At 39.4% G+C, this 62,355-nt stretch overlaps 12 protein-coding genes across 17 annotated transcripts; 6 read left to right on the top strand and 6 right to left on the bottom strand.

Annotated features, from left to right (window-relative positions):
* Window positions 1-7,970: 7,970 nt before the first annotated feature.
* Window positions 7,971-9,082, bottom strand: LOC121751393 (putative UPF0481 protein At3g02645). Its single transcript, XM_042146131.1, has 2 exons — window positions 8,586-9,082; window positions 7,971-8,349 (listed from the first exon to the last, which is right to left on the bottom strand). The coding sequence occupies exons 1-2, from the start codon at window positions 8,985-8,987 to the stop codon at window positions 8,086-8,088; spliced, it is 666 nt and encodes a 221-aa protein (XP_042002065.1). The 5' UTR covers window positions 8,988-9,082; the 3' UTR covers window positions 7,971-8,085.
* Window positions 9,083-11,184: 2,102 nt separating this feature from the next.
* LOC121750298 lies at window positions 11,185-13,525 on the top strand. 3 transcript variants are annotated; one of them, XM_042144816.1, is made up of 3 exons: window positions 11,185-11,519; window positions 11,599-11,867; window positions 12,533-13,525. In XM_042144816.1, exon 3 carries the CDS (start codon window positions 12,592-12,594, stop codon window positions 13,168-13,170), a length of 579 nt encoding a protein of 192 aa, XP_042000750.1. In that variant the 5' UTR covers window positions 11,185-11,519; window positions 11,599-11,867; window positions 12,533-12,591; the 3' UTR covers window positions 13,171-13,525. The 3 variants fall into 3 exon arrangements, with proteins under 3 accessions (XP_042000750.1, XP_042000748.1, XP_042000749.1); XM_042144814.1 differs by having other exon boundaries at window positions 11,599-11,667; XM_042144815.1 differs by having other exon boundaries at window positions 11,599-11,664.
* A 227-nt stretch (window positions 13,526-13,752) lies between these two features.
* LOC121751936 (AAA-ATPase ASD, mitochondrial-like) lies at window positions 13,753-15,551 on the top strand. Its single transcript, XM_042146764.1, has 2 exons — window positions 13,753-14,185; window positions 14,289-15,551. Exons 1-2 carry the CDS (start codon window positions 13,835-13,837, stop codon window positions 15,390-15,392), a joined length of 1,455 nt encoding a protein of 484 aa, XP_042002698.1. The 5' UTR covers window positions 13,753-13,834; the 3' UTR covers window positions 15,393-15,551.
* A 33-nt stretch (window positions 15,552-15,584) lies between these two features.
* Window positions 15,585-19,093, bottom strand: LOC121751935 (DNA-(apurinic or apyrimidinic site) endonuclease, chloroplastic-like). Of its 3 annotated transcripts, none has more exons than XM_042146762.1 (12): window positions 18,966-19,093; window positions 18,652-18,826; window positions 18,466-18,548; window positions 18,316-18,377; window positions 17,957-18,211; window positions 17,578-17,882; window positions 17,093-17,203; window positions 16,609-16,746; window positions 16,486-16,533; window positions 16,237-16,317; window positions 15,964-16,123; window positions 15,585-15,827 (listed from the first exon to the last, which is right to left on the bottom strand). In XM_042146762.1, exons 1-12 carry the CDS (start codon window positions 19,010-19,012, stop codon window positions 15,706-15,708), a joined length of 1,587 nt encoding a protein of 528 aa, XP_042002696.1. In that variant the 5' UTR covers window positions 19,013-19,093; the 3' UTR covers window positions 15,585-15,705. The 3 variants fall into 3 exon arrangements, with proteins under 3 accessions (XP_042002696.1, XP_042002695.1, XP_042002697.1); XM_042146761.1 differs by having other exon boundaries at window positions 17,957-18,217; XM_042146763.1 differs by lacking the exon at window positions 18,966-19,093 and having other exon boundaries at window positions 17,957-18,217; window positions 18,621-18,817.
* A 359-nt stretch (window positions 19,094-19,452) lies between these two features.
* Window positions 19,453-21,302, top strand: LOC121751937 (zinc finger CCCH domain-containing protein 39-like). The gene is made up of 3 exons (XM_042146766.1): window positions 19,453-19,683; window positions 19,998-20,765; window positions 20,914-21,302. The coding sequence occupies exons 2-3, from the start codon at window positions 20,033-20,035 to the stop codon at window positions 21,150-21,152; spliced, it is 972 nt and encodes a 323-aa protein (XP_042002700.1). The 5' UTR covers window positions 19,453-19,683; window positions 19,998-20,032; the 3' UTR covers window positions 21,153-21,302.
* Window positions 21,299-22,148, bottom strand: LOC121751938 (probable F-box protein At5g04010). The gene has a single exon (XM_042146767.1). The coding sequence runs from the start codon at window positions 22,096-22,098 to the stop codon at window positions 21,346-21,348; it is 753 nt and encodes a 250-aa protein (XP_042002701.1). The 5' UTR covers window positions 22,099-22,148; the 3' UTR covers window positions 21,299-21,345.
* A 2,538-nt stretch (window positions 22,149-24,686) lies between these two features.
* LOC121750434 (protein EARLY RESPONSIVE TO DEHYDRATION 15-like) lies at window positions 24,687-26,708 on the bottom strand. The gene is made up of 3 exons (XM_042144971.1): window positions 26,560-26,708; window positions 25,493-25,860; window positions 24,687-25,063 (listed from the first exon to the last, which is right to left on the bottom strand). The coding sequence occupies exons 2-3, from the start codon at window positions 25,830-25,832 to the stop codon at window positions 24,915-24,917; spliced, it is 489 nt and encodes a 162-aa protein (XP_042000905.1). The 5' UTR covers window positions 25,833-25,860; window positions 26,560-26,708; the 3' UTR covers window positions 24,687-24,914.
* A 4,480-nt stretch (window positions 26,709-31,188) lies between these two features.
* Window positions 31,189-35,139, top strand: LOC121752222 (N-acetylglucosaminyl-phosphatidylinositol biosynthetic protein gpi1-like). Of its 2 annotated transcripts, none has more exons than XM_042147174.1 (9): window positions 31,189-31,557; window positions 31,936-32,292; window positions 32,385-32,525; window positions 32,613-32,713; window positions 32,791-33,012; window positions 33,260-33,754; window positions 34,015-34,436; window positions 34,561-34,654; window positions 34,772-35,139. In XM_042147174.1, exons 1-9 carry the CDS (start codon window positions 31,372-31,374, stop codon window positions 34,908-34,910), a joined length of 2,157 nt encoding a protein of 718 aa, XP_042003108.1. In that variant the 5' UTR covers window positions 31,189-31,371; the 3' UTR covers window positions 34,911-35,139. The 2 variants fall into 2 exon arrangements, with proteins under 2 accessions (XP_042003108.1, XP_042003106.1); XM_042147172.1 differs by having other exon boundaries at window positions 31,190-31,557; window positions 31,921-32,292.
* A 535-nt stretch (window positions 35,140-35,674) lies between these two features.
* Window positions 35,675-38,707, top strand: LOC121753082 (triacylglycerol lipase SDP1-like). The gene is made up of 3 exons (XM_042148245.1): window positions 35,675-37,290; window positions 37,472-37,615; window positions 37,692-38,707. The coding sequence occupies exons 1-3, from the start codon at window positions 35,866-35,868 to the stop codon at window positions 38,520-38,522; spliced, it is 2,400 nt and encodes a 799-aa protein (XP_042004179.1). The 5' UTR covers window positions 35,675-35,865; the 3' UTR covers window positions 38,523-38,707.
* Window positions 38,708-45,420: 6,713 nt separating this feature from the next.
* On the bottom strand, window positions 45,421-46,996 carry LOC121752686. The gene is made up of 2 exons (XM_042147793.1): window positions 46,217-46,996; window positions 45,421-45,960 (listed from the first exon to the last, which is right to left on the bottom strand). The coding sequence occupies exons 1-2, from the start codon at window positions 46,994-46,996 to the stop codon at window positions 45,421-45,423; spliced, it is 1,320 nt and encodes a 439-aa protein (XP_042003727.1).
* Window positions 46,997-48,621: 1,625 nt separating this feature from the next.
* Window positions 48,622-49,578, top strand: LOC121750275 (probable calcium-binding protein CML35). Its single transcript, XM_042144788.1, has one exon. The coding sequence runs from the start codon at window positions 48,843-48,845 to the stop codon at window positions 49,488-49,490; it is 648 nt and encodes a 215-aa protein (XP_042000722.1). The 5' UTR covers window positions 48,622-48,842; the 3' UTR covers window positions 49,491-49,578.
* A 5,618-nt stretch (window positions 49,579-55,196) lies between these two features.
* On the bottom strand, window positions 55,197-59,412 carry LOC121752532 (putative disease resistance protein RGA3). Its single transcript, XM_042147658.1, has one exon. The coding sequence runs from the start codon at window positions 57,884-57,886 to the stop codon at window positions 55,427-55,429; it is 2,460 nt and encodes an 819-aa protein (XP_042003592.1). The 5' UTR covers window positions 57,887-59,412; the 3' UTR covers window positions 55,197-55,426.
* Between the last annotated feature and the right edge of the window lie 2,943 nt (window positions 59,413-62,355).

Raw genomic sequence — 62,355 nt, forward strand, 5'->3', positions numbered from 1 at the left:
ATTTTAGTAAATTTTGGCCCGTCATTTCATTATATTTAAAATTATAATATTAAATTGTAAACTTTCAAATTTTCACAATTATATCATCCAATTATAAAATGTTGTCTTTTGAAAACATTTAAAGTTAAACGATGGTCTTTTATTAAAATAAGAAAAAAAACAAAAAAAGAAAAAGTATATAGTCTAATAAAAATTAAAAAATCATGATTTTATATTCTACTTTTAAATAATTAACTAGATTAATTTTTTACTAACATTTTATATACAAACATAGATACACATAAATTGTGACATTATGGAGATGAGTAAAATAATTTGTTACGTAAAACTCATAGTATTATACTATAAATAAAAAGAAGATTAGCATATACGTACTCCGCATATAAATAAAAAGAAGCAAACTTGATTCTATCATTATATCTACTATTCTCAAATATCTAGAAACAAGGATTTATAGTTGTAGAAGTATATAATATAAAAAAACAATAGAAGTAGTAGTATATGAATAGATTGTGGACCCCACATAGCTGGATTCATTATTACTTTCTATTTCTCTCCCTTCTCTCTTTCGTCTTCTTCCCCTTTTCTCCTCCCCTTCATCCTTTTATCTTTCCGTAAAAAAATGCAAAAGGTGCAACGTGCAGATACAGACAACCATGGTGATAGTACTGGACCAGCACCGGCACCGGCCAAGCCCCCGCTAGAGCGGTGGCTTGGCCCATGCCTAGGTCCGTCCTTGATTGCTTCTTCATTATAACTATAAACATGGTCAATTTTACTTTATTTATTTTGTCGCAACATTGATCTATTGAAAAAGTAAGTGATGCAATTTTTAATGGTACTACTATTTTGGTATTTCAAATCTGAATTTAAGTTTGACTCGTTCTTTTAATTACTTTCAAGCAGATTAAATAGTTTAATCAATGAGGCTATTTTCAAGCCATATATCAATATGAAATAGTATAAAACTCAACACGTCAATGTTTATATTCATGCATGTCTTTTCCAAACGTCATTTGGCGACAAAAGTCCTTCAATAACTATGCATTTTATCAACGAATTATTCTCATCAGTAAAATAACATACACGTCTTACGTCTTCACAATAAAGTTATCAATAATGTTTGAATTATGTAATAATAAATGTGACTAAATATTTAATTTGCTGAAATTAAATGCTATAGCGTCAATTTATGTTCGAAGTAGTTGACCGTAGTATATTCTCGGTGATATGAAAGAATGAATTAAAGTTGGTCAAAATAAAGCTAAAAATGAGCTATGGGAAAAGTCAAGGAATTAATTAAATATGTTAATTATCCCACATTAGAGATGATAACCTTATTAAAGATGTTTATAATAAGATGATCGTTGTATATTCATATTTTATAAACCAGTCCCAGTGAGTGAGAAATACTCCCTCCATCACAAAAAAATAAGGACATTTTGGGACACTATGAGAATTAACATAATTGGTACAGTAAGAGAGATTAAGAGAAGGGCCATGATCGATCCCAGACGCGAAGCGTGTCTAGATATGTTCCGTCTAGAATCAACCTCTAACTTCCATAACGGTTTGTAACCGGTTACAGTCAAACCATAATGACAGGCATAATGCCTGCGGGGAGTCCAATATCCACATGCATTGGAGTTTGGAATATGCCTATAAATAGGCATCCATCCTTTCATTCTAATACACAAAACTAGGGGTGAGCAAAAAAACCGGAAACCGAATATCCGAACCGAACCGAACCAAACCGAAATTTTGAAATTCGGTTATGTTATTTCGGTTTTTTGGTTCGGTTCGGTTCGGTTTTGAAAATACAAAAATTTCAGTTTTTCAGTTCGGTTCGGTTCGGGCGAAGAAAAAAACCGAAAAACCGAATTATATATATATTCTATTAATTTAATATATTATATTATATATAATATATAGTATATTCTTTTAATAAATTCTACTATTATATATATATTATATGTATTATTAATTTTATATTATATATAAATATTCTATTAGTATATATAAAATAAAATAAATTACACATATATATATTAATATTATATTTATTTTTTTGGGGTTTTCAGTTTTTTCGATTTTGTTCGGGTTTTTCGGTTTTTTAAGTTCGGTTTTCGGTTTTTCGGTTTCGGTTTTTTGGTTTTTCGGGTTCGGTTCGGTTTGGATTTTGAACTAAATTCGGTTTTTCGATTTTGGTTCGGTTTTGACAAAAAACCGAACCGAAACCCGAATGCACACCCCTACACAAAACTAACAAAGCATTATCTACATATGCGCTCTATCTCTCTCAGTTTTGTATTTCTGTCGAAGCTCTGTTCCTCGGCATTATCTAGTTTGTCGGAGCGCTACTGCTAGCAGTGTTGCTACTTCATAGACGGACACGTTTTATCTTTAGGGATAACACATCAATTCGAGAGCACTATCTGAGCATATCTTGTGTTGTGGAAGAGGACTCATCGACTCAGCTTACGACTATATTATGGTTTAAAGTTTCGATTTATATTTTACAATTCAATTTATTTCCATGTAATATCTCTTTTTCTTCTTCAAATTGTGTTACGCCTGGCTAGTATTTTACATCTCTACACAATTTTACAACATGTCAAACACACTAATTCAAACACAAAGCAAGCAACTTTTCTAGCAACAAAATAAGTCTAACGGCTTTTGGTAAACGTATGGCCACAAAGACATGTATATGTAGCAACAAAATAGTAAACGTTTGGCCACAAATACATGTACACGTGTGAACACTTTCCTTTAGTGGCATTTAAAACTAAAGGATTCTTTGATTGAGGCACGTACACTCTTTTCCTCTAGTGGCATTTAAAACTAATTAAAGGAGTCTTTGATTGATAGGCCGAATAGTAAAAAAAGTCTGCAGAAGAGTAAGGCAGAGAAGGAGCACTCCAGCAAACAAGGCGATAACAGTCTCCATGGAGTCCGAAAACGAGTATAAATCAGGTCAGCAAGCCACGTCCTAGCCTTGCTCCTGCAATGCTCTTCAATCTCCCTCTTCACATCCTTGAACAAATCTTGGTCATGCAGCCCAAACGTGTCGATCTCCTTTATGACTTCCACCACTTTCTCTAAATTGGCAAGCCTATTCAGAATCACCCCATTGGCCTGCAACTCCTTCACATCTTGTGGGCTCTGCACAAGTGACTTCAAGAAGATTGCATACGACAGAACCACCAGACTAGAGCACCCGTGCGGAAGAACTTCAAACGCGATAGTGTTTGCCACCACCACTGGAGTTAGGTCCGAGAGGTACTGAACTGGGAGGTGGAGCTCGCTGAAACAGAGCCAGGGCAAGAAAGTTATGTCCGAGAGCGATAGGTCCGGATCAGGCCTTACTCGGATTCCTTTGGCCTTTAATCTTCTTCACTATAACTCTTTGAAAAGCTTCAAGGAAGTGAATGGGAGGATACTCAATTTCTTGAGGGATCTCATCATTCTTGAGGTCTATATTTACTACACGCTTTTTAAAGGATAAAAACGCCGAGAAAAAACGTGAGATAAACGAAGCAGCTTCTCGTTCATTGTATCGCAAGGTGATGAGCAGTTGCAGGACGTGTAAGGGGATCTGATTCTCCATGAGCAGGATGTCGCGGACCATCAACGACCCGGATCAGGCTCCGAGGCATCGGTGCCAGTCGGAGAAGCTGTTTCCTGGCAACCCCAAGTAGTTGTGGATGAAGTCTATGATGATGCTTGCATCCAAAAGCATCATCAATGCTAGCGATTTGTCGTCGTATTTCTCCACGATCTTCACCTCTGAGGTGGTATTTTTAGGATTTGGCGGAAGCGGCGTGATTCCGCGTAGAGTTTCTTGGGTTGAGACTGGAGGAGCTCTGAGAAGTCTTGGAGGTTTGCGATGTCCACCGCTACTTCGCCGCGCTTCCTTCGCCCTTCTCCATTTTTTCTATATAAGAAGTTGATGCAATAATTTATTGTTATGGAATTCGAGGTTTTTTCTATGTCGGACGTTCTACTTTTAGAGCATCCACGGTGGTGCGGATGTCCCGGCGGACATCCCCGCAGACATCCCAAAAACACCTCGCCACCTCATAAGGACTTCCCACTGCACTGTCACGTTATAAGAACTTCCCACTGCACAGTGGCAGACATCCTCAAGGACATCCCGACGGATTTCCCACAATAATAAAAATTCACAAATTCACCAAATTAAACAATTTACGGAATTGTTTATCAGACGCATCCTCCCGCACCCTGAAATACCTGTATCGACGCTCTAAAGATGGTCGACTTTCGTGAAATACCACATGGGTTACTATCTCACCGATGATATCTACCCACTGTGGTCAACTTTCGTGAAGACGCTCAGCAACCCGCAAGACCCGAGACGAGTTCTTTTTGCGCAGCTTCAAGAGTCAGCTCGGAAAGACGTCGAAAGAGCTTTTGGGGTCCTTCAAGCCCGATTCAACATTGCGAAGGACCGATGGCGGCTAGCTTTTACGACGAGGATGAAACCGGAAGCTCAACCGCGAGGTCTCTCCCACGCCGAGGTGTGCATACGACGGTGAGCGAGATGATCAAAATAAGGAACACAATGCGCGATACCCGAGCCCTCATTTAGCTACAAGAAGACCTAATAAAACACATTTGGGCGAAATTCGACCACGAGTAGTGGGTTTTTTTAATTTTATGAATTTAATTATGTAATTTTTAATTTTTAGGATTTTAATTATGTAATTTTTAGGATTTTAATTATAAAATTTTTAATTTTTTTGTAATTTGTAATAGTATTCCGGATATTTTTAATGCATTTTAATTTTGTGGAAATGTTTTTATTTAAATTGAATAATAGAATGGTGGGACCCTTGAGCTTGTTCTTACGGAAGAGCACGAATATGGGTGTTGTGCTCTTGCCTAAGAGTAGGGAGTAAAAGTGAGTTCGGGCCCACATCCGTGCTCGTTGGCAAGAGCACGGATGGGGATGCTGTTATTCATGTGAACACACGACCTTCACGAGAGTATATAAATTTATGAAACATACTAGCAAGCAGTCTCTCAATTGTTACGAGTCTTATGAAAATTGACAAAATCCCCAGAATTCGACATATAGACCCCCTTTTGCAACTAAAATATGAGATGTCACACCACACGCATAGTTCAACACAAAGCATGTGTTTTTCTGCAACAAAAAAAGCCTCACAGCTTTTGGTAAAAGTTTAGCCACAGAGACATGCATATGTCTGAACACTCTTTTCCGTTTGTGGAATGAATGAATTAGTTTCAATGGATGAGCTTGGATAGTACTCCATGGCATTTCCAGTATGAGTAAATACTAAATACCATGGCATCAGTCTTGTAAAATTTAAAACTAAAGCGGTCTTTGATTGATAGTGAAAAAAGTCATGCAGAAAAGTAAGGCAAAGAAGGAACACTCCAGCAAAGAAGGCAATAGCAGTCCATGGAGTTCGAAAACGGGTATAAATCAGATCAGCAAGCCACGTCCTAGCCCTGTTCCTGCAATGCTCTTCAATCCTCCCCGAACGTGTCGATGTCCTTTATCACTTCCACCACTTTCTCTAAGTTGGCAAGCCTATTCAGAATCACCCCATTGGTCTGCAACTCCTTCACATCCTGTGGACTCTGCACCAGCAGCGACTTCAAGAAGATGGCATACGACAGAACCACCAGACTAGAGCAGCCGTGCGCAAGAACTTCAAAGGCGATCATGTTCGCTGTCACCATCGGAGTTAGGTCAGAGAGGTACTGAACCGGGGAGGCGGAGCTCGCTGAAACAGAGGCCGGGCACGAAAGTTATGTCCGCGGCTGATAGGTCGGGATCAGGCCTTATGCGGATTCCTTTGGCCTTGAGATCCATCACGGAACGATGCATGTATGATATGCCAGCATCCACAATGCAGACTGCAGGAACATGCTCTTAACAATGTTAATCGAGAGTGGCGGAACTCGTATTGATCGACATTGGGAACACAGAGAATTGGGAGTAGAAGGTTTCGTGTATTGCTTCGTTGTACAATAATTTACAGCCCCAATTATATAGAGAGGATTATTAGCTATCTATGAAAATTGTATCAATCTATTCTAGGCAATAATATTCATTATTATTCTTTACATAATTTTAATTATTCCCCCAATCTTCTCCTTCCATTGATACCGCTAATTTCTCCCTTGATTTGCTGCTTTGACACCCCCTCAAGTTGAGCAACGGTATCTCCGATACTCAACTTGTCCAGAATTTCCTTGAAGATTTTCGGGTGAACTGCTTTGGTGAGGATGTCTACAAGTTGCTCCTCTGACCGAACGAATGGGAACTCTATGATTCCCTCTTCGAGTTTCTCCTTGATGAAGTGGCGATCAACTTCAACGTGTTTAGTTCGGTCGTGCTGTACTGGATTTTCTGCAATACTGATCGCTGCTTTGTTATCACAGAACAATTTACTTTTTTTCGTGTAGGTGGAAAGCCAATTTCTGTCAACAACCTCCTTAGCCACATGATTTCCATCAGTCCACTTTTGATTCCTCGAAATTCTGCTTCTGCACTTGATAGAACCACCACCTTATGCTTCTTACTTCTCCAAGTGACTAAGTTCCCTCCTATGAAGGTGAAGTATCCTCCAGTGGACTTTCTGTCAATCAGATTGCTTGCCCAGTCAACATCAATATATCCATCGATTTCTAGATCATCTCTTTTAGCTAGGACCACTCCATAGCCAATAGTTCCCTTTAGGTATCTCATAATTCTCAATGCAACATCCATATGGTCGACTTGAGGTCGGTGCATGAACTGACTGATAATGCCAACCGCATATGTTATGTCGGGCCTAGTATGTGAGAGGTAGATGAGTTTCCCTACTAACCGTTGGTATCTCTCCCGGTCTGCAAGATCAGCTCCCTCTTCCATCTTCAATCCATGATTGGGGATCATTCGAGTTTATGCAGGCTTGCAATCCAACAACCCAGTTTCTGCCAGAAGGTCTAGAACATACTTTTTCTGCCTTAGAAATATTCTGTGTCTGGATCTCAACATTTTAATTCCAAGGAAGTACTTCAGGGCTCTAGATCTTTCATCTCAAACTCTTTGGATAGATTTTCCCGCAAGTTTTGGATTTCTTCAGTATCGTCTCCAGTAATGATCATGTCATCCACATATATGATCAGACATGTCATCTTCCCATCCCTTCTCTTGGTGAAGAGCGTATGATCCGAATGGCTTTGCTTGAACCCGTGTTTAAACAGCTTGACAGAACCTCCCAAACCAGATTCTTGGAGACTGCATTAACCCATACAACGTCTTTCTGAAGCGACACACTTGTCCTGTTCCAAATGCCTCTGAGCATCCCGGGAGACTTCCATATATACTTCTTTATCCTTCTCCAATTCGCCGTGTAGGAATGCATTTGTTATATCAAATTGGTGTAGATGCCAGTCTTTGCATGCCGCCACGGATAGTAGGGCTCTGTCAAAGCAGTAAATCAAGGGAGAAATTAGCAGTATCAATGGAATGAGAAGATTGAGGGAATAATTGAAATTATGTAAAGAATAATAATGAATATTATTGCCTAGAATAGATTGATACAATTTCCATAGATAGCTAATATTCCTCCCTATATAATTGGGGCTGTAAATCATTGTACAACGAAGCAATACACGAAACCTTCTACTCCCAATTCTATGTGTTCCCAATGTCGATCAATACGAGTTCCGCCTCTGTCGATTACCATCGTTATCATGGTATCAGAGCGGGTCCTCGACTGTGGGTCATATTTAACTGACCCAGCAGTATATCTGGGCTGAAACCGAAAAAAATGACTGACCCAGCAGTATAACTGGGCTGAAAATTTGGGCCAGTGGTCCAACCGATCGATTGGGCCGATTGTCCAATCAATCATAAAAAAGTCCAACCCCTCCAAGATTCACCTTGAAGGGTTTGAGGGATGGGGTTGGCAATTGAAACATAAAAATGAATATAATAATATCTCACATCGGTGTACATAAAGAACTTAATCCAGTATATAAGCCTCATGGGCCTCTCCTCTTATCATCAATTGATTTTAAGATGGAACCCATGGATTTCTATCACATGCTCTTACTAATTGAGCTATACACAGACATAACTCTGTCTTCCTCTTTAATCTTCTTCTTATTCTTCATCACTATAACTCTTCGAAAAGCTTCGAGGAAGTGAATTTTAGGATCCCCAATTTCTTGAAGGATCTCAGCGTTCTTGAGGTCTACATCTACTATACGCCTTTTGTAGGATAAAAACATAGAGAAAAGACGTGGGAGAAACGAAGCAGCTTCTCCTTTCTCGTACTGCAAGGTGATAAACAGTTGCAAGACCTGAGTCGAAACAATGTATGATAAGCAGTTGAATGAAATGCTCGCATTTTGGAATGGAGAGAATGGAATAGAAGTGCAAAGGAATTATCATTTCATTCTACCCGCATTTCATTTCATCATACTAAGAAAGGCCTTAATATTCCATTCAACCTATAAAGTTAATTATTTTAATACCAGTATTTATCATAAATATAAAATTTTTAATATAGTAGTACAATTTTACAATCTCAAGTGACCTGTAAGGGGATCTGATTCTCCATGAGCAGGATGTCGCGGACCATCAACGGCCCGGATCCGGCGCCGAGGCATTGCTGCCAGTCGGAGAAGCTGTTTCCTGGCAACCCCAAGTAGTTGTGGATGAAGTCTATGATGATGCTTGCGTCCAAAAGCATCATCAACGCTAGAGATTTGTCGTCGTATTTCTCCACGATCTTCCCCTCCGCGTAGCTGTCTCTGATGGCGGCGGCTTCCTCCAGAATCTTGGAGGAGAAGAAGGCCTTCTTCTTCTCATCTCCGCCGGGGCATCGGTCCAGGCAGTGGTGCTTGAATTCCTCGGCGCGACGGAGTCCGGGTTTGCCGTGGTGGTAGGGCCCGATGGAAACCAGCACTGGGTCGTATACTTGCTGGCTCCGACGCATATTCCGGCGACGTATCTGGTTTGGGATTTTTTGGATTTGGCGGCGTGATTCGGAGTAGTAATAAATTTTGAATGATTGTTATAGTATGATATTTGATTTTGTCTCTTAGGCGGATGCTAAAGTTTCAACTACTACTATATAATTATATATGGATTATTTATTTTGTCGCAAGATTATTTGATATAGCATATTTTATGCTAGACCTAACTACTTCAACCGAAAGTATGAAACTATTCAGTTTGAATTTAACTTTGACCTTTTAGACAGAGTATTTAAGAAAATGTTATATTTATCGAATTGAATGGAGAGAATATAATATGATAGAGAAAAAAATATGAGAGATAATAAAGTAAGATAAAGAAGAAAGTAAGAGATATAAATGTGTTGCTTTTCCAAAAAAAGAAATCAATTACTTATGTTATGATGACCCAAAATTGAAAAGAAAAAAATATGAGAGATAATAAAGTAAGATAAAGAAGAAAGTAAGACATATAAATGTGTTGCTTTTCAAAAAAAAAAGAAATCAATTACTTATGTTATGATGACCCAAAATTGAAAATTGATTAGGCGGGGTAGTCAATTTTCGTAATGTGGAATTGTGGATACAATCAAACTCTCCAAATAGTTGAACTTCACATGCAAATATCAGTGTATATAAACTGTAACTAATTAATCACAATAATTCTTTAAATGTCTGGATGACAGTCAGCATCTTATAGTGATATTTTATGTCAAGTAAAGCATCTACAGTGGTGCGGACATCCCGGCGGACATCCCCGCGAACATCCCAGAAACACCTTCAGCATCTTATAGTGATATTTTATGTCAAGTAAAGCATCTACAGTGGTGCGGACATCCCGGCGGACATCCCCGCGAACATCCCAGAAACACCTTCAGCATCTTATAGTGATATTTTATGTCAAGTAAAGCATCTACAGTGGTGCGGACATCCCCGGCGGACATCCCCGCGGACATCCCAGAAACACCTTCTGCCACGTCATAAGGACTTCTCACTACACTGCCACGTCATAAGGACTTCCCACTGCACAGTGACGGACATCCCCAAGGACATCCCGACGGACTTTCCATAATAATAAAAATTCATAAATTCACCAAATTAAAACAATTTACGGAATTAAAATTTTGCCACGATTACGGAATAAAAATTTTATTAAATAAAAAAAGAAAGGTACAATTAAAAAAAACTAATAAAAGTGCATTTCAATAAATACAAATTCCATCAACGACGACCCCTCCGCTGCCATACTCGTTAATACAAGTGGTGCGAATGAAATGAAGTTCAACTGGCCGTATTTATAGAATTTTCGAAAAATTAAATATAAAATAATCGGGACGTCCGTGAGGTCAACGCAATGACGAACGTCAGCAAAGACGTCGCGACGGACGTCCCGGGAACGCCGCGGAACTCCGGTGTCTGCAGCGGACGTCCGTATCCGCGTCACCGCTGCGCAATGGCGGACGCCCCGTGCGGAACTCCGGCACGCCGGCCGGATGTTAGCCGGGACGGGCACCATTGTGGAGGCTCTAAACATTTAATTTTAGACTCAGAGGTCGGGACCACTACCTATATACATGGCCAAGCATTAAAAAAATTGCAACCATTAAGTGCTCTATACAGCCCACTCACATCTAAGGCAAAGAATTACTCGGAGCTTTCTGCACACTCCACTTCCTTATTTTGTTCTACTATAACTAAAACATTTTCTATTTGACATAATATTTTTATGTAATGTTATTTTAGGAATTAAATTAAAGAAAATGGAATAAATATTATTTATACTCCATGTTTAACTTAAAATAAGAGATGTTTCTTTTTAAAATATCTGGCTTAAAATCATGCATGTTCAAAAATAGAAAAATCATCACAATAATAGTACTCACTTAATTAACAAAACCAAGTAGAATGGGGGAGTACTACTTTTCAAATCTCCTAAATAATTGTACCAAAAAAAGGTGTGTAGCCTTATTAATAACTGAATAAGTCAAGTACCAGTACACGTTAGACGTTACTAGAGTAATATAATGAGCGGAAAGCAACACTAATTTGGATTTATGATTTATGGGTCAATAAAAGTTACCAAGCCCATTTGTAGAATAACATTCCAATTTTAACAAAATTCGAGAACACAATAAAAAGACAAAACCAAACCAACATGCCATACCATTGAAATGGAGAGCGATAGCAGCAAACCTTAATTTTCTACCTTATTGTAGTTCCAATTGGATGCCATAATTTATAATAGTATTTTGTGCTTTCAAGTTTCAACTACGTTTGAACATTTTTTTTCCCATTTATGATCACTGCCAAACCTCCCTTCAAAATCCATTTAACCCTCTCACCCCCATTTTCCACCATTTCAATCTCTCTTCTCTGACAACAATTCCTCTCTGATTTCTTACCCTTCCCAGGAAAAAAAAAAGATTCCATTTTTATTCTCCCCCCTTTTCACTCTGTTTCTTGAAATAGTGACAGTCAAAAAACGCTTAACAGCTTAACTCAATTCCTAAATTGTACGTTGCCACTGAATTTTTCTTGTTCATTTCTCTATTTTGTGGTAATTTACTAACTTTATTTTCTGGGCTTTTTTAGAGATTGCGATCATGGAGGGTAGAAGGAGGGACAGTCAGAGAAGATCACAAAACAGGAAGCCGCCGCGTGGTATATCTGAATTTCTTTATTACATTATTAAATATTACTGAATTAATATATATTTTCACTGTTTGTCTTTGCATGGTCTGAGTTTTTTAACTGGAGTTTTCTTTACTTGATCCTTTTTTCATTCAGCTAAGAATGTTTCTATAAGGAGGTGCAGGGTCCACAAATGTTGAAAAGAGATCAGTTTTTTTTTGTCAATTAAGGTTTATAGAATTTGATGCTTTACTGTGTTTGGAGTTGGGACTCCTACTCTATTTATATTTTGTCTATACTTTTTTTAGCCTAATTGTTTTAGGCCTTGGAGTTCTGTTTTGGTTGTGGTTTTGCTTTCTAGATTTGGTGGTGTTCTGATCATTCTGTTCGCCTTGTTCACGGTGTTTGTTGTTTTGTGCAAAACTTAAGTGATGATAGGCCTAATGGCTTATGCAATTTTAGATGTGAATCTCCTAAGTCCTACATATGTTTGTTTTGAAAAATCATAGGATTAATAGGTTGAGTTTGTAGGAATGGAATGATTTGGTGGTTATCAGTTCTGTATATTTCAGAACTTGATCAACTCACTCGATTTTGTGTGCTTCTATAAGATTTTTTTGTCATTTTTCTTCTTCTTTTGTGGTTTATTTTTGACTGGATGTGAATCAAGTGGATGATTTTTTTGTTTATATCAGCACTTTTGGTAACTGATTGTCGAGCCCATAAACGTTTATTACTCTCTACTCATGTTCGTAACATTTGTTTGTTTCTATGGCTAGAATATAATATAGTACTCCCTTTGTCCCATTCAAAGCGAAACCTTTCTTTTTCGGCTGAAGATTTTATGCAGTGTTAGGGTTTAGATTCCTCACTTGTGTTTCATTGCTTTCTGCAGGGTATTGGCAGCCTACTGTGCCTGTGTGGGAGAAAGAATTCTGCAAAGTGGTTGGATCAATGAACTGGGAGACGTTGCTGGAAATGAAGAGATTTATTCACTTATACGATAATGTGTTGGATTGGAACGACTCTGCAGGCGAGGAAGCATTCAGCAACGCCAAAAAACGATACTGGGCTAAGAGAAAGGGCTTATCCTGTGACATAACACTGCCTGATCCTGATCTTTACATTGACAAGATCGATTGGGATTCAGACAATGATCCCGAGATGCTGTTGTCAGATGTCGAGAACCCGTCTATGAGTCCCCAGACAGAGGAAGATTTCGATCCTGCAGTAATCTTTGGTGATTATGCCGCTCCGAACCATGCTTTGGCTACCGTTGGCTGGGGTGAGGTGGAAGAGAACTTAGTGGGCCCGGCCGCTTGTTCCTCGGCCAATTATGCTGATCCGTGGAACGAGTGGTCAGGGTATCATAATGAAGATGCGTGGCAATACAACAACACCAGGAGCGGGCATAGGTACATGCCACGGGCAGGTGGCGGGAACAACTGGAGTCGCAACTATGCTAATAATTGTTATAACTATGTAGGAGCCAACACTAGAGACGCGATGGGCGCTGGAACGAGAACCCAATGACGACCGGAATTGTGTCGACTTGGGGGGTTGAAGCGAACGAGAGGAAGGAATAGTGAGGATCATGATAAGGGCACAAAAGAGTGGAATTCGAAGTCGAGAACTGTTGGACAAGCACGGTAAATCGAGAGTGACCCGTCCTGGAGAAGGAACGGACCTGTAGCTGCAACATATTGAATTCATCCCGGTCTGGTCTGGTCTGGTTGGTCCCTGAACACCGCTAGCAATGGTTGTGATGAATTGTAAATGTGAATTTTGTGCAGCATCTTGAGATTTTTGTTTAGGCCGAGATGTTATGTTGTTGGAGAAGAAATTTTCGTAATTTGAATAATATATCAATTGAAATTCGAAACCAAAACGATCGCAAAAATGAATATATAAAACTACTCGAGTGTATTTTCTTGATCATTTATATCATTATATAGTTGAGGCGATCAAGAACACAAAAGAAGAAAAATGAATAACATGTGTTTGAAACGTTTAAATCTTGACAACGACATGTCATCCTTAACGTGTAAGTATTTTATAGATAACGAACATGTGAACACTGAAAACTCAACAATTTCATCTCATTTTTTTCTACTCTGCCGACATCATACATCTATCTCCCCCTCTATATATATATATCATTAATAGAACTCTGAAACTTGAAAAAAAAAGTCAAAAAATGAGGTTGGGAGCAATATTTGGGCAATTAGGAACGCTGATTGCAGGTTTGATGTTCTTGAAAGCCATCTTGGATCAATACCTCCCTCGTCAGCTCAAAGCCTCCGTCGACAAACACTCCCAAAAACTGCTGAATTTGCTCTCCCCTTACATCCAAATCACCTTCAATGAGTTCACCGGCGAGCGCTTCAAGCGCAGCGACGTCTACGCCTCCATCGAGACCTACCTCAGCTCCACCTCCGCAGCTCAGGCGCGCCGCCTCAAGGCCGACTCCCTCCGCGACAGCACCCGCCCCGTCTCCCTCAGCATGGACGACAACGAGGAGGTCGCCGATGAGCACGCCGGCGTCAAGGTGATTCACTTTTACATGTTTTGACTCGGCACGAGTTTTAAGAAATTATTTGATCAGATTTTATTATTTCCAATTTCAATAAAATTCCTCGTGTGTGACAAAGGTGTGGTGGTCCTCCGGCATGCACATCACCAAGAACCAGACGTTTTCCTTCCAACCGATGAACGACGAGAAGCGTTTCTACAACCTCCGGTTCCACAAGAAGCACCGGAACTTCATCATCGACACGTACCTCAACCACGTCATGAAGGAAGGGAAGGCGATCGAGGTGAGGAACCGTCGCCGGAAGCTCTACACCAACTCTGGCGCGGCCTGGACCCACGTCGCGTTCGAGCACCCGGCAACATTCGGGACTCTGGCGATGGAGCCGGCGAGGAAGCGGGAGGTGGTGGAGGACCTCTTGGCGTTCAGCAAGGGGGAGGCATTTTATAATAAGATCGGGCGGGCGTGGAAGCGAGGATACCTCCTCCACGGCCCGCCCGGGACAGGGAAGTCCACCATGATCGCCGCCATGGCGAACCTCCTGGGCTACGACGTCTACGACCTTGAGCTCACGGCGGTGAAGGACAACACGGAGCTGAAGAAGCTCCTGATCGCGACCTCCAGCAGGGCAGTGATCGTGATCGAGGACATCGACTGCTCTGTCGACCTCACGGGGCAGAGAGTGAAGAGGAGAGAGAAGGAGAAAGAGAATGAGAATAACCAGGTTCTCCATAGGATGGGGATGGAGGAGAATGAGGCCAAGAGCAGCAAAATTACTCTTTCTGGACTGCTGAATTTCATAGATGGGTTGTGGTCTGCTTGTGGAGGAGAGAGAATCATTGTTTTCACCACGAACTATGTGGAGAAGTTGGATCCGGCGTTGATAAGGCGAGGGAGGATGGATAAGCATATTGAGCTGTCGTATTGCAGCTTCGAGGGGTTCAAGGTTTTGGCGAAGAACTACATTGGGGTGGAGTGGCATGAGCTGTTTCCGAGGATCGAGAGGTTGTTGGGGGAGGTGGAGATGACGCCGGCAGATGTGGCAGAGAATTTGATGCCGAGGAGCTTGGCCGGAGATGCAGAGGAGTGCTTGGAGAGTCTGGTGAGGGCGCTCGAGGCTGAGCAGAAGAAGTCGAGCGCTAACGATGATGAAACCGCCTCTCCAGGGGAGAAGATTAACGGGATCCTCTGCTCCGGAGGAGAAGATAGATGGAATGCGATTTGAAACAGAGGATTCCTCTGTCAAACCTTTTCATGAAACAGAGGATTGCTCCCTTCTAATTCTTAATTTTTGTTATTATTCACACTTTATTTTGGAACCAAATCTCCACTGAATCATGTTGTCTCGAAAAAAAGCTGAATCGAATTCTTTTTTATCATTTTATTTTAGAATCCTATCAAACTATTCTCGAAACGATTTTGGAACCAAAATACTGCTATCATAATAATCTAAAAATCGACTACAAATTCATATTCGCGGAGCAGTGCTTTACTAACAAAAACTATAGCTTACAAAAAAGGGTCAAGCAATGACCAACCTACAGCTTCAAAATGAGGCCCACAGGGCAATGATCGCTTCCGCCCACATCTGGGAGAATGTACGCGTCGTGGACTTTCTCTGAGATCGATTCTGAGACGAGAAAATAGTCGAGGCGCCACCCTGATTAGACACACAGAAACACTAAATTAACATATGGAAATACCAGCTAGAAGTCCATCTAGACGGTGTATCTTTAGAAAACACGAGTTAAACTAAACTGTGTGAATCGTCTCATTGTGTATTAGGACTAACATACCTTTATTTGTTCGTCGTCCACCATGCCTGTAACCCCAGTATGAATAGGCGACAACATTAGGGTGTTGTTTCCTGAAAGTATCGACAAAGCCCCGATCCAGAAAGTTGGTTTCAAATGACTTTCTTTCTTCTTCTGTAAAACCTGCACTTCTTTTGTTCCCCTGAGCCATCACATGAAGGTCAGGATGGAGACTCCAATAGATAAGCACCACCTTATATTAAAAAAGAGTAAAAACACGATTGAAATGAGACAAGTTAGGATAAGTTTACTAACTGCTGGGTTAAAAATGTCTATTTCTTCATGAGCACAGTTCAAGTCACCCGTGAGAATAACAGGCTTCCACTGTTCCAGGTCCTGTAAAGCATACTTCAGCTGTAAATTTCACTAGTTTGGACATTCGAAGACGGTTTGTAAATGTTCATTACACATGATCTTATCTGTTTGGGACCATATGCTATATACGACATGAAAAGAATACAGTTTCTAAGCGCTAGTTGTTCTTGTTCATCAAATAAGACTTACTTTCATGTAGTTACCAAGCGAAGTATCCCACTCTGCTATCCGGTATGGCTGAGGGAAAAAGAATTGTCAAGGTTTCTCCAAGAGATGTGGATATGAGGAAAAATCGAGAAATAAGTCTTTTACCAGTCGTTTCAGACCATCACCAGAGTTGGGAACGTAGCAGCTCAACAAGTAGAAATTATCAAACTCCAGTGTGACAAGGCGCCCTTCACTATCGTGATCTGATATGCCCAATCCATATCTCACAGAGAGTGGTTTAATCTGTCAGAAGTAAAAAAAAATTTTAAGGTGGGAGAATGATACACATATTTCTTCCATTTCGGAGAAGTAAAACGCTTTGCATCATGGAGTAAAAATTACTAGGAAGGAAAAAGTTGACCTGTCATAAAGAAATTGATCGTAGAGGCATTATGTAAGCAGTGAAACAGGAATTTTATATTTACACATAGTGAGTAACTTGAGTCATGGCAAGCTGTGTAAGCTTTTATACTAAAATAACATTTTGAGTTGTATAGTCAACAAGAAAAATCATCCTCACAGTAGTCAGTAAGTGAAAAATCTGGTAGAAGATATGCAACATTACTATGCAAGAGAACAAGGTACATACACGAGAAATGATAGCCGTTCCTGAGTATCCCAGCTTTGATACACTACATGTCCAATAGCTATTGTCATAAGCTTGTAGGAGAGTTTCTTTGATTGCGTTAACATCTTTCTCCTGATTCAGATGGCAAAGTAAGAGAAACTAGTTAAAAGTATTCTATCAATACCAACACAAATCAGACATTTCATGAGTAGTAGTATTTTTTTTAAAAAAAATAAAGGGCAAACAACCATTGGAGTAGATTGCATGGTACTTGAAAGCCCTTGCAAAAACATATGTGAAGCTATCTAATAGCAACGAACAAACAAAGGGTAGGTGCATCGTTTTTATGTAATATCAGGTCCTTACATTCAAGAAGGGAAAAGGGAAGGATGGTATCATTTCTATGTTTGTCAAATACTAGTTAAAATAAAATCCAGGAAATTATCATAGAATCAGAAAGCCGAAGTTGCCTTCTCAAGTTCAAAATAAACAAAACAAAAACTTGCCTGTAATTTCGTCTCCTGCAGGCACAGTACATCAAAATCTTCCCTTTTTGAAAGTTCAAGAGCAGAAAAGCTTTCCAGCTTCAGTAAAGCTCTCAGCCCATTGACATTCCAAGATAATAACTTAATATGCGGTGTATACGCAGCAATTGGAGGCGGCCTCATAGTTTTAGGATCATAACCAGTCCACCCTTTTTGCGGCTTCTTATGTGTAAGCACAGTCCAAGGCTCATCCGCACAAGGATTGTCAGCAACATTAGCTTTAGTGACCCTTGAAGAGACCTTCTTCACTTGAGTGGACTTCTTACCTGCCATCGTCATCGAACCAAACCATGAGAGATTGATGCAAACGCAAACAGTCTAAAAAGATGAGTTCAATCACCTCCCAGTTCAGTTGATTCAACAATCAGCTCTTCTTTCGTAACACTCTGTGACAATCTGATGTCGACACTGTCCTTAGGTGATTGTTTTACTTGCCTCTTTGACCTTCGGCCTCCAGAAACTTCGGAATCCTTGGTTGTGGTTGTGGATGCCACAGGCTCATCTTCAGGTATGGCTTTAGCTTTTCTTTTGGGATTTCTTTTAGGGGCGGCTGGCTTCTCCTCAAGAGATGCTAGATTTTGTTGAGGTGGAGAATCTGCAGCTGCATCAAAAGCACACTACTAAGCAAATAATTTCCTCAATATATTTGAATTCTCAGTAGTCAATGTATAATTTGATTGATATTCTGTAGTAATATACCATCAGTTTTACTCATCACTACATGTTCATGTTTACAACCTTCATCATGAGCTCCATTGCTCCTATATAAGATTCCATCAGTTTAGACAACCAAGAATGCATTCAAACACAAGAGACAGAGGGAGAGTACAACCATAAATGTATACATACCCTAAACTAGATTGGATTTGCTGAAGAGTCATTTTCTCGAACACAAGAGGCGTATCCTCAACCCCACTACTTCCATCACTTGCCTACATTCCAACCAAAAACATTATTTTCACACTTCACCAGAGCTTCAATTAACAAAATAAATTTCCCTTTACATCTGGGCGCCATTGGGAAAAAGAAATGAACCTCCGAAGCAATTTTCCGAATTTTCGGCTCATCAATGCTAGTTTCCTTGCTCGAACCCTCAGCCGCTGCTGATGCCGTTGCAAATGAACGGTGACGACGCGTCGATGCCATTCTTAAGCTCAAGCAAAATTGGCCGCTGAATTTAGGTATCCTACAGCTATTCGCCGCAGAGAAACTGCAATAATTAAAAGTCAGACAAATGGAAATCTTTCAAAACATTATGGAAATCTGCAGAGAAACTGCAATAATTAAAAGTCAGACAAATGGAAATCTTTCAAAACATTATGGAATTTTTTTCCGTCGATAGAATGTACCTCCCGGTAATTGAACAGGATAATGCTAGTTTTAGGGCTTGAATCATCGGAGTTCCAGAAAAATGGCGTGCGCGCAGGTTAGAAAGCGGGGGAAGGTGCGTAAGTTAGCATCAATGCGAATCGACATTAAACCGCCAAAACTTCGTGGCGCGAGGATATTAGATTAGGCCTAATTTTACCATTTCAGCCCATAAATATGGCCCGTTTTAAGGCCCAAATTAATATCCCAAACTTGCCGAAGAGAAGATTGACTTCTCTTTATAATTTACCAGTGAAATTTGTTGGTATATATACCAGAATTCTAATAATAGGAGTATTAATTATATATATGAAACCACAAAATAAAGCCATGGAAAAACAGCATAAATTTTCCAATCCAAATTCGGATAGTTAGGATAGGCCCACTAACTACCACACCATCCTATTAGAAAGTTAATCCCAATTTATTTATTAAAAAAAAAGTTAATCCCAATTTTAATCCCCCAGTAGTTAAGGTTAATGATAGGAAACTGTAGTGGGGGGTTTAGCCGTCTTAGGGTTTTGGATTTCCATAAATTTCTATGATTTAGGTTTTTGAGGCGGCGACCATCTATATTCACTTTTGTATATATAATCACACATTTTGGTTTATTATTATTATTTTCTCAAATCAAAATTTGTTATACACACCAATCTGCAAGATTTATTTGTTTGAAATTGGGGAATTGATTCGATCAAGGTTGGTTTTCTCTGCTTTATATTCAATATTCCAATCTTCATTGACCTGCTGTTGAAATTCGTAGTAAAAGTTTTCTGTTATTGGAATTCCTTTTTCCGCCAATTGTTTTCAGATTCAATCGATTATTTCTTGCTGTTTGAATTTTGACTCTTTCCTTCCATTGAACCGGCATTTGCATGTCAATAATCCCGTCATTATCTTCTTGTTAGTATTAGTTTTAAATTTTAATTCTTATGGTTTTCGTTTTCATTTGGATTTGATTGGTTCTAATAAGAAAAAAAAATGAATCTTGATTAAAGAAATTCTCTTTTCAGAATTGGATGCTACTGAGATCACCAAAAGAAGCAGAATGAGTTTTCCAGATCCCACACAACCACCAAATCCTTTCGTATCTCCGCCGTACTCCGGCGGCGACGCCGCCACATACTGGCCGCAGTTCTGGGCCGGCTCCGACCAGCACCAAATGCAGCAGCATCCCGATATGATGCAACAATTCCACCAGTCCAAAAAACCAAGAACTTCCGAAAAGGCACCAAATTTCCCACCATTCCAACCAATGAATCAAAGAATCAACCAAACAAACCCTCCCATCATTAACAAAGGGACAAGCAACATATTCTACAAAACTCGAATTTGTGCCAAATTCACGGAGGGAACTTGCAGGAACGGTGAGCAATGCACGTTCGCTCACGGCCCTGATGATCTGCGCGAGCCGCCCCCGAATTGGCAGGAGATAATCAGGGAGAAGGAGAGGGGAAACGGCGGTGGCGGATGGGGAGATGATCAGAGGATGATACATAGGATGAAGATATGCAAGAAGTATTACAATGGGGAGGAGTGTCCTTATGGGGACAAATGCAATTTCTTGCACGACCGCCCTTCGCCCTCCTTGAATAAGCTCAAGGTTGAGATGCCGGGGCAGAGGGAGAGCTCGGCTATCAGCATTGGCGTGACAGGGGACGCTAGGGGGAATGCCGGTGAGCTTGATCAGGCGTCGGGGTGGAAGATGAAGATTTGCAGTAGATGGGAGATGGGGCTGTGTAACTATGGTGAAAGATGCCATTTTGCTCATGGCAACTCAGGTAACATCTTGTTAATGACTTGGGATGTCAATTGTTTAGTTGGAATGTGGTTTGTTAGTGTTTACTTAGCTATAGTTTCTTGATTTTGTGATTCAAGTTTCAGTTCTATAGTTTCATGATCTATGCAATGCTTTGTTTGTTTAAACAGATTTGAGATTTAGTGGTTCAATCAATGAGGGAGAGATTGCAGCCACTACAGATGCAGTTTCTGCACAAGGGAAAGTTTCCTCCGTTTCTGCATTTCCAGCAATGGAGGCAGCTGCTGCTCCGGTTGCCGGAGAGAAGAGGATATCGAAGTGGAACGCGAAGAAGAAGATCAACCGCATTTATGCGGATTGGCTCGACGATCTGACGCCGCCGCACCTCTCCCCGGAGGATATGAACTAAAATCATTGTCATCAAATAGAATGGGTGAGGTTTTTCCACCCCTCAACAAATTTTGTTAGTAATTATTTACTCTACTATTGATTGATCTTTGATTTGTAATGTAACATTCAAATAATAACATAGGAATGCAATTTGTTCCGAATTCATTAATTCTCATGTACTTCTACATCATATTTTGTTATACATTAATATCTCAAAATGATAGAAGAAAATGCTGCAAATACCTAAGAGCATCATCAATACAAACATATCTCCAACTCACAATACTCAACACTCCCACACTTATCTTCTCCACCACCACCTTACCGCCGCCGCCCTCCCTCAGGCCGAGCCTCAAATCTGAGACGAGCCCGCTCGCAGCTCCACTCGAGCAGCACCCGGGCGGCGGGAGCTCCTTGGAGAACCATCCCTCCAACCCCAAAACAAAGCTCCCTTTCCCCCTACAATCCATCATAGTAAACACACCCTTCAATCCTCGAAGCACAACATTCCACGTAATCCTCAAACTATCCAGCTCCTCAAACGCCACCAGGTTGTCGCTCTCGACGCCGATGTCAAACCGGAAGACGCCGCTGCGGTCGGGCCTGAGGTCGGCGCCGGGGCAGACGACGGTGGCGACGCAGCCGCGGCCGTTCTGGACGTCGACCGCGAAGACGAGGTCGTGCATGGAGAGGTCGGGCTTGGGGGGGCTCTGGAGGCGGCGCTTCTCGGCGGCGCGGCCGAGGGAGTAGAGCTTGCAGTAGGGGATGGATGCGGGCGCGACGGCGGGGTGGAGGTTGGAGAGAGAGGGGTAGGCGGCGGAGCAGAAGGGTTGCCAGAGGTGGTCGGAGGAGAGGGAAGCGGACCAGGATTTGCATACGCAGGCGGCGGTGGCGAGGGTTTCTGGTTCAAGGTGGTGGGCCACCAGTTCAAGAACTTGCCACGGCGGAGACAGCTTTCTCATCATTTCTATGATTTGTTAAGACTGGTTTGTTTGAAACTGAATATGGTTCTGAATTTTTGTTACTAATCACTGTTTTTGAGGCTGTCAATCTGCAAAGTAATGCGATTCATGTATATATATATATATGTGTGTGTGTGTTTGTGAAGAAGATGGCGGATTTGGGAGGGTTGAGTGATTCATTTACAAATGACAGGTGTTGTTTGATTAACAAGTTTTGGGATGGTTGGCCACATCAGAAAACGGTCATCGACACGTGCAGCTTAAATGCATCTGCCACGTGCCATTTGAATTTGGATAGTGGGATATTTTATTTGTATATTACTTCCTTGGTCCCATAGAATAAATCATTTAGGATGAACAGTTACTCAATAGTTAATCATAAATGATAAAGTAAAAAAAGTAAAGAAAAAGAGATTGCTATAAATTGATATGGATTATTTTTATGGGATAGATAAAAAAAAATATAATATTTTTCTACGGGATGAAGAAAGTATAAATGTATATTATACTAATTTTGTAATTTTAATATTTTAATACTAGCAAATTATTAAGAAAATCGTTGAATGTTTTGTTCCTGGGCTTTTTAGAGCATCCACAATCTAGAACCACTATCACGCCGCAACTCCTGCCAGTCGCCACATTATTATTTTTTTATTTTTATGTGTTAGGTCACAATACCCATAATCCAGCGCCTCTCCCACGCGACAATCATTAATATACACATTCATTCCAAATACATAATTAACACAATTATTCCCATCAATCTATCGTTTTTTGTGAACGAAATATTCATTAATTAAAGAGTATTATGGAAAATATGGAAAAATCTTTATGACCGATTTTCAAGCATGAAAAAATAATTATTTCAAATCACTGTTCATGGTAAATTCTTGCATGGCAAGAATTAATAATGGCTGATTTTAACTAATTAAGGAATAGTTATAGATTTAGAATTAAAGAATTGGCTTCCGTCGCGGCGCCTTATGCCACAGTGGGCGTCGTCGGGCGGTCCGCGCCGCACTAGGGACGCTCACCATAATATTATTATTATTATTATTATTATTATTATTTAGTTAGTTAATTAATTATGGATTTGCATATCTTTTCCATATCTTTTGTCTTGCTCATTAAGTTAGTATTCACTATTATAAATAGTGGACATTATTCATTCAAGAAATAAAATACTTTTTTTACATAATTTATCTTTTTCTCTCGTGCACAAAAGCACTAACCCTAGAATTCGACGCCGGATTGATCGACGGGCAAAGCTCCCGCGACGTTCGACGCGATTTCTTATCGTTGAGGAATTATATCCTTAACAAGTGGTGCTTTCATTCTCGAAGGAGGCGGCTGGTAGCAGGTGATCTGGAATTGCTGCTGTGCGACGGTGGACAGCGGGGGGCCATCCGGTGGGTCCGGTTCGGGTTGCAACGGAGGGAGCGTTGCTGCTACCCTGCGCTTATGCTCAACCAATCGGAGTCTCGAGTCGGGCGAGACGAGCGTGGATATACTCACACGTTGCTGCTGTTGAATTCAGTTGCAAGCCTTCGAATGCTTGCGATATCTCTAGTCATGAATGAAGATTGACTTCGGCCATGAGTTCGAGAATGAAAGCACCACTTGTTAAGGATATAATTCCTCAACGATAAGAAATCGCGTCGAACGTCGCGTGAGCTTTGCCCGTCGATTAATCCGGCGTCGAATTCTATGGTTCGTGCTTTTGTGCACGAGAGAAAAAAGAGAAATTGTGTAAAAAAAGTATTTTATTTCTTGAATGAATAATATGAATAATGTCCACTATTTATAATAGTGGATACTAACTTAATGAGCAAGACAAAAGATATGGAAAAGATATGCAAATCCATAATTAACTAACTAAATAATAATAATAATAATAATAATAATAATAATAATAATAATAATAATAATAATAATAATAATAATATCAATATCCCACCCATTGCCCCGCACAATGACTCCCCAGAGGGCACAGCTCCACAACCCACAAATGGATTGTGTATGCACTTATATGTTCATTTCACGTAATCTTCTAACTTTACTACTACTAATTTTACTTTCATAATAACCTCAATTCAATCTAACAAAAAAATTTCACATCACATATTTTTAGTAAATAAAATATTTATAATTAATTTTAATATATTTAAGCTATAAAAAATTATACTTCCTCAGCCAAATTTACAAATTTTGACGCGAGTAGCACTAGCTGGCATCTCTCGCCGAGTCCGTTTGTTTATTGAGTATCAAATTAAGACCGCTAAGTTCTGTGAAATATTTATGTTCATTGTTCCCAAATTGACTGATTCTATCCGAGTCATCAATCAAATTATGTAATTAATGACACTATTGCTCTTGTCAATTAGTACAAGTATGATTCAATAAAAACTTATACAACAACAAATTTGACCCACAGTATAAAATTCAAGAATAAAACTGTTGACTGCGATGATAAGAAAACTAATTATAATGTGACATCAGAATGTACATTTTTTTACTGTTACACCACATAATTCTGACACTACATTGCTATTAACGTTCATATTGACAATCTTGAGCATCAAAGGAGACAATTTTTGGAATTACTTTTCTTCATATAAGTAGAGCTCTTACAATATCTGTTTCATTCTTTTTTTACATTTTCAATTTAGTAAAAGCTAAACAAGGGACGTCAGGATATGAACAAGGCTATAAGTACAAGAGAGAGCGAAACCTTGCTCTATACAGAAAAAAAAGCTACACGAAAAACAAACACTGCTGCAGATATGTAGAGAGCTAACAACCTAATCCAACCTTGGATCTCAACGAGGTTGCTGGATGAATCGAGGGCTGCACCTTGGGCTCACAATCTTTGCAGGCTTCTCCCACTTCATCACCTCTCGTGGCGACAAGTAGCCTCTCTCCTTCGGCATGCTCAGAGTCTTCACCAGCGTCGAATTCTTGCTGAAGCCTGATCACAAACATCATCAACAATTAGTCACTCATATATGAAAGAATGCAAGAGTATATATTTTTGCAAAGCCCATCAAGTAGAGCCAAATTATGCTATCCTGCAATGAATTCTTGGATTGTAGTAGTAAATGAGAGTGGCAAAAAAGGTACTTATGCCATATGGCAAATGAGAGTGACATAAAGTGTAAGTCAACAGCTCAAGACTTTTCAATTTTCTAAGCCAAGATTAAGAGGTGGACATATATCTAATGATAAAACATGTACCCAATTATGCTATAATCATATAATGGGATGGTGGCTTTTCTCCTTTCCAAATGGAAATTAAAAGCTAATATGATAGTGACATGCCAACAGGTATGAAAGGATTAGTGCTAATATCATAAAATATTATCAATCATAAGCACAAGGTTGGATCAAAAGTATATACCACTATCAGTGATTCCTATGGCAGCCTTACTTCCATGGTAGTTTTGGCCCTCAGCAGACTGGAGGAACTCCTCAAACTGTTCTTCCATATTTAGGGTGTCCTCATCAATACCAAGGTCAAAGTTATCAGGCAACAATCCAACGACGTCGTTGCCATCAGTCTCCTCGCCAAAGATGTCCTCCCCCTGGTGCTGGTTCAGCCAGTAGTCCTTGAACCAGGTGGCGGTGGTGACGAGGTTCCACCACTCGGGTGAGAAGTCCTCCACTTGCTGCACCGCCGCCGGGATGAACAGCGGGGCATAGGGATTCAGTGAAGACCTTCCTCCGGATACAAGAGCCATGGTTCCTTGTTTTTCAGATCAAAATTACCTGAAATTGGAAGGTATATGAAAATTTAAGAAGATTGTAAATTTGTAATCGATAATTTGTTCATCCAACTGAAACCGTAGGAATAAAGCAAGCACTCACTTTAAAAACAGACTATTATAAGTTTCTTAACATTGAAGTTCAATTTTTTTGAAGATCATATTTGTCTATATTTCACTACCACAAAATCAAAATCAAATTTATAAACAATCGCTTCAATTTCCAGTGAATAGGAGTATAAAATATCTCAGAAACAGCAATTATTTTAAAAACTAATTTGAGATTAAATAAAAACAATCTGATCTGCATCTCTTTATACAATTTCACAGCAATTCACCTTCATTATCAAACCGAAAAGAGACAATAACAGAATATCTGTGAACTCTGTATTGTTCTCTCAATCGGAATCTCTGATCAATTTTCATTCACACCTTACTTATACTGAAATCTGAAATCAAGGATCCAAAACACCTACAGCTAAAAACGGCTATAGTTTTTAGTGTCAAAAGCGAAACAATCATCCTTCGTGAATTTAACATCAGATCGCTACCAACCGAGCAAAATATCGAGCAAAATTCACACTTTTTTCACTGTCCGATCATCTGATAACCAGATCTACTTAGTCAAGAGCTTAAAAAGACGATCGATAAATTCGAGTAGTCAAAGCTGATAAAAACTGAAGAAAGTGAGTCCAAACAGTACCTTCCGAGAAAAATATCCTTATCCAACGTCAAATTTTCAGCTAACACGTATTGCGCTATGACTTGCTCAAAGACAGGAAAAGCGTCAGATATATATAGGTAAAGAAAATATCGGCCGAGCCTAGCGGTTTGGAAGTCAAGCCTCAGGTTTGGGTTAGGCCGAACCTGCCCACTGATTGACCCTTCAAACGACTCCAAATTTTGAAGTTAACGCCTCGTTTGGTTCATACTTTTTCGCTTTAAATCAAAGTATATTTAAAAAAATTATTATCAACCATGTATCTAAATAATTTGCAACCTTTTTTATTTAGACGGTCAAGATAGAATAGATTGCTTTAGTTATTTTGACGTGTATTTTCAAGACATGCTTATGAATCATCTTTAATCAAAATCAACAAAATCTTTTAATCTAAGTTGTTAAACTAAATTTATATGATTATATTCCATGTATGCCATACAGACGTGAAACGTCAAATTTGAAAGCCTTGAAACAACGATCTAAAATAGTTTATTTATATAAAATAAGAATAATGGAGATAATAAATAGCTTTCTCGTACATATAAGTAAAACCAAAGCCAAACACGCTCTAGCACGCCAAGAGCGACCACCTCCTCCGGGAGTTGTACCACAAATATCCAATAGTGAGGTGGCGCGTTGTAACCGGATATAGCCGGTGACGGAAGAGGATAAGTGTGGAATAGCTGTGGGTCCCACCACGCATTCTAATGATTGTCGTGTTATTATAAAGGGGGAGAATCTAACGGCCACGATGAGTGGGCCGGCTGATCAAACGGCGTTGAGGGTGAAAAGTGTGATTGGTGGTGGGACATGGTTAGGAGCTCCAAATAGGCCCTAAACTATGATTAAAGATGGAATTATGTCGCCTAAGTGCTTGTATTAATTACGGAGTGTTCCTTTATGCACCACGGCATGAAAATATCGCCCATTCATCAAAAAATTGATCGAATCTTTTTATGTTAAACTACAATTGGACCCTTCCTCACGCCTCTCATCTAATTTATACTTCCCTCCGTCTCCCATATCTAAATAAGAGTCTAATTTTCTTCCGACACATATTTTTAAGAAATGTTAAAAAAAATTGATAGAAAACAGTTAATGATACATAATCTCACTTGTATTTATTAATTTTAAATAAAATATGTGAATTAAATGAGTTAATGGAATGTAAGGCATATTACTATTTGTAGTATAAATGAACCACGACTCCTATTTGCGGAAGGACTAAAATAAAAAACGGGACTCCTATTCGTGAACGGAGGGAGTACTATCCATTATTTTGATTGTAAATTGAAATACAATGAGTAAATATATACCTCCAAATTAATTAATAACTATGCAATAAAGAAATTTAAAAATTCTAAAAAAAATTACAATTTCTAAAGAAAAAAAATTATTTGAAAAAAGTAGAGAGAATAAATGAGGTATGGAATAAAAGAGTAAAGTAGAGTATATATTTATAGATTTTTTAATATGTTTTTAAAAAAAATTAAAATCGAATCCCACCCACCCTCGAAACAAACCCCCGTCCTCCGCGGAGGTATCACCTAATACATTTTCTACTACACTAATTAAAAATAGATAGCATGGATATTTTTTATAATAAAAAATTAAAATTTTCAATTCCAAACTTCTTAGGGTGTCCACAATATGGAGGACACGGCGGACACCGCGCCTCCTTATAGTGCTGGACACATGAGGCGCGGCGGTGGGCGGCGGACGGCACAAGGCCGACTAGTTGGCCTGGACGCGGCGGGGTGTGGAGAGCCGCGGCGGTCTATTGCACATATCTGGCGCCGCGTTATTTTTTTTAATTTTCGTTTATTTTTAATAAATACTCCCTTCCACTTCATTTTCACCATACACACATCTACACCACTAATTTATTCACATTTAATTAAAATATACAAACAATTGCAAAATAAAATGTGTCCAAATAAAAAATGTCCACTATTATTGTGGACACTTTTTTTTGTGATTGTGGACAAATAAAAGTGGTTATGGACAAATAAAAGTGGTTTGTCCACCAATGTGTCCTCCCTATTTTAGATACTCTTAATACATCTCCCACTGTGCTAACATAAATAAGTAATAAAAGTTCAACTTACCCAAATTTCCCTCCCCACTCCTTGTTGCGTTGCATACGACTCAACGGGTGTCTACACACGCTCCAGCATCCCTATGCCCCTCCTCAGCGCTGCCTCCCACAACATAGCGCACCGCTTGCCACGACCGGCGGAGTAGTGCTTCTTCTATACCGCCGTTTTAGATGCTCTTATAGTGGAAAATCAAACTAGTCTATTCGTAAATCGGCTAATAGTCCTAGCCAATAATTTAACATATATTTATTATATAAGTACTCTATAATAAGGTCTCATTTGATAGCTGAATTGAATTTGTCATGTTAGCTACTGCTCCCTCCGTCCCCAAAGAATATACACTTTGGGTTCGGCACAGATTTTAAGAAAAAATTAGGAAAGTAAACGAGAGGTAGAAAGAAAAAGTACTTATGTCATATTTGGTTGCCAGGATTCTGTCTGGGAAAGTAATCTGATTCCTTAAATTTTAAATTCTTGTGTTTGTTTCGATTTTTAATCAAACTGGGAAAGTAATCAGAATTCTGAGAACAAGGAAAGTTAGTACAACTTTTCAGGATTCTAAATCCTAACTTTTCTTAGGTATTCTTTTTCCCAATTTTAGAATTCTTACATATTTAATGCAATATATTATTATTATTATTATTTACAATATTTTAAAAATAATTTAAAATTATAAATCATACTTAATTTCAATATAATAAATAACTATAATTAAAACTATCATAATTATAACCATGTTATTATAATATTTATATATAATTGTAATTATCATAATATTAATTAATAATTTATTAAATAATTAAAATATAATTATATAATATAAATTACTATATAATAGTAATAAATACTAATTACTATTTTATAAATTAATAATTAATTAATAAAATCGTAGTAAAATTTTATATTATAAAATTTATTTAATTATAATATCGGTAAGTATAATAATAATAATAATAATAATATATTTATTATTATAATACTCCATGTAACTATATTATAATTGTATTATTATATATTGTGATGGATGATCCATATTTAAACTATACATCGTAATAATAAATATAATAATATAATAATTATTATTATTTGTAATTAATAGTTTATTAAATTTTTTATTATTATTGTTCTTTATAAATAAAATATAATAAGTATATTTTCAGTTTGATGTTTCAATCAAATATAAACCAAACACAGGAAAATAAAGTTATTGAGAATCATATTCCCGGGATTCATTTTCCCAGAAATCATTTTCCCTGCCAACTTTACTTTCCCGCCAACCAAACATGGCCTTAAAGTATTGTTAGTGGAGAATGAACCCCACCTCATTAGAATAAAAAGAGTTTCCAAAATTGGAAAGTGCATATTCTTGTGGGACGGACTAAAAATGAGAGAGTGCATATTTTTGTGGGACGGATGGAGTAATAAATAAAATGGTATGTTATTTAGTTTTGTGCGAGTAAATAACATGAGATAGTGCTTGATATATTAAATAAATAAATAGATGTTTTACTATATTTAGGTTTTAATGTATTTAAATTTGAATTAAAATTGTACGAAAATATCCATAGTAAATCTCATTCAAAATAGGAGAAGTGAAAGTTTGAGGTAAAAAATATAATTTGAATTACTTATCATGATTGGAATTTAATTACGAAACAACAACTGCAACAATTTATTCATCCTCTTAATTATTCATTAGTTCTACTATTTAATTTCATTAATTTAAAAATATAATTAACATAATGACATTTCATTAAAAAAAATCATGAAAAAACACAAAAATTTCATTACAAATTCCTACAAATTAAAAATTATTCCATCTGTTCCACAAAAGTATGCATTCTTGGTTTGCACAAATTTTAATGCACAATTGATAAAATAAGAAAGAGAAAAAAAGAAAAAGTAATCGAAGTATTATTAGTGAGAATGGGTCTCACATCATTAGAAAGAAAAAATAAATTTCAAAATTAAAAAGTGTATACTCTTGACGCCCGCTCATAGAAAGGCGAGTGAGTGTCACCACCCCTACCACATGTAGGGAGGCGCGTGCCCCGCCAACAAGGGAAGGGCTATCCAGATCGGGTGTCCATATGGGACAGGTTACCTACAACGGGTGTCCCTTACCGTCCCAGCAGGATAGACTATGACATGAAAAGAGATATTGTTGTGGATGCTCTAAGACTATTTCCAACTATAGTCAAGTCCCAGCAGGATAGACTGTGACATGAAAAGAGATATCGTCGTGGATGCTCTAACACTATTTCCAACTATATTCCATAATTTGAAATGAAGTAAGAAAATAGCTTTATGGTACCTAAAAAATTAAAATTCATCTCATCCTAAATTTTTGACAAATAAAATTATTTTTGTGAATCACTTTTTTTGGATTTTGTAAGTATAAGTGTGAGTGAGGAAAATACTAGTATTTCAAATTTGAGTTTGATATAATTAATGGAAGTAAAATCTCTATGCAATAAATTATTGATTCTCAACAAAATACTATGGAAAGAATCGCAAGACGAACATTTCATATTCAATAATGGGCAGTTGAGCTTGAGTACAAAACTCGAACCTAGACTAACTTTGACGGCTGCGGCGCACCCAAATTCCTCCGTCGCCAGTAGCTACAGCAAATCGCTCTTTTCCGGATCTCACAGTTCCGCGACGAATGACGCTAGCCGATTGAGTTTCAACAATGACAATAAGAAGAAATTGCCGGCTTTGGTGGCCGACTTATCTCTTTTCTCAAACCCCGCCGAATCCAAGCTTCGTATTTGGATGGTTCCTCCACTCTTCCGAAGCTTCCATCGATGTCGTTGTGGCTTTCGCTTGCGATCAGCACAAACTCGCTTCTTCACTTAATTCCGGTTTGGATCTCATGGTACGCTGCTTTTCCTGTTTGGATTTGTAAATGTAGTTCTCAAGTTGTTCTTATGATGTATACTTAGTTGTTTTGATTGCTGATGGGCTTAAATATGGACTGAACGTCGAAATTTTTGTATAATTGATTTCGGTTAATGGTTGTGCTATTTTGATTCAATTTTCGTAATTGGGAACCCTAGTTGCATTCTGGCAATTTTAGTTTTGTGAGTTCAACTGTGTGCGATTTTATTAGGTGTGGTGTTGAATTTCGGAGGTTGAAAGGCCATAGTTTGATATTAAAATTTGTTGATAATTAGTGATATCCTTTTTGTATTGTAACATCCTGATTGCCCATTTCGTATTGGTGCCTCGTTTCATTAAGGAAATCCTTCGACAGACTGATGAGAACATGCCTACAGTTCTCCAAGATAAAAGCGAATTATCTCTTCTCGGATATTTAGAAGCAGACTGTAGTGGCAATAGCAAGATGGGCAGTTGTCGAAATGATAGAAATGAAGATATGAAACGAAACGGAAACCAAAGTTCATGTTCACTTTTGAGTAGTCAAGAGAACTGGCGATGTGGATGCATCAGGGATAGGATCTTAGGACAAGGTAGACTTGCTGGTCCAGAACACTTGTATATCAAACTTGTATATGTTCTTTCTGAAAGAATGGACGGAAGAGTTCTTGCTATCCCGAAAATGGATCATCTACATTTGAATGGCGACATTGACTCCCATCTAGACCTCCACGTATGTAAGTCATGTTGACCTGTACAACGAGCTTCTGTTCTATTCGTTTTCTCTTTCGCTTATTATGCTATCTTGCTTCCTGATAAATATAGGTAATATTCTATGAAATACCAACTTTTGGTGGTCACCATTATTCTTTGGGTGCTCAGTTTTCATCCAATCCAGTAGAAACCCCTAGCAAGAAACCCAAGTGGTTTGAGGATCTCCACCGGAGAGATTCACACCTTGATTTGGTAAATATTCTATACTAAAATGTAAAATCTACCAAATCTAAGTTTCACTTTTTCTAAATCGGTTCTTCTAATATCCTTGGGAAAAAGGATACTGTGATCCAGGCAATAAACAGTGCCAATGCTGCCCAAATTTTGTTTGATGGACATCAATGTGCTGAGTCCAGGCAACTTCTCTTCATTCTCCACATGTAACTGAAACAATACTTACCCTACACATTACTCATTTATTTTTCAATCACTCTAACAGTTCATTATGTCTTGTCAGGTTCTCTACCTTCGCGTGGCAGATATTTGCTGCATCGGTTGCTTCCATTTCGACTATGATTTACATTGTTCTCCAGTCATTTCGTATTCTTTTTAGTTGGTTGTCCCACACCAGCATATATGTTCTGTTCACTAAAGTATTTAGCAATTCATCGAAAAATGTTCACTTCCGCTGCTGTCAGCTCTTGTATTGGCCTGTCTTCCTCCAGGATCAAAACATGAGGTATGTTGACAATTGGTTTATGTTTTTTATTTGTATAAAGGTATCAGAATTCATGATAGTAGATGCATTCTAGACTTACCATGTTTTCATCCCAGAAACAAATCTACAATTCTTTCATATGAAATCATGACTTTTTGCACCTATTATCTATTTTAATCAAGCCATGCCCTCTTCATTTCTGCCACTCTCATTTACTAAGAAATGAAATGTAAGATATGTATCCTCATTATTTTTGCTACTTATATAGGGATTGGTCCTGTGTGGAGTTTGCAGAGAAAGCTGCATCTCACAAGCACTCAATATGGTCAAGTATTGTATTTGATTCTCTTCTTGGAACTGTACTTGGCATTCCCCTGTGGTTTAAAGCAGAATTGGCATACATATGGGTTTCAGACTTTTCACTTGACTTCACAAATGGTTGGTTGCGTACTGGGTGTGTATGGCTGATGGGAAATCCTGCTGGTTTTAAGTTGAATACTGAGCTAGCTGGGGTTCTAGGGATGATTTCTTTGAATGCAATTCAGATTTGGTCTACCCTTTGGGCTTCAGTGGGTTTTCTGTTCATTCATTTCTTCAAAGGACTTGCTCTATGTGGGATTCTTTTTGGTTCAACTTGTGCGGCAGCTCTACTTGTTGACATAATCTCTCTACTAACAATGCATGTTCTGATTCTTCATTTATTCCTTTCAATTCTCTATTCGACTCAAATACAGGCATTATCAGCTTTGTGGCGCCTATTCAGGTAAAACTCTTTTTTATGAAGAATCTTAACCTGTCTTTAATTTTGTACGAAGGTAGGAAACATTTACTATGTCTATGTCACCTAAGTTAGTGGAACAAGTAATATAATATCATCTTATATTCTAAATCAAGTGATTTGAGTGGTTACAAAGTGTTTGATAGGTTGATCATTGTGGAAAAAATTTGCTAGCTCTATTGAAACTCTTCGGGATTAATTTATATTAAGTTATTCGATCTCATGACATGAATGCTGTCTTGCAGGGGTAAAAAGCTGAATCCTTTGCGCCACAGATTGGACAGCTATGACTATACTGTTGAGCAACATGTAGTTGGTTCTCTTCTCTTCACTCCTATATTACTCCTCCTACCGACGACATCGGCTTTCTATATTTTCTTCACCATTTTGCACACAGCTGTGTGCTTCGTCTCCATAGCTGTTGGGGCCATCATGTCTTTTATCCGTTCCACTCCATACGCTAAAGTTTTCCTTTGGTTGAAGATGAGGAAAAGATTTCCATCTGGGATATTTTTGAAAGTTGCATTATGTCAACATTCTGAGACGGAAGCTTTTGCTGGCAGTAATTTGTCCACTGTGGATCTGCATAAAACAGCATCTTCAAGCGGCAGTAGCTGTAAATCTACGATTTTGGTTACATTTCTTGACAGCAATTACTTGAAATTAGGTAAGCCATCGAGTCACAGGTGTCTAATATTCATGACTTTCAGCAACCAGATCCCAAAAAGGAAGAATGAAATTGAAGGCTACATACTAAAAATATTGATTCTTTGTTTTTGATAACATTTCAGGAGAGGTTGTCTGGCCACACTATAAAAACCTTTATTCGGCTTTCTCAAGGTCGGCTATATGCTCATCTGCCTATGGGCTTCTCACTGGGAGAAGGTATTCCTCGTATCACCTTGAACTCACACACACGTTATTGTTTTGATATATCCAACTCCCCACTCAGTTTTACCTTTCCGTGTTCTTGCTGAGTTTGTTTTGGTTCACTTTCTACAGCACGCTGCATGCTCCTGCTGCTAGTCTCCCTATGACGCTGCCATGGATAGTGATCCCTTGGAAAGAATATTGGCATCTATGCCGTAATTCAGTTTATGCATGCAGAAAACATCCTTATCGTAACCCTTTGACTCATTGACAAAGGACTGACTATACATTCTATCGCTCTAGTTTTCTCTTTGCCACCTTCATCGAATGCTGAGATTTGCACATACAAACTTTTATTTCCTCAACCTACTGATATTGGGGAGGATTTGTATTTTTTTTAGGCGATAGCATAATTCTACTTGTTGAACTTCATTTTTGTATATATATAACTTTTATTCTTAATGCCTAATGTACACGGATCATTGATGTTCCCAACCATATTTGGACTTTGGCACTGCCCTCAATTTCTTTGTTGTTCAAACTATTTGTAAAAAAAAAACTAAAAAGATAAAATATGGAGTATAAAAATTACATATGATTGGTAAACAGAAAACCTTAGAAAACAAAAAGTAAAGCAGCAAAAAAGTAGAGCTTCATAAAAGAGGCGGCGGTGGCAAGGAGTATTGAACTCAGGTCTCCACTGTAAAAGACGGAGAAGGATACCACTGGACTAATCGTACCCTAATCCTCATAATGAAGAAGTGGTGAGATATCAAGAAAGTCAGTAATCCTTAAACCGTCCAAAAGAATAATGACTAACGAACTTTCTGAAAAATACACAGAGTCCAAAGAGGTAGAAACGAATTTTTATCTCTTATCCTAAGCGCCGACTGGACTGTTTTGCACTTGCATGCATGCTCAGTTTCTAGTATATTCATCATCACCGGTGTTCGCAGCAGACGTCACGTTTGCATTTTGAGGATAGACTTATCTATTCTGTTTTGTTCACAATCCCAATGCATAATTCCCCGATCCAACTACCTTCAATAATTCAAATCCCTTTCTTATTCAACAAAACAAAACAAAACAAAACAAAACAAAAACATCAATTATCCGATTCTTTTTTGTTGGCTCTCAAAATCAACTCTTGATGTATAATCTTGAATCTTCATATTTTCTTTAGTTGAAGATTCTTGAAACACTAAAAAAAAACTTGGTCTGAATAAATGGACATAACGAACGAGGCGAGTGTGGACCAATTCTCAATCGGACCATCGACGTTCCTCGGGCGCACAATCGCCTTCCGCATCCTCTTCTGCAAGTCTCTCTCTCTCCTCCGCCACCAAATCCTTTTATCCCTCTCCCTCCACTTCTCCAAACTCAAAAAAAGCCTGAAATCCCACCTCTCCCCTCTCCTCTCATGGCTCCACCCAAGAAACCCCCAAGGCATCCTCCTCATCGTGACCGCCAGCGCTTTCCTCCTGAAACGCTTCACCAACGTGAGGGCCAAAGCCGAGATGGCATACAAGCGCAACTTCTGGAGCAACATGACCCGCTCCGCCCTCACCTACGACGAGTGGGCCCACGCCGCCAAGATGCTCGAGCGCGACTCCCCCCGCCCCCACGACGCCGGCCTCTACGACGAGGAGCTCGTCCTCAGCAAGCTCCACGAGCTCCGCCTCCGCCGCCGCGACTGCTCCATCCGCGACTTCATGTTCTACATGCGGGCCGACCTCATCCGCAACCTCGGCAACATGTGCAACCCCGACCTCCACAAGGGCCGCCTCCACGTCCCCCGCATCATCCAGGACTACATCGACGAGGTCACCACCCAGCTCAAAATGGTCTGCGACTCCGACTCCGAGGACCTCCTCCTCGACGAGAAGCTCGCCTTCATGCACGAGACCCGCCACGCCTTCGGCCGCACTGCTTTGCTCCTCAGCGGCGGCGCCTCCCTCGGCGCCTTCCACGTTGGAGTCGTCAAGACTCTGGTGGAGCACAAGCTCCTCCCCAGAATCATTGCCGGCTCCAGCGTGGGGTCCGCCATGTGCTCTGTTCTGGCCACCAGGTCGTGGCCAGAGCTGCAAAGCTTCTTCGAGGACTCCTGGCACTCGATCCAATTCTTCGACCAGATCGGAGGGATCTTCACCGTCTTCAAGAGGATCATGACGCACGGGGCGGTTCACGACATCAGGCAGCTGCAGATGATGCTGAGGCACCTCACCAACAACCTCACCTTTCAGGAGGCGTACGACATGACGGGGAGGATCTTAGGGATCACGGTGTGCTCGCCGAGGCGGCACGAGCCGCCTCGCTGCCTGAACTACCTGACGTCGCCGCACGTGGTGATATGGAGCGCGGTGACTGCGTCGTGCGCGTTTCCCGGGCTGTTTGAGGCGCAGGAGCTGATGGCGAAGGACAGGGGCGGGAATATAGTGCCGTACCACCCGCCGTTTCACTTGGATCCGGATAAGGGGGTTGCGGCGCGGCGGTGGAGGGATGGGAGCTTGGAGATTGACCTTCCCATCAAGCAGTTGAAGGAGCTTTTTAATGTGAACCATTATATTGTGAGCCAGGCGAATCCGCACATTGCGCCTTTGCTCAGGTTGAAGGAGATGGTCAGGGGCTTTGGTGGCAGCTTTGGTGCCAAGGTATGTATCGGAGAATTAGAAAATGTGCTGCAATCTATGTGTAACCCTTACTTCATTAGTACAAGGCCTTTTGGGAAAGTGACACAAAAGCCTAAAGCAGACAGTAATGTGAGTTCGGGTACGGATTGCTGAACCCTCACAGTATGTGTGTGTGTGACAAGATCCTCTGTTTCATGTGTAGATTGCTCAGCTGGCTGAGATGGAGGTGAAGCACAGATGTAACCAGATATTGGAGCTTGGATTTCCACTTGGAGGAGTGGCAAAGCTCTTTGCTCAGGATTGGGAGGGTGATATCACTGTTGTCATGCCTGCTACTCTGGCTCAGGTAATATTACCTCATTCCTCTTCTCTTGGTCTCAAAAACATCTATTTTATTGATTCTTGCTTGTGTGAATCTGCAGATATCAAAGGTGATACAGAATCCCTCATATGTGGAGCTTCAGAAATCAGCAAACCAGGGGAGGAGATGCACTTGGGAGAAGCTCTCAGCCATGAGGGCCAACTGCAGGATCGAGCTCGCCCTCGACGAGTGCGTCGCAGTGCTCAACCACATGCGCCGCCTCAAGAGGAGCGCGGAGAGAGCGGCCGCAGCTGTCGCCTCTCCCCGCGGGGGCGGCCTAGCCAGGTTCAGTGCCTCCAAGAGGATCCCCTCATGGAATGTGATTGCCAGAGAGAACTCAACAGGGTCGCTCGAGGAAGACCTCATGGCGGACCACGCCACCAGAAACTGGCACACGCTCCGCTGCAGCCACGACGGCAGTGACAGCGAGTCGGACAGCTCAGACCTCGTCCAGTCATGGACGAGGTCTGGCGGCCCTCTCATGAGGACGACCTCCGCCGACAAGTTCGTCGATTACGTGCAGAGTTTGGAGGTCAATTCGAGAACCAACCCGACTTCCGATGATGAGAGAGATCTGAGTAGTAGAGTTCCCGCCAGCGCCATTGTGGTGGCGGAGGGGGATCTTCTGCAGCCGGAGAGGGTCAACGATGGCAGCATCGTGTTCAACGTCGTGAAGAGGTCGGCGGTGACGTTGTCGCCTCCGACGCGGAATTTGGATTCCGAGCACAATAGCGCTTCTCCTCAAGAGTCGCCGGTTGCTGAGTTGTTGCAACATGATGAGATGGATGAAGGTAGTTCAGTCTCCGGCGACGACGACTGTATTGACGGAGAAAATGTATTCGGAGTAGACTCTGACCGAGCTCCGGTTGATCGGCATGCGAGGGATGTTTGAGGACGACAAGATAATGTTATATCTGTGAGTCTATAGTTGAATAACGTACGAGACTGGATATACCACATCCAATATGTTAGTGTGATTTTTGTACTAGATAGTACTAGTAAGTAGCTATGGAAATAGATTGCAATATTTATGTTACAAAAATTATTGTTAATATAATTACCGTCAAAACTCGAAAATTCGGGCTAGCAAATAAAACAATAATTAGTTGAGGGTTTTCATGTAAATTTTTTTGGGTAAAGTAATGCAAACAAAGCCTGAAACTAACACAATAACGGATATAAGAAACACCTATGTTATCATGGATCAATCAACTACGTAATCCCAAAGGCGGAGTATCTGAAACATGAACTCCTCTAGATTTTTCATGTAATTTTTCGTGCTGAATTGATCAGACTTATTCGATCAAGTATATCGTAGACGTCGATCAAGTGTAGTAGTTAGAGTTCGTGGCTTGTTTTGCATCGAGTACTAAGTGCGGAGACCAATTGTTAACGATGGTCAAGAAAGTACATGGAAATTTATGAGACTATAGCTCTATAATAAAATATCCAATTTAATCACGCAACTTAATAAGAATGTTTCTCATCAACCAGTCATACAAAGGCAATATATACCACAACATCTTAATAAAATCAACAAAAATTTTTGACCTATTTGGATGCAAAGTCCAAATGGGGTGCACGAATAGACAAGTTGAGACATGCATCACCGCTACTAGATTATCAATTTATCAATGCTATAATATCATATCATGTGATTATCTCTAACATTTTTTTTATAGATTTTACATTTTTCATCTTGTATCCTTTTTTTCTAGGTTAAATTATTATAAAAATCATTAATTTTGATTACATTCTAGTCCGCATCTTGCAATTTTGAAAATTAACTAGAAAAACTATGAAATTTTGATTTATTCTTGTGAACGGGTAACATTGTTAACTCATTGATATTGACATCCACATATAAATTTTTAGTTATCATAGTACTCCCTCCGTCCCACGTTACTTGAGTCGTATTCCATTTTTGGTTGTCCTATGTTACTTGAGTCATTTCTCTTTTTAGCTAAAAACAAAACATCTAATCACAATTACTTTATTCTTTCTTTTACTTTATTCTCTTCCCTCTCTTACTTTATTCACTCCTCTATTTTATTTTACTTTATTTAAACTCACTAAACACAACTTTCTTAAATCACGTGCCGAAAAGAAACACATCAAGTAACGTGAGACAGAGGGAGTATCACATATAATTTCAAAAACAGAATTTATTATAGAATAACTGAAAATAATTTGAAATTTATGATTTTTCTAGTTGATAGTCAAATTACGGGATAGAGTTTAATCAAATTTAATTTTTCTGATAATTTGTCATTTTCTTTTATATTTTGTACTATTATAATAACAAAATCATTACAAATACAGAAAAAAATAATTTATTATATATATATATTAATCAATTTGAGTATAGAGAGAAAAAGATGCATTTAAATAGTATTTGGTTTTAATATAACTTGTAAATAGGATGAAACAAATAATTTATGATATAAATATTTAATTAAGAAATGATGTGCGATTTATCAATATTCGAAAATTAAGAAATGTGTGTGCTTGTGGTTTTTTTTCATTGGCTCTATTAAAATATCAAGAAATGGAAGGGCTCAATCAAAAGAAAGTTCAAAGTGAGATACTCCAAAGAGAAGGGATGGACAAAACAAATCATCGTTTATGTTTTTTGTTTTTGTTTGTCAATGCATGCATGCCATTGATTTGTTTGTATTATAATAGTACAACTATTATTTTGGATTTGATATTGTGATAATTATACCTAGGGCAATCATAATTTAGATTTCCGATCGATGTATTCCATCTACTAGAATATTTTAATGCATACAGTAGATCAATCTCAATTTAGATGAAATAAAATAGATATTTTATCCATGATAAAATTTATTTGCACCATATGCATGTCCAAATAAATTTTTGATTCGGACGTGACATGAGGGAACTCCGAGATGGTGACTACCATAATTTCTGCGTGCTTTCGTGAAAATTATTTGGTACTATATAAATGTCTTCAATTTGCAATAATAGATTTTATAAGTCAATACAAATAGATAAACGACAAATTAAATACTTATAGTATAATTATTCACCCATCTATCCCACCTTTTTTCAGAGTGTCCGACCTAAACATTTTTAGTATTCCATAAAAATTTAACAAAGTTATTCTCTTTATTCCAAGGGAAAAAAAGTGTCATTTATAATGGAACAGAAAGAGTAATATTTCATTTACACAATAAAACTGTAACCAAAAGATTAACTAATTAGAGCATTCGTCATTCGTAATTAGGGAGATAGGAGGGTGGCGCTCTCGATTGCGTGCCACACCACCGTGACGGGGGGGGTGGAGATTTTGGATGGGATGGCCGGATAGTGGTGTGTCGTTCGAGAGAGTGAAGATGGGGTAGGGGGTTTATTATTACTATTTAACATTATAAACTGTATTCGATTTAAAAGATTATATCATATAATAATCAATCATATGGAGAACAAATCTCAGCCATTATATCAAAATGATCTAGTTCACTATATGGCTATTTAGTTCACTATAAGAGTGATTTAATTCACTAGAAGAAGGAGTGAAACAAAACACCATTATAGTGAAGTATTTACTTCGTGAAGGATTTAGTTCACTGTAAAGACGTTTTGGTTCACTCCTTCCTATAGTGAACTAAATCGCTCTTATAGTAAACTAAATTCGTGTTATCTAGTTATGCATTTAAGTAGTGGTTTTCCTAGATCACTACTCTATTTAATCATATATGTATATTATTTGTAAAATTAAATCTCATAAATTATTTTTAGATAATAATTTTCTAATAATAAGTTATAGTCCATACATCTCTTCTAATTAAAATAACGTCACAACATCATTCTAGATGAATATTGCTGGAGAAATACTGGTTTAGCCACGCCCACTGTCTTCTTGCAACATACGGCGCCGTCGATTTTTCCTTTTCCGGCGTGCGGTTATCTATTGGCTATTTTAAGCAAAGATTCATCCCTTAGTAGTTTACTAAGTTTATATTTTAAATCGAAATATACTTTGCTGATTCTTTTGTACGTATAAAATAGTAGTACTAACTGATATAATATGTAATTTATTATGCTATTGTGATGATAAATATGCCAAACACGATGACAAATGAAATATACTTAGTTTGACAATTTTACCCTTAGTATTAATATAATCCATAAATCATAATCATAAGTTTATTATTCGTGACGACTGACTAGATTATATTTTGAATCTTTGATTACTACTCAAAATGAAGAAACTTTGTAGGCCTACATACCATATATTTTGCTTATAAGGGCACCCACAGTGGGGCGCCCGATGGCGGCCATCGTCCTCGGGCGCGGACGATGCCTTCATTTGTGGGTGCCCGCCATCGTCCGCGCCCTACGCCCACGCCCGATGCATCGTCAGCGGAAGAAGCGCGGACGATGGCCTATCGTCCGCGCCATTGGGCGCCCCATTGTGGGCTAGGCGAACGATGGGCGCGGACGATGGCTTATTGTCCGCGCCATCATGCGCCCCATTGTGGGCTAGGCGGACGATGGACGCGGACGATGACACGCGTTTTTAATTTTTTTTTTCCGAATTTTGTCTATTTAAACCTCGTTTCTCATTCACTTGTTCATACGAACATCTAGTCCCTCTCATTTCGCTCATCTCTCACATTTATACCTCTTTCGCATACCAAAATGAACCACGACGACGACACCACTAGTTCTAGTTCCTCGGAGTCAGGTAGTTCGACCTCGGAAGCCTTAGATGCAGCCGTTGAAGAGGCCATGGTGGGATGCTTAGTCGAAATGCAGCGCGAGGAGGCGGCGGCGGCGGCAGCGGCAGAGCAGATCCACAGGCCTATTCGACATCGAATGTCTGTCTGACGTGACCACGCGGCAGCTCACTAACGTCTGGTTGCAGACTATTTTGCCGATCAACCACGGTGGGGACCGACTGTTTTCCGCCGCCAGTTTAGAATGCCCCATTACCTTTTTCTCAGCATTGTCCGGACGTTGTCATCACGTGATGAATACATGACGTATTGGGAAGACGACATTGGCAGACCCGATCTTACACCGTTGCAAAAGTGCACGGCTGCAATCCGTCAGTTGACCTACGGCACCACGACGGACATCTTCGACCAGTACCTCCACGTCGGGGGATACAACAGGCCGGGAGTGCCTGAGGAGATTTTGTAGGGGAGTTGTGGAGGCCTACGACGACACATATTTGCGCAAGCCGACTGCCACTGATTGCCAGGGCCTGATGAAGATGCACGAGACGACGCACGACTTTCCTGGGATGCTAGGGTGCATCGACTGTATGCATTGCCAGTGGAAGAATTGTCCGACGGCATGGAGAGGCCAATTCACTAGTGGATACAAGGGCAGCCACCCGACGATGATCCTCGAAGCCGTCGCCGACCATCGGCTCTGGATCTGGCATGCTTACTTCGGCGTAGCCGGGTCGAACAACGACATTAATGTCCTTAACTCATCCACCCTCTTCACCGAGCAATGCAATGGCAACGACCCGACCATCGAGTTCACTGCCAATAGGCGTCAATACCACATGGGGTACTACTTGGCCGATGACATATACCCACGGTGGCCTGTTTTTGTGAAGACGATCAGCTGCCCAATTGGTGAGAAGAGGGTTTTATTTGCGCAAAAGCAGGAGTCGGCGCGGAAGGATGTCGAGCGGGCATTTGGTGTGCTCCAAGCACGGTGGGCAATTGTGAAAGGGCCGGCTCGTCTTTGGTTCAAGGAAGTCATCGCCGATGTCATGTATGCGTGCATAATCATGCACAACATGATAGTCGAGCATGAAGGTGGGAGCATCACCGAGTGGAACGATGATGACGGTGCATCTAGCTCGTCCAGCACGGCGACCGAGCCCCTCGCTAAAGGATTACCTCCGGGCTTCAATGAGGTTCTATCTAGACAGGCCTCAATGCGCAACCAACAAGACCATGCTCAGCTCATGAACGACATGATTGAAGAAGTGTGGGCCCGTAACCACCGTCGCTGAGTTTGCGTATTTTTTTAATTCGTATTGTAATGTATTAATTTTTATAAATGAAATGAAGTTTTTTCCCAATTTTTGAAGTTATTTAAATATTCAATTAAAAAATATATATAGGGCGCCCCACTGCAGGTGGGGGTATGAGGATAAAACTAATGACGGGCGCACCATAGGGCACGCCTTAGGGCGCCCCATTGTGGATGACCTAATTTTGATTCATGATCAAGACATTTCATAGTCGTGAATTGAGCATTTTATCTATATTCACACTCACAAAAAATCATAATCGTGAGTTTACCATATTAACTCTTTTGGATACAATAATCAAGACTATAATTAGTCACTCGCACTATTAACTACTCCCTCCGTCCCAGTTTTAGAGTGACATTTTGCCAAAAAAGTCCGTCCCAGTTTTAGAGTTACATTTACAATTTTCCATTTTTGGACATAGAAATTTACCCTATTATTCAACAAAATTACACTCAAATGCCATTATAAACACAAAAATAAACCCAAAATAAAAAACAAAAAACATAACCCCCCACCCCACCCCCAACCCCCCTCATTTGACTTTCATCTATCTCTCGCTCTCCACCATTTCCCGTCTCCCCCATTCCCGAACCTTAATCGCCTCCTACTCCAATCGCCGATCTAAATTGTTGGACCCCTAATCGGCTCCTACTATTATCACTCCACCATTCCCGTCTCTCTCTATTCGCTTCTCATGGCGGAAGGTTGGGATCCATTGTCGGAGTGTGAATCCGTGCTATCTTTCGATGCACCTCCCGAAACCCTAATAGTCCCTGATACACCACCGGAAGTGATTGAACGGTGGGAAATCGACCGTGTGGTCGATTGTTACCACCGATCTGGACATCGGAGATGGTTTGCGGGCGTTGATGGGTCTGAGGTCGTCCATGAATCTGAGCTTCCCCCACCGGCTTGTTTCTTCGACGGATCTGAAATCCAGCCACCGTCTGAGGGCTTTGACGGGTCTGAACCGTCCCTCCCCTGTGACGAATCTGGACCTCAACTAGCTTCTTCATCAAAGGTGGAGTACACCGAGAATGAGAAAGCTATGCTGCTTATTTTGTTGCCTGGCATGAAAGATCTCATCTAAACTGTGGGTATTTTCTCAATTCTGAGCCACCCCTTTGCTTGGTTTGGAGGCTGTTTTGGCATGAATTGATCTTGTTTGATGTCATATGATGAAGTTTTTGTGATGAATAACATCTGATTATCTGTTTATTGACTGGATTGGTTGGTTTTTGTGAACTTAGCCACTCCTTTGATGGTTTGGAGGCTTTGATTTGCAAATTTGTACCTCTGTGATGATGTTGTTCTGAGAGTTATGCATGCTCAGCTATGATGTCTCTGTATTGGTTGTGTTTTTGTGAACCTAGCCACCCCTTTGATGGTTTGGAGGCTCTGATTTGCAAAATTGCAGCCTTTGTTTGGTTTGTTGGGTCTGATTTGCAATGTTGCTCCTCTATGATGATATTTTTCTGAGAGTTATGCATGCTCAGCTATGATGTCTCTGTATTTGTTGTTTTTTTGTGAACCTAGCCACCCCTTTGATGGTTTGGAGGCTCTGATTTGCAAAATTACAGCCTTTGAATACATACAAAATGTAGTCTATAGATTTACAAGCAGGCTTAGTTACCATTCCACATAAATCAGCCTATTAAACCTAACCCAAAATGTAGGCTATAACCAAAAAAACAAGTTTACATCCTAAACACCAAACTACTTTGATGCTTATACTGTAAACCCTAAGATCCAAGTGGATTATTTAGAGCTGGAAAACATTCATTAGATGCCCTATGTCATATGAGGCACCCACATCATTCTGAGGTAGTAGCAGATACTCCAAGCTCTCTTTGACTAAATTCTCCCCAACTTCTAGGGATGTAGGAAGCCCCACTGTTCTTCTCAGCCTTTCCTTGTTCAAGTGGGGTATTTTGTAGTTATTGCCTCCATGCACTTCAAGGATCTTACTGAGGCAGCTTTGCAATGTTAAAAAAACATTGTTCAGAGTTTGTGGTGTGAGTTCCTCAAAAGAACTCCTGACATTACCCAGTAATTCATCTATGTTGGTTGCTACTTTATCATATTGTAGTGATTGAATGGCCCTAAAAAAGCCTAGGTCCAATACATTGGTGTCTGGGGAGTTGGCTGGTTGGCTGATTAGATGGAACTTAAATCCATCTGAACTTGCAAGCTCATCAAATTGTGAGTCAAAAGATCTTAGGTGAGGTTTGGCATTATCTTGTTGGATATAGATATCCTTGCTTGCATTGGCTGGCCACTTTGCCTTGATTGCTGGAATAATCTGTGCATCATGAATGAATCAATGTAAAAAATTCTAAATGATGACAATATCAATGTCTGATAGGTTGTGTTTTTGTGAACCTAGCCACCCCTTTGAAGGTTTGGAGGCTCTGATTTGCAAAAATGCAGCCTTTTATTGGTTTGTTGGATCTGATTTGCAAAATTGCAGCCTTTGATGAATGAATCAATGTAAAAAATGCTAAATGATGACATTATCAATGTCTGATAGGCAGGTGAGGGGATAAAAATATCCATACCTGATTCAAGAGACATTCTCTTATTGTTTCCTTGTTAACTGATGGAATAGATTTAGTCTCTAATGTCCCTCTTGGCCTATTCTTGGACTTCCTTTTGGCTGGAACTTGTTCTGTGAATGGGAATATGCCTATTTTACCATCAAAGATGGTCTGACCATCTGTGCCAATCTGTGGCCTACTTACAGCACACATGAACATCACCTTTGTGATAAATCTTTTTGACTTGCAAGACCTGTAAGGCTCATCCTCATCCGGCAACAGGTAGTATCTGTCTGAAGCTTTTGTCATGTAAAACCATTTCTCATCAATATGAACTGCATTGTGCATAGCATGATAAAGAAGCTTTCCTTCATCCAAAGCTGGCTGAATATGAGTAAGACACCATCTCATTCTACTGATTTTGTTTGCTTCAGTGAGTGCTGGTTTTATGGCATTTGTATGTGGCCTTATCAGGTGACTCTTTGCCCATCTACCAACTGTTGTCTTGCTAACACCCATTTTACATGCAAGCTTTCTATAGCAAGATCTCTCAAGAAAAGACAATTGTTTGAACTTTTCATCATCAAAATGTACTTTACCTGTTTTCTTTTTATATCCTGATGCTCTGCCCCTCATGATAACAGGCTGCCCATCTGACATTTGCTGCTTGGCTATCCCCCATAATCGGCTCACTGTAATTCTGTGCACTTTGAATCTATTGGCTGCCACTTGAAATGAACCATGTGGCAGTGCTCCAGCTTGGCATTGCTGTTGTAGGAACTGTACAATATGGTTCTTCATTTGGCTGCTCAACTTCAGGCCTTGTCTCGGCCTGGCTCCAGTTCTGCATCCTGAATATTCTCCTGCTCCATCTGTTGCTCCATATCTTGATCCATTTCCATTCCCCTATGATGAAATTGCTCTGAGGGTAATTTACATATAAATACCTTTTGGTTGGTGTGTAGGTAGGTGGAATTGGCAATTGTTGGTGTAAATGTGGAGTGAATGTATTTATAGAGGTAGATTACCTTTATTTTGATGTTGGATTTTTCCCTCCATGGGATTGTAAATTATTTTTCCCTCCTTAATTTGGAGGTTTGAGTAAATGAAAATGGAATGAATTCCCTCTTCAAATTTGTGTTGATGTGATGGCTGAAAATTAGGGGATTGCTCATTGTTCAAATTTTAGTTTAAAATTTAATTTTGTCCTATGTAAAGGAAATAGAGTAACCAAGGTGTAAAATTAAAAATAATAAGTCTAACTTATTTAAACAACCAAAATTAAATAAAGTGAAAGAAGAAACAATTTTAAACTAAAAAAAGTCAACCTATCTCACTTTCCACCTACTCACTTCATTTATTACACACTCTACCTTCTCACTTCATTAAATACACACTCCACCAATTTCTTAAAACCCGTGCCATAACTAATTGTTACTCTAAATGTGGGACAGAGGGAGTATTTTTCTTATAACAATTTATTATAAGAGCATCGGCAGTGGCGCGGAATTCCCAAAAACATCTCCTGCCACGTCATACGGACTTCCCACTGCACTGTCACGTCATAAGGACTTCCCACTGCACAGTGGCGGACATCCCCAAGGACTTTCCGAAGGACTTCCCACAATTAAAAAAACCACAAATTCACAAATTAAACAATTTCCGGAATTAAAATTTCGACACAAATAGGGAAAAAAATTCCATTAAATATAAAAAAAGAAAAGCACATTTCACCAAATTAAAAAACATTTCAATAATTAAAAACTACATCAACGACGACCCCTCCGCTGCCAAACTTCTTCAATAATATCGTTCTGAAGCTGAACAAAAAACCGTATACATAGAAATTTTTTTTAAAAATTTAATGCAATAAACGAGAATTCCGCGAAGACGTCCGTGGGAGTCAACGCAATGGCGGACTTCCGCACGCCCGTCGCTACGGAATTCCGCGTAACGCCGCGGAACTGCGGTGTCCTCGGCAGAATTCCGTATCCGTGCATACCATGCACAATGACAGACGTCCGCCGCAGAATTTCGGCACGCCGATCGGAATTCCGTCGGAACGGGCGCCTTTGATGCTCTAATGATAGTAGTTAGTTTTGAAATAAGAAAAAATCGTACTTTACACTTAAAATAACTGATTCTTTATTGACGCTGCTTTTTAAATTTATGACGTTTAAATAAATACTTTTTTGGCATATAGGAATAGTAATTTTAGATATAATATGAATTTTAATGAATAATTATTAAAATAGAATAGAAATAGAATGAAAAATAATAGCAAAAATATTATTAATTGAGAAGAGGTTTATCAAAAAAAATATAACTTGTATAAGTAATTAGTAAATTAGTACTCAATCGTTAATTAGTCGATGTCAAAGACTATCAAATCACACTATATCATCAAACCACTTCAATTCATCAAAATCCAGAGCTCTCTCTCTCTAACTCTACTCTACTCTACTCTACTCTACTCTACGAAGCTTCGTGGAAGCTCGCTATGGCTTCCTACACCCTCCCTCCATTTAAACCTCCTTCATACTACTCTCAGCCATCACACCTCAAACTTCTCTCAATTCATCTCTATTATCGCATCGTCTCTACGTACTAGCGCTTTTGGACTATCACCAACACCGATTACTCCGCCATGAAGCTCGCCAAAATCCACAAGCTCTTCAAGACCAGGAAATACCCTTCCGTCTCCAGATCCGACACCGATCCGCCCTCGTTCAGCTCTCAGGCGACGTCGTCTTCCTCCTCCTCGTCGGAGGACGTGTTTAAGAAGCCGATCGGCTCCACCACGCCCAACAGCGTGCTCCCCTCCACCTCCTGCGGCGAGTGGCCGGAGATCTCCTTCGACCTTCACCTGGAGCTGAAACAGGCCTTCGAGATGATCGATCGCGACGGCGACGGTAAAATCGAGAAGGAGGAGCTCGAGCGGCTTCTGCTCCGGATCGGAGCCGAGCCGCCGAGCCAGGAGGAGCTGAAGCTAATGCTGAACGAGGTGGACAGCGACGGCGACGGTTGCATCAGCCTCGAGGAATTCTACGCAATCAGCTCGGCGTTCGCGCCGCCCGCGTGTGACGGCGAGATGAGAGAAACGTTCGATATCTTCGATTCGGATCGCGACGGGAGGATTACGGCGGAGGAGCTCCTCGAGGTTTTTAAGGCGATCGGCGACGCGGGGTGCACGTTAGAGGAGTGCCGGCGCATGATAAGAGGGGTAGATAGAAACGGGGATGGGTTCGTGTGCTTCGAGGACTTCACTAGAATGATGGACGTGCAGCAAATATGATTATTGAATTTTTCATATATAAATATATAATCCTTTTTTTTCATTTTACCATTTATTTCCGGGAAATAAAAGAAAAGAAATTCGTATACGAATTTGCTGCTATAGATCTTCTATTTTCATTTGTTTTTCTGTAACAATTACTTTTGGGGATTCTATTTTCCGTTGATAGCTTTGTTGTTGCTAGTATAGGTAGTTGTTAATTGCCGAATGATAGCTTTGTCCTTGAGTAGTTATTCGTATTCTTAAAAGATGCACATTGTTTCAATAGGAGACACTAAATATGTGTAATTTAAACTACTATTAATATCAGAATCTTTTAATAAAAAATTTCAAATAGAATCTTCCCCATCAACTGCCCACCTATCATCCCAAGCCCATCGGGGGGCGATGCCAATGGACCTAGGTTAGGTGTGCGATTTTAACTCCAACGAACCCTAACTCCACTCCTTCCTCTTATCTCTTGTTCATTTGTTAGTCTTTGCCATCTTTTTTTTACTATCACTTTATCGTGGACTTAGCCTAACCCACCTCTAGTGTAGGTTTTCGTCTTCCAATTGGAGATGTGGCGACGCGACGTCCAAGGTAGTTGATGGTGATCTCAAGCTGATTTTGAGTCGTGTTTCTCGCCCGCTGCCGACAATGAATTTTATCGTGATTTGAATTGTGTTTAGTCAAGATTCGATTTTATTATTAAGATTAAAATATCAATTGAATTCAATTCATTTTTATTTTTTTCAATTTGTCAATAAAAAATTAGATTAAAAAAAATCACATTTTTATCGTATTAGCTGAATCAAATGAGCTATGCATTATATAATTAATTAAATAATAAGACTCATCTTAAAATTATCCATGTTTACAAATGTTTACATATTACTACTACTATTATTTTATTTGACGAATTTTAACATGTTATAGTAAAGAAGATTAGGGTAGAAGTTGAATTTGTAACGATCAGAGCTATTCAAATAATGCAGTTTATGTCCGTTTCAAAATATATAAAGTTTATCAATATAAATTTAGATCGATGAATTTTAGTAATTAAATAAAAAAATGGCATGTGGTGGGTAGCATTAATGAGAAAATTCGGCTTACCAACCACAAGCGAAAGTAGCAAATGCATGAACATAGATTGGATAATCGATCTCCCAGCTTAAAAAATGATACATGTATTTTAAAGTCACATATATTCTTTCAATAATTTATGACCAATCTGCAAGAATGTTTGAATAGATATTCTTTTGTAAGGAAACTAGATTATCTAAATACTCTATATTTAAGTTCTTTGACAAAAAAGATTCCTCTTCGCATAGAGAAATTAATAAATAGTTGTAGTAGTAGCATATGTATTTACCAGTTACCACAAACTTTTGTATTACGACTTTTATAGTACTATCATCTGTCAATAAGTTTAAAATATAGAGAAAATGTTAAATACCTCAAAAGATTATTTAAGACGTGATTATATATATATATAGTTGTGATCAATGTCGAAACAATTTTAAAGACCGAACTAGAGACCAAATCTTGGCCATTAGATCTAGTTTTTTTGATGAGATGTGTTGATGTGTAAATTTTTTTCGGCTTCTTTACAAGCCCATTTTACTTCATCGTATAGGTTTATTACTTCATTCCGTACGTAACACCTTGAAACTACAACATGTTTTTACTTGCTTCCAGTAGGTTTTGAAATGATTCAACATATGCTTCATTCAAATTCATTGACGTGGGTTTTTACTTGATTCACATTTAAAAATGCAATTTATTCAAGTGGATTTATTACTTCATTCAGAAACGTTATTACTTCATTGGATAAGATTTTTATTTCATTCCAGTAGGACTTCAAATGCTTCTACACATACTTCATTACAATAATTTATTACATTATTCCATGTGTTTATTAAACCATATCAACACCGTGGAGGTGGTGATAGATAATGTAGAGAGAAGAATGGCACGCGACGGCAAAACCGCATTTACGTACTGGAATGAAGTAATAATCCTATTGGAATGAAGTAAAAACCTACTGGAATGAAGTAATATGTTCTGGAATGAAGTTAAATTATCGTAACATGTTAGTATGACTTATTTACCTTCGGATGAATTAAAATAGGCTCGTGATGAAGGCTAAAATAATTTATAAATTTGTGTATCTCATCCATAAAAAACTAGATCTAAAAGCCTTAATTTGGTATGGTTCGGTGGTTCGGTCTTTAAGAGTGGATTTGTGGATAATGAGACTCTATATATATATATATATATATATATATATATATATATATATATATATATATATATATATATATATATATATATAGGGATGTATTCATTTCCTTTTTGTATCTTTTGTTCTTTGTTCTTTTTAATCTCAGCCCCACAATTTTGTCATCCGACGGTTAGATTGGTGCCACGTGTCATTTAATAATGCAGATTTTCAGTTGAATAATGCACACCGACTAATAATGCACCATTATAGTGTAATAATGCAGATCATCTGGACCGTTGATGAATGAGATCTAACGGCCCATATTAAGAAGAATAAAGGATCTAAGGGATGAATATGAGAATAACGCTCCCCTATATATATATATACAATCCTATATAGAGTAGTGATCTATGGCAAATGCCCCTTAACCAAATAACTAGAGAACAAATCATAGCCACAAGATCAAGAAAATCAAGGGCTAGTATTAATTTTCGAATTTAAGGGGAAATTAGTTCCCTCAATCACAAATTTACTCCATAATAACAAGGCAGGGGTATAATGGTCATTGCATATCCAAAAATAGGATACGTCGGCAAATTAGAATTCATCTCCTCTTCTTCTCTTCTCCATCCTCATCACCGCCTTGTACCCGCCGTTGTCGCAGCGGCGGCAGGAGATTCAACCTCATTGTGCGATTCAACCTTTTCTTCTCTCTTCTGCAAAATTCGCGCGATTCAACCTTCTGGTCAATGTTGGCGTCGCCGTCGTCACGTTCTGCAGGAATCGGACGCTGAATTGGAGGAAAAAGGCGTCGCTGATGGTGGAATTGGATGCTAGAGATGACCGAATCCAGGTTTTGGAAAGGATTGTGGAGAAATTAGAATCGGAAGATTTGGCGGAGTAGGAAATGCAGATGTGCTTTGATGAGAAGGAGATGGTGATTAGGGAGATCGGCGGTGGAAGGAGGTGGATGGTCACAGCCATTGCCACTGCTGCTGCTGTCATATTCTACTTCCATGCTCACAGAAATCATTGATTTTTGTTGATTAGAGTTTCAGTTTTGGATAATTGTTGCTAAATAATGCACTTAATTTGCTTCAATTTTGTGTTTGCTGCACTGGCATATATTTTTGATCACTACTATTATGAGAATTTGATTTCTTGAATCTTGATGGTGCTTGAGTTTGGAATTAGATCACTTCATATTTATGTGTTGTTCTTTGTGTTTTGTAAACAAAAGTGAAGTAAAATAAGAATAAGAGTGATGTAATTTGTAAACAAGAGTGAAGTAAAATCAGAATAAGAGTGATGTGTTTTGTAAACAAGAGTAAAGTAAAATCAGAATAAGAGTGATGTGTTTTGTAAACAAGAGTGAAGTAAAATCACAATAAGAATGACGTGTTTTGTAAACAAGAGTGAAGTAAATTAACAATAAGAGTGATGTGTTTTGTAAATAAGAGTGAAGTAAAAGAGTGATTTGTTTTTGTAAACAAGAGTGAAGTAAAATCGGAATAAGAGTGATGTGTTTTGTAAACAAGAGTGAAGTGTTTTCTGAACAAGAGTGAAGTGTTTTCTGAACAAGAGTGAAGTAAAATCAGAATAAGAGTGACGTGTTTTGTGAACAAGAGTGAAGTAAAATCAGAATAAGAGTGATGTGTTTTGTGAACAAGAGTGAAGTGTTTTCTGAACAAGAGTGAAGTGTTTTGCGAACAAGAGTGAAGTGTTTTCTGAACAAGAGTGAAGTGTTTTGTGAACAAGAGTGAAGTGTTTTGTGAACAAGAGTGAAGTAAAATCAGAATAAGAGTGATGTGTTTTGTAAACAACAGTGAAGTAAAATCATGCTCAGAGTGATGTGTTTTGTAAATAACAATTATTAGTATTTCCTTCTTTACAATTAAAAAATAATAAACCAAGAAAGTCTACTAATTTAAGAGAATTGCAAAGTTCGGCCGATTGATTGCTAAACACTATTTTCCACAATTATAAATAATTTAAAAATGTTCGGCCTATTGATTGCTCAATAGACAAATAGTTGTGGATTTAATATTTAAAGGATAAAATAAGACCAGAACTTTGAAACTTCAGGTTGAAAACTAGGCATGTGGAAATAAATGATTTGCCTCTTGTTTTAACTTCTTGCCTTAGCATGATTGCAACGGCAGAATTAGAAGCGAAAAGCCTACAGAAAAATAACTAATCCCAAACTATAATCCGCCATTAAATTAGAAAACGTTGAAGACAGTCAGAATCAAGTCCCCATCCACATTACTCACTCTCTCACTACCAGCTTCGAATTCATAAATCAAACGCTGCTGAGCTAGCTCATTTTCTTCCACATGTCCTTCGTAGCTGGTTTGGTGATCGGATTGGTTGTCGGCTTAGCCCAATCGCAAACGCGCCGCGCTGGATCCTCAAAGATTTCCCGCCGACGCTGATCCCGGTGAGTCCGACGTAGAGGTACAGCCACCGACGGACGATGCATACAGCACCGGAGCCGAAGAAGTCGACGAGATCACCACCGACGGCGGAGGTGCAGCCGCCGGAGCCGTCTAAGAAGGCGTCGGAGTGGGCGGAGCCTGCGGCAGCTCCGCCACAGAGACAGCTAGCGCGGCGCATGGATTTCACGATGATTATATGTTATTCATGAATTCACATTGATGTATTGAATTCCCAAAATGCCCTTGGACAAGTTTTTTTTCATAAAAATCTGAAAGTTTATTTAAGCCATAGGATTAATTTGGAGTATTAAGATGAGTGGCTGAGATTTGTTCTCTAGTTATACACTTAAGATTAGTTATATCTTGATCACTAACCTATATATATATATATATATATATATATATATATATATATATATATATATATATATATATATATATATATATATATATATAGAGGGGTGTGATCAAATACAAACTCTCTAAAATACAAACTATACAAACTTTAATCATACCCACTTAATACAATTAATCAACGGTTAATATAAGAGATTTTTCTAATGTCAACATTTTGACATCGAAAAATCAGAATTTGGACACCCCGTCGACAGAATTTGTACACTCCGTACATCCCCCGGTGACATAATTTGTACATTCCGTTGACATCGACCCCCGGTGACAGAATTTGTACATTCCGTTGACATAATTTGTACACTCCGGTGACAGAATTTGTACACCAGACTTAATACAATTAATCAACGGTTAATATAAGAGATTTTTCTAATGTCAACATTTTGACATCGAAAAATCAGAATTTGGACACCCCGTCGACAGAATTTGTACACTCCGTACATCCCCCGGTGACATAATTTGTACATTCCGTTGACATCGACCCCCGGTGACAGAATTTGTACATTCCGTTGACATAATTTGTACACTCCGGTGACAGAATTTGTACACTCCGGTGACATAGTTTGTATAATTTGTATTTTACAGAGTTTGTATTTTATCACACACCTATATATATATATATATATTCTTGCATCCTTTACACTTGGTATGTATTTGCTATGAATCCGATGTGGAAAAAATCTCTATATGTCCCACTTTATTGTATTCCATAGTGTTGTGATTCTTTTCCTTTTATGGTCTTTGACTTGATGCAATTTCTATATAAATTAGTACTACTATTACAAATCATATTCAAAATTCTCAAATTCCATCACAAATACTCAAGAATCTCTCAGACCAGCAGTGGCTTAGATGCAGTTTGATTGAAAAACTGTGGAAGGTTAATGGATATTAGGACAACCACTAACATGCACCTTTGCAATATGAGTATGGGTAAGGCTTGGAAGCATCACTAAATTTGGACAATCTTCAACATACAGCCTTTGAAGCAAACCGAAGCTCAGGACCCACTCTGGCAGTTCTGTAAAACCAACGCAGTTTGCGATTCGTAGAAATTTGAGTGTTCTACCGACATTCTTTGTAAGCCCCAACGGAAGACTGGCCAACCTGGGCAGCCCCATCAAGAGCAATGACTCGAGGCTGGTCAGCCCTTGAACGCCGTCTCCCTCGCCAAAATCGAGCTCTTCACAGTTCCAGACCCACAGCTTCTCTAGAGAAACCAGATGCTTGATGCTATCTGGAAGAGTAGCTAATCTCGGGCAGTCATATATACGTAGTACACGAATACAAGTGAGGTTTTCGAGCCCTGATGGTAACTGCACAAAGTCACAGTTGTAAAGCAGTAAGAACGTTAGAGAGCTGAAGCTGTGGTACCTTTTCTTTCCCAAAGACATCTTCTGGCAAGTTAGGTACAGAGTGTTGATGCTGATCAAATGCAAGAGATATTTGGGCAGATCTCGAAGGCTTTCGCAGTTGATGAGGTTCAGTGTCTGCAGATTCACCAGCTTGCAGAATGAAGACGGAAGAGATTTGAGATTGCTGCTTTGGCTGAGGTCGAGATACCTTAGTCTCTTCAAGTTGCCTATAGAGCTAGGCAGCTCCTCGAGCTGCAGTGAGATCAAGATCAAGACGCGCAGGCGTTTGAAGCTTGTTGCAATGGCGCGGACAAAGGCCTTATCCGGAGACCTAGCCTTGAACGCACACCTAAAAGACCTCACATTTCTCAATCCAAGCAGTGCTTTAGGCTCTTCTTTTCCTGGCTGATAATCCTCCTCTTGGAGAAAAATATGGCGAACCCTATCAGAAACGGCTTTCTTGCCATACTCGACCCCTGCTACAGACTGTGCAAGATCGTGGACGAGGTTGTGGATCTTACAAACTAAGATCTCCCCATCAAATGCATACGCCACTTCTTGAAAGCAAAATCTTGACAACAACTCATTGAAGTAGTGATTCCCAACATCTTCAACCTGCCTATCCGCATTGTCTGAGTGCACGAAGCCTTGAGCGATCCAAAGGTTGATGAACGTCTCTCTGGGAATCTCAACACCCTTAGGCAACATGGAGCAATACGCGAAACACTGCCTCAAATGGGAAGGCAACTGCTCATAACTGAGCCTAAGAATAGGCAGAATGTCACTTTGCTGCTGATCAATCTCCCATATATCATTGTTCCTGATACGTAACCATTCGTGCTCGTCTCTATTCATATAGAGCAAGCTCCCCAACGTCTTGACAGCAAGTGGAACTCCTCCACACTTCCCCACGATCTCCCTCCCGATTGCCACTAGATTGGGAGGCTGATCACCACCTTCTCTAAAAGCACATTTTAGAAACAAAGAGAGGCAGTCACCATCTGAGAGGCCAGTCAGATTATAAGCGTCTCCAGTACTTGTAACCACGGCTACAGCCTTGCTTCGAGTCGTCACAATGATCTTACTCCCCGAGCTGCAGTTCATCAGCAGCTCCCTCAAATCCATCCACTTGATCCGGTCAAGATTCCACACATCATCCAACACAAGCAAATACCTCATGCCATTCAACACACCAGCCAGACGACGCTGCATCTGGTCCATATCAAGATGCCCGAAGCTCTCACCAGTGGCAGATTTCAGGATTTTCTCGACAGTTTTGCCTATAGTGAAATGCTCAGAGAAGGAAGAAACCCACATTCGAAGACCGAACCTTTGAATCACTCGTTCATCATTATACGCCAACTTGACAACCGTAGTTTTTCCAAGACCTCCGATCCCAACTATAGGAATAACATCAAGATGATCATCATCATTATTGTTGTTTGAGGTCAGGAGCATCTGTATGATGCTTTCTTTATCACGTTCCCTACCAATGATGTCTGAAGCTCTTACATAAGAGTGGGTTTGCTCTCTCACATTGTTATCCATGAATATCATATGAGCTTTCTCAGTGAAATGAAACTTGCTCCTATCAGCTGCAATCTCATCTAGTTTTTGCCTCAGGCCTCTTATTCTATGACCAATCTTGAATCTAAATACAACAGAATTCCATCCAGAAAAGAATCCTGTTACCTTGTTCAAGATATCCATGTCTCTCTGCGGAGGATATTGTATGGTGAGATCATCCAGCAAATCATCGATGTTGCAGACAGCATCCTTGAGCTTTTGGAGCCAGTCCCGGACCTCGTGATTCTTCAACTGCTGCTCTTCTGCATCCAAGATCACTGCTTTGATGGTGGAGAGAGTGTTGTGGAGCCTCCTCACCTCAGATCTGAAGTTCCAAACCAGACTGATCTGCTCAGCAGCAAGGGATGAAAGTTTGGAAAGAGCACTCTCAGTGATGTTGAACAAGAATGTTTCTGCCATGATTCTCCAAATTGCAGAATTCTTTCAACAAGTTTATGAATAAGAAAGCAGAAAGCTTAATGCAATTAGATAGAGAGTGTGTGGACTTTGACAAGTCAACAATCCTTTGTATGGTGAGTCATTGATGACCAAAGACCATTAGTTAGGCTTGATTTAAAACCAAACTAATCAAAATTTGTAAAAATGGCCGACCAAACGGACCAAAGTTACCCTCAAATTGAACTTTTTTACACTGCCAAAAAAAATCATAATAAAATTAACATCAATCAAAGAAATAAAAGATGAATATATATTGATACATAAAAGTGCAATTGGTTAGGTTCCAATAGAATAACTTATCCAGAAATATATCAAATTCAGTTCAGTTTCTATAATTTGCAACCAAACGAATCAAAACGCCCTTTTTCCGATAGGATTTTTAAAAAACCCACGACACAACTTTAAATTTATGCATATCAAACTCAATAAAGGTCAGCATTTACAGTAGAGAATTCTTAACTACTAACTTGGGCAAGACCTCCATTCTTATCATTTCTCAACTATAAAAAATAAAATACAAAAATTAAGAAACATTAGTAGCTAACAACACTAGATTGAGCTCCTCCGGATGTAGACTTGGAAACTATAATAAATAGACCAATTATGAAACATATATAATGAGAAAAAGTATACATGGTTTTTACTATATCCCAAATATTGACACTTATACTGAGAGCCTCCATACTGACAAATGACATATCCTTGATATAAAGAGGATCAACTATTCTAACAATCACCAGAACTAGCCAAAAGCACAAAATCCTCTATGCACATAACGATACACGGAATAGGATAAGCAAAAAGCAAGGGGTTTCTGAACAGCATGATTAGACCTGAAAATGAAACAGAAGTTTCCACTTTTAGAATGGAAAAGTTTAACTGCAAATTCTCCATTTTCACTTGGCTGTCGAAGCTAAATTATGGATGATAAACAGTATAGTCGCAACCATCTTTACTGATATAGCAGATATCAATTATGATCATTGAAACTCAAACTTATCATGCCTTCAATCTTCTAGTCTCAATCTTCCTAAGACTAGAGGACAAGTTCGAGATCTCAATCAACTCGAAGTTTCTGAGCTTTATCATTAACAGTCAAGGAGAATGCATCCTTAAACATCAATTGGAAATTCAAAATCAAATGAGCAATAAAAAAGGAAATGAAACTATATTCCACAAGATAGATTGCACAATAGTTTTGCATATTAGTTCCAGGACTGAATTAGTAAAATCATCAACAATTTTGTCTTTTGCAATGAACAAGATAAGTGAAAATGTAGTTCAATTTAACCATTAAGGCATTAACAATTAACAATCCTTAATCAAACATCACATTCCAACATCTGATTAACGTATACTCAAAACAAAGTACCACAAATTTGCTACTCGCACAATCAACATAAACTATGACAAAAAAGCACTCTATTAAACTCTATTTAGGGAAACCAGATCCTTGCAAACGATAAACTCTGTTTCTGAACAATAGCCTGCGAATTAACCGACATGGAACGGGCCGATGTCTCCAGAGCGCAGAGAGCCGGCCAATTCATCGGCAACAGTCAAGCAAGAAACCACCCAACCAGACAATGCAAACCACACCATTCTTGCCATCCAGAGTGTCACACTCCATCCCACTGCCATGGCCCCCAAAATTCAATCTTTCCCAATTATGCAAGATCTTCAATCAGATTCAAGCGAAACCCTAATTCTATTTTCTTTCAATTAGCCAGAAAGTATCAAGCTGAAATCGAGAAGCTTTTCTCCATATGCGTCGAACAAATTTCAAGACAGCAGCTTTATGTATCTCTCTCCACTTTCTTCAAATGAGATGATGAATCAAACCCTTGCAATCGACTTTTCTTGATTTAATAAACAACCCATTCAGATATTTTCAATCAGCGCAAAACGGTTTAATTTTTCATCCAAAATTGAAAAACACTCGATCAAGAAGAACTCCGAGGTAGCTGAATTATTAGAACTTCTGGTATCTTCTTGGAAAATATAACCACAGAACAAACAGCGTTAAGTTCATGGGAAATTTGGAAATTTTCCGTTTGGCCCCTACCAATAAATTTGGATACTGATTTTTTATTTTACTACTACATTTTTAGCAATTTTTAATGATAAATGAGTATATATTGAATTAAAGAACTAGATGGAGTAAGAATTCGAATACTTATTCTGCCCTTCATTCTCCTCCGGTAATTGACACCATTTTAATTGGCACGTATTTAAAAAATTCTGTAGAGTAGAAAGTGGATGAAAAAAATTAGTGGAGTACTATAAGAAATGATGGAGTATTACAAAATATAAAGCATAATTGTGTAGTACATCATAAAATAACAATGAGACTATTTTTTTTATAGATACTAATGGCAAAATGAGATTATTTTTAATAAACAAGGGAATACTAATTTTTTAGGATGATATGAATTAATTAGATTGGAGATTGGGCAAAATTTAGGATTTAGGTTTTCATTTATTTGATTAAGAAATTGTCGTATATACTCAATTAAAACTCACAATAAATTATTAAATTTTAAAAGTGTTATATATAGCATGTTTGTACTCGATTAAAATTCATTTCACAGTATATTATATTATTTTGATATTTTAATTTAATTGTTTGATAATATATTAAATAAAAAATTATTAAAAAAAATTAAAATAGTACTACTAATGTAAAAATGAAATGGGCTGGCTACGAGATAGATTGTACCATTGCAGGGAGACAGACTATAAGAGCATCCACAATGACGGGGAGCGGACCGGCTAGCCGATCCCCGACGCTAGCTGGTCCGCTCGCCGAACCATTGTAACCGGCTAGCCGAATTTCGGCGAAAAAATCGACGAGCGCACGTCGATTTCTGAGCACTGGCCGATGCGCTTGCAGATCCGCTGGCCGCCATTGCAGGCTCCGGATCGGCGAGCGATCGGTGAGCGAATTTTTTTTATTTAATTTTCGAAACACTATATATACGCGATTTGCACGTCATTTTCATTTGCACCGCTTGTTTTAACGAGTATTCTCTCTATCTTAATTTCTGTAGAAGAGCAACAACGCGAAATGAGTAGCGCAGGTGGTAGTAGTGGTGGTAGTGGTGGGATGCTGAGGAGTACGAACGTCGAATGAACGAAGCGTTGGAGGCCTATACGTCCTGTGAGATAGACCGGCTGTTACAGAGGGCCTTGCAGCCGGCGGTACCTCGACCTTGACCCGTTGTCCACCGCCGAGCAGTGATTAAGCGGGATCACGTAGTTGCACATCAGCGGTTATATGAAGACTACTTCGCACCGGAGCCGCGGTTTAACGCCAACCTTTTCATGCGGCGTTTTAAGATGAGCAGGGCCCTGTTTACGTGTATTGTTGAGGCTTTGGAGCGTCGATATCTGTATTTTCGCTTCAGGCACGATGCGGCTAGCAGACCCGGCCACACACCTATTCAAAAGTGCACTACGGCAATCAGGTAGTTGGCCTACGGAGGCGCAGCAGACATGTGGGACGAGTACCTCCACATCGGTGAGACGACTGCCCTTGAATGTATGAAATATTTCTGTCAGGGCGTGATTGAAATATTCCGTGATCAGTACCTTCGAAGCCCTACCCCCGAAGACTGCCAGGAGTTGATGCAGATGCACGGGGAGAAGCATGGGTTCCCGGGTATGTTAGGCAGCATAGATTGTATGCATTGGGAGTGGAAGAACTGTCCTGCTGCCTGGAAGGGGTTTTACACGACCGACTACAAGGGAAAGAATCTCACGATAATCCTCGAGGCCGTAGCTGATTATCGGCTGTGGATTTGGCATGCGTATTTTAGGGTAGCCGGGTCGAACAACGACCTCAACGTCCTCAACTCGTCGCCCCTTTTCAACGAGCAGTGCCAGGGGGTCGGTCAGGCCATCAGTTTTGTCGCCAACGGCAACCGGCATGATATGGGCTACTACTTGGCGGATGAGATATACCCTAGGTAGCCCGTCTTTGTGAAGACGATCAGATGCGCATCCGATGAGAGGAAGGCCTACTTTGCAGAACGGCAGGAGTCGGCGCGTAAGGACTTGAAGCACACATTTGGTGTTCTCCAGTCTCGATGGGCGGCAATTAGGGGTCCAACGCGTTTGTGGCATGTCAACTGCATTGCCAATATAATGTACATCTGTATTATCATGCACAACATGATTGTCGAAGATGAAGGTGTACAACTGACTAGTTGGGCGAATGACGATAATGAAGCAGGTCCAAGCCATGACGTGGCCGCCCCCAACGTACGAAGCGGGGTACCTCACGATGAAGCCGACCGCCTCCAAGCACATGCCGACCTGCGCCAAGTGAATGCTCATATTCGACTACAAAAGGATTTAATTGAAGAGTTGTGGGCGCGGAGGACTGCACGGTGTTAGTTTTTTTTAATTATGTAATTTTTTTAATGTAC

Source organism: Salvia splendens, chromosome 10 (assembly GCF_004379255.2).
Source record: "Salvia splendens isolate huo1 chromosome 10, SspV2, whole genome shotgun sequence".
Taxonomy (NCBI): domain Eukaryota; kingdom Viridiplantae; phylum Streptophyta; class Magnoliopsida; order Lamiales; family Lamiaceae; genus Salvia; species Salvia splendens.

Excerpts from the sequence above, each read along its gene's own strand:
- LOC121753082 (XM_042148245.1), top strand. The coding sequence starts at position 35,866 with ATGGACATAACGAACGAGGCGAGTGTGGACCAATTCTCAATCGGACCA. Across the intron at positions 37,291-37,471 it reads GTGGCAGCTTTGGTGCCAAG|ATTGCTCAGCTGGCTGAGAT; the intron begins GTATGTATCGGA and ends TTTCATGTGTAG. Across the intron at positions 37,616-37,691 it reads TGCCTGCTACTCTGGCTCAG|ATATCAAAGGTGATACAGAA; the intron begins GTAATATTACCT and ends GTGAATCTGCAG.
- LOC121751937 (XM_042146766.1), top strand. The coding sequence starts at position 20,033 with ATGAGTTTTCCAGATCCCACACAACCACCAAATCCTTTCGTATCTCCG. Across the intron at positions 20,766-20,913 it reads TTTTGCTCATGGCAACTCAG|ATTTGAGATTTAGTGGTTCA; the intron begins GTAACATCTTGT and ends TTGTTTAAACAG.
- LOC121750298 (XM_042144814.1), top strand. The coding sequence starts at position 11,610 with ATGGAGGGTAGAAGGAGGGACAGTCAGAGAAGATCACAAAACAGGAAG. Across the intron at positions 11,668-12,532 it reads AAACAGGAAGCCGCCGCGTG|GGTATTGGCAGCCTACTGTG; the intron begins GTATATCTGAAT and ends TGCTTTCTGCAG.
- LOC121751938 (XM_042146767.1), bottom strand. The coding sequence starts at position 22,098 with ATGATGAGAAAGCTGTCTCCGCCGTGGCAAGTTCTTGAACTGGTGGCC.
- LOC121752532 (XM_042147658.1), bottom strand. The coding sequence starts at position 57,886 with ATGGCAGAAACATTCTTGTTCAACATCACTGAGAGTGCTCTTTCCAAA.
- LOC121751935 (XM_042146761.1), bottom strand. The coding sequence starts at position 19,012 with ATGATTCAAGCCCTAAAACTAGCATTATCCTGTTCAATTACCGGGAG. Across the intron at positions 17,204-17,577 it reads TGCAGGAGACGAAATTACAG|GAGAAAGATGTTAACGCAAT; the intron begins GCAAGTTTTTGT and ends CATCTGAATCAG. Across the intron at positions 16,318-16,485 it reads CGCTTGGTAACTACATGAAA|GACCTGGAACAGTGGAAGCC; the intron begins GTAAGTCTTATT and ends TATGCTTTACAG.
- LOC121752222 (XM_042147172.1), top strand. The coding sequence starts at position 31,372 with ATGACAATAAGAAGAAATTGCCGGCTTTGGTGGCCGACTTATCTCTTT. Across the intron at positions 32,293-32,384 it reads ACTCCCATCTAGACCTCCAC|GTAATATTCTATGAAATACC; the intron begins GTATGTAAGTCA and ends TGATAAATATAG. Across the intron at positions 33,013-33,259 it reads CTCCAGGATCAAAACATGAG|GGATTGGTCCTGTGTGGAGT; the intron begins GTATGTTGACAA and ends CTACTTATATAG.
- LOC121751393 (XM_042146131.1), bottom strand. The coding sequence starts at position 8,987 with ATGCGTCGGAGCCAGCAAGTATACGACCCAGTGCTGGTTTCCATCGGG. Across the intron at positions 8,350-8,585 it reads AGAATCAGATCCCCTTACAG|GTCTTGCAACTGTTTATCAC; the intron begins GTCACTTGAGAT and ends GTTTCGACTCAG.
- LOC121752686 (XM_042147793.1), bottom strand. The coding sequence starts at position 46,996 with ATGAAGAACCATATTGTACAGTTCCTACAACAGCAATGCCAAGCTGGA. Across the intron at positions 45,961-46,216 it reads GAGAATGTCTCTTGAATCAG|ATTATTCCAGCAATCAAGGC; the intron begins GTATGGATATTT and ends CATGATGCACAG.
- LOC121750275 (XM_042144788.1), top strand. The coding sequence starts at position 48,843 with ATGAAGCTCGCCAAAATCCACAAGCTCTTCAAGACCAGGAAATACCCT.
- LOC121751936 (XM_042146764.1), top strand. The coding sequence starts at position 13,835 with ATGAGGTTGGGAGCAATATTTGGGCAATTAGGAACGCTGATTGCAGGT. Across the intron at positions 14,186-14,288 it reads ATGAGCACGCCGGCGTCAAG|GTGTGGTGGTCCTCCGGCAT; the intron begins GTGATTCACTTT and ends TGTGTGACAAAG.
- LOC121750434 (XM_042144971.1), bottom strand. The coding sequence starts at position 25,832 with ATGGCTCTTGTATCCGGAGGAAGGTCTTCACTGAATCCCTATGCCCCG. Across the intron at positions 25,064-25,492 it reads CATAGGAATCACTGATAGTG|GCTTCAGCAAGAATTCGACG; the intron begins GTATATACTTTT and ends GTTTGTGATCAG.